The 71,201-nt window shown below is 45.4% G+C and overlaps 2 protein-coding genes, 1 long non-coding RNA gene and 1 pseudogene across 5 annotated transcripts; 1 reads left to right on the forward strand and 3 right to left on the reverse strand.

The window, feature by feature from the left end:
- Nucleotides 1–1,222: 1,222 nt before the first annotated feature.
- LOC110141877 (integral membrane protein 2C-like) lies at nt 1,223–8,982 on the reverse strand (annotated as a pseudogene).
- Nucleotides 8,983–9,008: 26 nt separating this feature from the next.
- On the reverse strand, nt 9,009–12,017 carry IL20 (interleukin 20). Its single transcript, XM_070473770.1, has 5 exons — nt 11,859–12,017; nt 11,509–11,574; nt 11,247–11,399; nt 10,529–10,603; nt 9,009–9,109 (listed from the first exon to the last, which is right to left on the reverse strand). The coding sequence occupies exons 1-5, from the start codon at nt 12,015–12,017 to the stop codon at nt 9,032–9,034; spliced, it is 531 nt and encodes a 176-aa protein (XP_070329871.1). The 3' UTR covers nt 9,009–9,031.
- Nucleotides 12,018–20,124: 8,107 nt separating this feature from the next.
- On the forward strand, nt 20,125–30,961 carry LOC110141884 (uncharacterized). Of its 3 annotated transcripts, none has more exons than XR_002315165.2 (6): nt 20,125–20,332; nt 26,458–27,178; nt 28,358–28,467; nt 28,885–29,007; nt 29,169–29,284; nt 30,610–30,961. It is a non-coding gene; the product is annotated as an uncharacterized lncRNA (long non-coding RNA). The 3 variants fall into 3 exon arrangements; XR_002315167.2 differs by having other exon boundaries at nt 20,126–20,332; nt 26,458–26,512; nt 30,610–30,948; XR_002315163.2 differs by lacking the exon at nt 20,125–20,332 and having other exon boundaries at nt 24,647–27,178; nt 30,610–30,948.
- IL19 (interleukin 19) lies at nt 29,787–34,936 on the reverse strand. Its single transcript, XM_020900918.2, has 5 exons — nt 34,793–34,936; nt 34,587–34,652; nt 32,151–32,303; nt 31,973–32,041; nt 29,787–30,340 (listed from the first exon to the last, which is right to left on the reverse strand). Exons 1-5 carry the CDS (start codon nt 34,934–34,936, stop codon nt 30,230–30,232), a joined length of 543 nt encoding a protein of 180 aa, XP_020756577.2. The 3' UTR covers nt 29,787–30,229.
- Between the last annotated feature and the right edge of the window lie 36,265 nt (nt 34,937–71,201).

Raw genomic sequence — 71,201 nt, forward strand, 5'->3', positions numbered from 1 at the left:
GCTAATCTTTCATTTTGCCAGCAATGATTTACAGTTTTCAGTATAGAACTCTTTTACATCTTTCTTTTTTTTTTCCAGAAATCAAAAGTTTTTATTGTTCTACAAACACTTCTGAAACGAGATCTGATTGAGAAAATATACAAAACATTTAACAGTTTCATCTCCAGAGAGCACTGAAGTCTGACAGGAGAAATGGGAGCCCTCCTCTTCAGGGCTCAGGACTGAGAATGATTAACATGTGAAATGACCAGTAAAAATATGCAAAAGTGAGAGGGAAAAGGAAATAATGCTGCACTGCCCCAAAGCAGAGGGGGCCGGAATTTTATAACAAAGAGGAGGCTGGGTGCACAAGTACCAGATGGCTCTTCCTCTCCTTCCCCCAGGTATCTTCCAAAACAGCCCTGAGCTGGAAGGCAGGGAGCCCCACCCCTCAGCAGGACCTGCACTCCCCTCCCTTCTCCCTGCTCATCTCGCCCAGGGGCCAGGAGACAGGATGAAAAGAGAACCGCTCCCCCCCAAGCTGTTCCTCTGTGGCTGCGGGTTCGGGCATCCTCCTTGAGCGCCTGCCCTTCCAGCCCCGACTCCTTCCTTCTTTGGTTCCACTGGGAAACTGATTGTGCTTGACAGACTCATCCCACCCCGCCCCACCCCCAAACTCAGATTCCCACTGGTGGGCTGAAGGCACTGGCACGAGTCGTGGAGAGATCCCCAGGACAACCACCGACCCTGGGCTCTGGAGGAGCGGGTGGGGAGCGCCATTTCTGGGCACATTCCCTCCATCCTCAGCTCAGGCCCTGGAGTCAGCACTGGCGAGGAAGTGTGTTTGGCAAGGAGCCTTTCAGGACTCTCCCAGCTGTGCAGACATCCCTGAACCCACTCCCTGTCCCCACCCCAACACCCAGACAGGCCTCGTACTTCCGGCCAATTCTCCTTTGGCTGCCAGTCAGGACCCCGGTCACCTGACCTCAAGATGAGGGTCACATAAACCATTTTGGGGCGCCCCACTCACGCCCCAGGCCTGAGAGGTCGGCAGAGGTGGTGGCCTTGAGACGTCAGAGCTGTGGTACAGGGCGGAGAGCAGGGCTGGAGAGAAACGGGGACACACATCCCATCTAGGGGAAGGTGTCCAAAGCACGAGCTAAGTGAGGGGAAGGAGAGCCAGGGAGCGGCCTCCAGGGAAAATGAGAGAGGGCCGGGGCAAGCCTGGAGGCCGGGGCGGGTTTCACACCACCCTCACCCTATTGTCTCCGCACCCAGAAACTCTCAAAATGGCGGGGGGTGGGGGGGCGTTGCCGTTGTTGGCCCCTCGTTTGTACTTCCACTTCCGGGTGACCCGGCGCCACCGCCGGTAGGTGTCCTTCCTGCTACAAACAGGTGGGAGACAAAGGAGGCCAAGGCCTCTTGTCGCTGACGTGCTCTGTGACCACCATCTCCTCCGGGGTGACGTGTGCCTGCAGGAGGTAGGTGCTCCTCTGCACTTTCTCACCAGGAACTCCCAGAAATTGCAAGGGGGCAGCCGGTTGGTAGTGTTGAACAATGAAGTGGCTCCTGTCCAGGGAGAAGTCGTGATAGACAGTAAGCCCCTGCTGGAATCGTGGAGGATGTCCCCAAACCAGGGCACGGGCACGTTGATGCCATCGCGGTTCCTCTCCTCCAGTTAGATCTTCCGTCCTCTTCCAGCTCCATGCGAGTGCGGACCCGGGAGGACAGGGAAGCCTCCTAGAGGACCCCGCAGTGGAAGAAGTTGTCTCGGGCCAGGTGAACGAGAAAGAAGGATCTGTAGATGTGGACGGAGGCGAACACCAGGCCCATGAGCAGCAGGTCCATGCCCATGGACAGAGCCCCTGCGTCTTGTAGGGATGATGAGAGGGCGCTCCTCCCAAGGGCTTCTCCCCAGCCAGGGTCAGCAGGATCTCAGCGCCCAGGGCGGGCACCAGGGTGGAGACTGAGGCTGAAGCCTTGTCAGTCTTGCCGGCCTTGATGAGGGCCACCATAGGTTGGAAGCGGATCTTCACCACGGTTGCGTGGGCCGTGCGTCCGCCCTGCACCCTCTGTTGGCAGCCGCTCTCCCTCTCAGCCCCTATCTGTACCACAGCGCTCTGGCTCTCCGCAGGCAGGGGAAGTTTGGGTCCCCTTCTACATCTTTTGTTCTTGATTTATCCTCAAGGATTTCCTACTTTTTGATGCTATTGTAAATAGTAGTTTTTTTTTTTTTATTTCAAGTTCCAATTGAATGTTGCTGGTATATGGAAATACTGATCTTGCCTTGTAGCCTGCTGTCAAACAAAACTTTCTTATTCTACTAGCTTTTTGTAAGTCCATTGGATATTTCTGCCTAGATGAGCCAGTCATCTGTGCATAAAGACTGACTTCATTTCCAATCTGGGTTATTTTTATTTCTTCTTAAACTGAACTGAGATGTAGTGGTCCTGGAAGTACAGGGACCTGAGCTTTAATGTCAACTCTGCCATAACTCTCTGTGTAACCTTAAGCAAGTCACTTTCCTCTCTGAACCCAGCTACCCTGTAAAGTGATCTGTAAGTCCTCTCCCACCTCTAATGTTCAAAGAATGTACTCTGAAAGGTATTAGCACTCTGGTTGTAAGCCACAGCTTCCTGCCTCCAGGCCTCTGAGTCCTGCCTTCTTCCCGTTAAGCAACTGACTCACCATGCTCCTGACAGCGGGGCTGAACCAGTGTCACCTGTTCTCCTCCCAATCTTCCAGTGAATCAGGAGTGACTCTATTAGTTCATTTTACCAGTTGTTGTTCTGCTGCCTCCTGTTAGCAAGGCCCAATCTGCAGGTGGGTTATCTATTTTCTAGCAAAAACCAAAGCTGTTAATTCATGAAAAAATTGGCTGAGGGCCACAAACATAGAAAAAGCAGTTTCTTTTTTTTATTAAACTTTTAAAGACACATTCATTCCATTCGCCTGCTTTTGAATTTAGTCCTCATCAATAATGTAATTTTATACTGTGCTGAGATAAGGTAGGTTTTTTTAACACAGTCCTGTCCTGCAGGAACTTAAGAGTCCTGCAGGGGAATGGTCCATTCATTCTCCATCTGTATGGAAGAGAAATGGGCAGACAAAGTTACACTGGACCATGTTGGAGAAGACCTGAGTCCTTGAAAATAAGTTGGGGCAATCCCAGGGCATGGTAGAAATGAAAGGTTCAGCAGACTTTTTTTATTCTTTGAGTCACCCTGCAGCTGAATCTCATTCCTAGCTCTAGGAGATGCTCTGCCTTCTGAGCCCACCCCTCCATCAGAGGGAAGCCTTGCCCAGTTTCACTGACATCACCTAGGTATTTCTAATCGATATGCTTACTTCAAATTCTGAATCCAAAGCTGGTGACACAGGAACCATACAAACCCCTTCCAGTCATGAAGGCAGCAGCAGCTAAATCTGATCTTCTGAGACAGATTTAGCACATCCAGATTCTAGAATTCAGAATCATCTGTCCCAACTCTTTTATTTCATTTTACAGTGTGGAATAAATGAAGACCAACCAAAAGAGAACAAGCAAAGCTATTTATTCAGAGCTTGTTATAGAAAGAGAATCAGCCACCATGACATGTTTCGGCAGAGACTCTTAAGAGTTGGACACAACTGAGCAACTGAACGACAAAAGCCTGCAGAAGTGGGAAATCATTACAGGAGAAAACAAGGAACTTGTCAGGCATGCCTTGACTGGACGTTGTTGACATGAGGGGCCATCCGTAGGCTAACTAGAAGCAGAACATCCTATGTGATTGGTTGCTGCTGCTGCTGCTGCTGCTAAGTCACTCCAGTCGTGTCCAACTCTATGCAACCCCATAGACGGCAGCCCACCAGGCTCCACCGTCCCTGGGATTCCCCATGTGATTGGTTAAGGATACATTATTTGGCTTTTTCCGGCTCATGCTAGGTTAGAAACAGGGACAAAAATTGAGGAAGTTGCCAGTTTTTAATCAAGTCCTGGCCATCTGGATCCAGTGGCTACAAGAGTTATCGTTTGCCTTCATGGGCTGGTTGCTAGAGATTGTGGTCTGATTTCATACAAGTCTAACTTACAGATAGCAGACCAGCTCTGTAGGCTGCTTACTGCAGATAATGGGTTGGTTTTCTGGGCTGGGTGCTGCAGACTGTGGATCAGAGTTCTACTTTTATACATAGTTTAGCCATTGTCCATCTTTATATGCACTCTCTCAGCAGAAACTGAGGCCCAGAGAAGTAGAGTGGTCTAAGATTCTTAATCCAAGGTCTAAGAGCTTAAAGTAATCAGAACTGACAGGTCAATCCTATCATTTCCAAAGGAACTTATTCTACTTATTGAGGAGACAAGGTTCAGATGCATAGGAAAATGAAGTTCGGTAAAGATGTCATAGAGGTAAGTGACACCAGGAAGTTAATAGCTTGGAAGGAAGGCTCATCACTTTCCTCTCCAGGTAGAACCACTGCTACAGCCAGAGCCTCTACGTACTGGACATTCCAGTCAGCTAGCAAAGCAAAGTGGTTAAATGCATGGTTCTCTCGGCTGCCATCTCTCTTCATATTTAACCTTCAGAAATATTTGCTGTGAACTTGAACAACTTGAACAAGATATTTTACCTTTCTGGTCTTTAGTTTCCTCATCCATAAAATGAGAATAACAGTAGCACCTATCTCATCATGCTCTTGTGTGAATTAAATGAATGGGCGCTTGTAACACACTTAGAACAATACCTGATACTTAAGATGTGCTTGTATAAGTTAGATATGATGATCTTGTTTAGTCTTCACATCAACCCAGCATTAAGTAGTATAATCCTACTTTTCAGATAAGGAAACTAAGTTAATACTAAGGATAGCTATGTCACTTGTCCGAGATAGTGAGTTTCTGAGTCAGGATTTTCACTCGTATCTTTCTGAAGCCCAAACTTATTATTCTTCACTACTGAGCTTCTGAACACAAGATGCCACTGTTGGGAAAGAAGTGGCATATAGAGTGGGAAGCCATATAGGGCTGTGGTATCAGGGTGTCTGTATTCAACGTTTTGTTCTGCCCTTACACAAATTACTTATCACCTTTGCACATGTTTTCGCTTGCAAACTGGTAATAATAACCTATCTCACAGGTTTAAGGATTAAATAAGACAGCATTTTAAGTATTAAATAAGATAATGTATGTGAAGTTTCCAGTACAGTGACTGGCACATAAGTACTTAGTAAATGACAGCAATGATTTTAACTGTCTAATTTTAATTTAATGAATTGAAAGTGACAATTGCAAACTATTCTTTAGAGTCTGTCCCTTAAAGGCCCGCCTTCATGTCCCCAAACTGACTTGACTCTCCACTGCTGTATTCCCCATTGTTGGTCCTGTAATAGGTCAAGCGGTCACCAGAAAAATAGCTTAGAGGAGGAAATGGGTCCTGCAGGGGAGAGGAATAGACAGGTAAGGAGTGGTCACACGGTAACATGGAATTCCAAAAGACCAAGGCTTCCCATGGCCCAGACTTTCAGAAGAGTCAGAAATGCTTCTTAGGAAACAAATGGAGGAATTTCATCCTCAGCTCTGTAGGTCAACCTGAGACATGCCCATCTGAAAGACACACTTGGCAGATAAAACTAGCCTCCTCTTTGCCATCAAGTATCTCTTAGAGGTAGTAATGTTAGTCATTCAGTTGTGTCCAGCTGTTTGGAGCCCACCAGGCTAGTCCATCCATGGGATTCTCCAGGCAAGAATACTGGAGTGGTTTGCAATTTCCTTCTCTGGGGATCTTCCTGACCCAGGAATTGAACCTGGGTCTCCAACACTGCAGGCAGACTCTTTACCATCTGAGCCACCAGGGAAGCCCTCTCTTGGAGGTATTGGTTCTCATTTTACACTGAGTTCAGTGAAGTCTCCTTCTCAACTATTCCGTGAGAGCCAAAGCTGAGTTGTTGGTCAGACTGGTCAGGGAAACCAGAGGAGGGGCAACAAGAAATTCTGATAGGAGAAGGGTGATCATAATGAGGATATAAAAACAGAAAATGCCCTGTTTTAAAGGAATGTAAAGAACCATTTCTTCCATCACCCTGAAATGTTGATGTTATCAACTTGTTTTCCAGAAGAAGAAATTAAATTCCAAGAAGGTTAAGTTTTACAGCCCAAACCACTCAGGTAATGAGAGGTGAATCATGATTTGAATCCAATAAAAAAAGATGTAGAAAAAACATACCTAAATATTTCAGACTTGTTATCTGTGGGTGATAAGATTATGAGTGATTTTAATTTTCTTTTCTGTGCTTCTTTGTATTTTCCAAATTTCCTCCACCAGATAGTTGTCACTTAATAATGAGAAAAAATAAAGTTCTTTAAGTCTCATCAGGGCCTGGGATAGGGCTGGGAGCAGAGGCAGCAAAGAAGCTCACTACGGGAGCACTAGTCTGCTGTTTCTGAAACTGAGCCAGGTAAACTGCTGGGCTGAGACGCGGCTCAGAATGAGTTAGAGAGGGAGGAGGCAAGCGGCCCCGGCCAGAGTTTTGGCTCCTTCGAGCCCAGGGAAGCTCAGCATGAAAGGGGCCTGGACCGAGAACACCAACTTAGTAGTTGGTTCCAAACACAAAGATTTGATCCAGGAACAACCCAAGTGGGGCTGGCCAGAATCCAAAATGGACGGGCCTTCAAAGAGCGCGCACACACCTCCCTGGGCAGGCCACTTTGCACCTATGTGTTCTTAACCCTTACAATAGAACCTCCTGCCCATTGTAATTTGTGTAACTAAAACCTCTGACACAAAAGTATGAGAGCCTGAAATGAGAGAGAAAGCAGGAGTGCAGAGAAGTGTGCTCAGTGCCAGGGAGGAAGAGACAGGGCAGGCTGATGCCCCATCCCCTCACAGCCCCTCGTGTGGAGGAATCAGAGCTGCCGGTGAGTTAGGAGGCAAAACTGGGTGTGCATTCGGCAGCGGAGAGAAGGCCTGGGTTCCCACAGGCAACTTCCTGCCCCAAAGGAGCAAGAGGTCCCTGGGTCATATGAGACTCAAGCTCATGCCTTTAGAAACCCATCCCACCAAGCTCAATCCCAGTGGAAACCATTGTTTCCACTCCTGAAGCATTCTCAAACTCCAAGCAGATTTTATACAAAGAAAACTTTATTCATAAAAATATATCCTGGCCACACAGGATTCCATAGCTAAGTCTGGGGTCTAGGAGTTGAGTGGGGGTGATCAGTAATTGTAACACAAGCCTGTAACTTCACATCAAAATTCCTTCTTCCACAACCCACACTTAGTAGCCATTGGTTCAGTTTTAAATATCTCACAGAACACTGGTGGTCAGTAAATATGTCCTTAATTTAATAAAATTCTAGCCACTCCTCTAGAATTGACAGTTTGTTCACTCTATGAAAAACCTGCTCTAGTCAGCTTATAAATATAATCTGTAATCGTTTTTTAAAAGTCTCATGTTCAAATATAAAAATAAATAAGTTAAATAGAAAAAATAAATAAATGCATTCACTAATAAATACAACTAACAGTAGAAAAGATGTTACTAAAATCTTATAAAACCATGATCCAGATTAAGAGTTCAGTTCTGTTTAGTCGCTCCGACTAAACAGTCCTGTCCAACTCTCTGCGAGCCCATGGACTGCAGCACACCAGGCTTCCCTGTCCATCACCAACTCCTGGAGCTTGCTCAAACTCATGTCCATCAAGTCAGTGATGCCATCCAACCATCTCATTCTCTGCTGTCCCCTTCTCCTTCCTGCCTTCAATCTTTCCCAGCATCAGGGTCTTTTCCAATGAGTCACTTCTTCCCATCAGGTGGCCAAAGTACTGGAGTTTCAGCTTCAGCATCAGTCCTTCCAATGAATACTCAGGACTGATTTCCTTTAGGGTGGACTGGTTGGATCTCCTTGCAGTCCAAGGGACTCTCAAAAGTCTTCTCCAACACCACAGTTTAAAAGCATCAATTCTTTGGCGCTCAGCTTTCTTTATAGTCCAACTCTCACATCCAGACATGACTACTGCAAAAGCCATAGCTTTGACTATGTAGACCTTTGTTAGCAAAGTAATGTCTCTGCTTTTTAATATGCTGTCTAGGTTGGTCATAGCTCTTCTTCCAAGGTGCAAACATCTTTTAATTTCAAGGCTGCAGTCACCATCTGCAGTGATTTTGGAGCCCCCCAAAATAAAGTCTCTTGCTGTTTCCACTGTCTCCCCATCTATTTGCCATGAAGTAATGGGACTAGATGGCATGATCTTTGTTTTCTGAATGTTGAGCTTTAAGCCAACTTTTTCACTCTCCTCTTTCACTTTCATCAAGAGGCCCTTTAGTTCTTCTTCACTTTCTGCCATAAGGGTGGTGTCATCTGCATATCTGAGGTTATTGATATTTCTCCCGGCAATCTTGATTCCAATTTGTGGGTCAGCCAGCCTGGCATTTCTCATGATATACTCTGCATATAAGTTAAATAAGCAGGGTGATAATATACAACCTTGCCGTACTCCTTTCCCTATTTGGAACCAGTCTGTTGTTTCATGTCCAGTTCTAGCTGTTGCTTCTTGACCTGCATACACATTTCTCAAGAGGCAGGTAGGGTGGTCTGGTATTCCCATCTCTTTAAGAATTTTCCATAGTTTGTTGTGATCCACACAGTCAAAGGCTTTGGCGTAGTCAATAAAGCAGAAGTAGATGTTTCTCTGAAACTCTCTTGCTTTTTCGATGATCCAACAGATGTTGGCAATTTGATCTCTGGTTCCTCTGCCTTTACTCAATCCAGCTTGAACATCTGGAAGTTCTTGGTTCACGTACTGTTGAAGACTGGCTTGGAGAATTTTGAGCATTACTTTGCTAACATGTGAGATGAGTGCAATAGTGCAGTAGTTTGAACATTCTTTGGTATTGCGTTTCTTTAATTGAGAGCAGAAACACTAATAACCACAATAAGGAAACAAATAATAAATAGATAATGTACATGGTGACCAGCACTAAATTACACAACAAAGAGACAGTGGTTCGGGGTCATACCTCCATGGGTCCTGGAGACTGAGCCCAGAATACTCTCAGCAGCATGTCTTTCATCCTAGTCCGCCTCTTCCAGCCATTGCAGGAGAATGTCTAGCTCCCCCAAAGCCTTCACCACCGCTGCCTGAGGTGGAAGCTGGAAGACACAAAGTAAAGAGGTGAGCAACTTGTAGAGAGACAACATGGGCTCCGAGTTTAATCCTCTCCTTTCCCTGGTAGGTCCCTGGTAGGATTATAAATGGAGCATATTTTCAAAATGAAGAGCTTGAAAGGAACCTCAAGATCTCACAAGAGGAGGGAAAATCAGGGAGTCTAGTCACACTAGCAGAGAAGGCAATGGCAACCCACTCCAGTACTCTTGCCTGGAAAATGCCATGGACGGGGGAGCCTGGTGAGCTGCCATCTATGGGGTTGCACAGAGTCGGACACGACTGAAGTGACTTAGCAGCAGCAGTCACACTAGTCTTACATAGGGAAACTGAGGCCCAGAAGAGTAGCAGAATTGGGACTGCAACCCAAGCCTCTTGAATCACAGAGAGTAAAGCTGCTTTTAAAAGAAAAATATGTGTTTCTCTGTGTGTGTGTGTGTTTAGGGATTGCCTACTGTGCATCCTCCCACTGAACAAATATTTACTGTGCTAAGCACTGGACTGACTAGGGATTCAGGGATAAATGGTGCCATCACTACCCACAGGGAATTCACAGTCATGTAAAGGAGACGAGCAGAAGCAGGCAGTTAAAATGCAGTGTGGTGAATAACTAACGAGGTGCCCTCAGGACAACAGGGGGGCACTTCATTCTCAGAGAAGTAGCCAGTGCCTTCCTGGAGGCGATACCTTGGCTGAGTCCTAAAGGATGAGCAGGTAATACCTAGGCTGAGTCCTAAAGGATGAGTAGAGTGTGCAGCAAACTCCAGTCTTCCCGACAGAGGTGCGAAGGCTTTGAGGTGAGAAACAGCATGGCAAAAGCGTTTGTGAAATGGTGAATGACTGTTTTTGAAGGCATGTACATGTGTGTGAGGGCTTCCCCGGTGGCTCAGCAGTAAGACTCTGCCTGCAATACAGGAGACGCAGGAGATGAGGGTTCGACCCCTGGGACAGGAAGACCCCTGGAGGAGGGCATGGCAACCCACTCAGGTATTCTTGCCTGGAGAAACCCATGGACAGAGGAGCCTGGTGGGCTACAGTCCACAGGGTCGCAAAGAGTCGGACATGACTGAAGCAGCTTAGCATGCACACGTGTGTGAGTGAATGTGGAAAACTAATGCCTCTTATCTGTGCAGCTGAAAGGTCCAGGTGTCTCTGGGGTGACTTGATGGAATCATAGCTATTCCCTCTTGATTCCCAGAGAGTCTTCCAGAGACAGCACCCTTCCAAAGCCTGCACGGGTATCCCTTGGGATACCCATTAAAGCAGATGGATAGTCCACGTGCCCTCAGAGGGCCACTAACCTGAGGGCTATAGGATTTCTTTTGAGTATGAATATCCATCCCACCCATCTATGATCTCAGTTCTAAAAACACACTCATCCCAGCCAAGGCCAAAATTGCATATACCTCTTCAAAGTGACTCAGAATCTGGCTGTACTTCTCCGCTGCTTCTTCTCCACAAGGGCATGACATATGGGCATGCTGAAAAGAATACCAAAGAATGCTAGATTTTAAAGATTGCAATTTTCTGCCATTGACATGAAGTAGGTGGGAGTTCTGTTCTTTCCACCTATAGAAATCTTTTCATACCTCCTTATTTGGCATCACTAAAGTGTACATCAGCTAGAAAAGGAAGCCAGCGTTTTAGGCTCAAATATAGAGCTTCTGCTTAGAAACAGGCAGCACTGCAGGAGTTTGTGATCGCTGTATCCCATCCGGCCTGCACCCCCGCCCCGTTTGAATCTAGTCCCCTCCCACAGAGCGAATTGGATTCTGAGGTCCTATCTTGAGATTGAGTCTGGTGGTCTGCTGATTAGCTGCCTGGACTCAAGATGCCCTAAAACACCATAGGATAACTCACAGAAGAACCACAATTTCATTCACATATAGTGATGATTATAGTGACATCAAAGAGCCAGCACTTTATAGTTCTTTAGACATTTTGCATAGAGCATGTATCCCAAAGTCAATATAACTGAGTTCTTATTACCTAGTCCCATAGCTCAACACAGATTATTTTAGAACTTTCGAACTCAGTTTTTCCATCCATTAAATGGGTCTAAGATGAGCCTGATTACTAAGTTATGTGCTGAGGTGGATACTTTTACCCAAGACCCTTACTCACACAGAGCCGGAGGTCCTTCTTGATGGTGAGAAGAGAGTTGGCGAGACGGCTGACCTTCCGGAAGATATGGTGGTCAGGGGGTTGATAGTTTTTGAATACCCTGTCCAGGTAGAGTCTCAGTATATGATGGAGGAGGCAGCACCGATCTGCAGGCTACAAAGAAGACTGGTGTGTTATGAGGGCAGGGTGTCCAGGGACAAGGTCAATGAGGATGCCCCCAACTCATATTTCCTCCCAGAATTCTTATGACCCAAACACATACCTTTGTGCCTTGCAAAGACTGAGTCTTCCTCAAGATTCTGATGTCAATGATTTCATCTTTGGCTTGCTAAACAGAAGAGGGCAAGGTAAGAAAGTTCAGGTCAGTGATTCCCACCAGGATCCTAGACATCAAAATCTCCCATCCGCTCTGTGCCATGACCCAGTGGGCAGAGTCCCTCTCCAAAACACTTTTACATTATGAACCAGATACTTCCTGGGAACATATCCTCCTGGTAAGGAGCCCCCAACCTGCTTCTTTTTGTGACCACCCTGCTGGAGGACAGATAAAAACAAGTAGAAAAGTGGGGAGGCAATCACAAGGTAAAGGGGGGGGGTGCCTCCCTCACATACCACACTGTCCCGAATCTCTGAAAATCCACTTCGAATTCCGTGAAGATTTGTGGTGATCACACAGCTTCCCAAATGCAGTGTTTTTAGCCCAGCAGAAGATGTCCAGAAGAGATAAAACACAGCAGAAAGAAGGCAGAGGGGAAGACCAGAACCTCTCATTTTGTGCCAGAATCTGGAGACCACAGGAGCTAAGAATTCAAAGGAAAGAGCCTGACTTACCGATTCCCCCATCCCAGCCCTTAATAAGCCAATCCCACCACTGAGGACTTCCCTCTCCCATCCCACATGCCCCTGGAGAAACTCAATAGCTTCATCTAACTTCAGATGGTCTGGCCCATTCATTCAACTTACTAAGAAAGACCGTGAGCCTCCCAGAAGAGACTCCTTCAGGTGCCTGTTCAGAGCCTGCCTATGGATTGGTGCTACAGGTCCTGGTCCCTTTATTTTGTCCCCCTCCCAGCCCCATCGTCACTGCCCAGCAGGTAAAGCCTGGAGCAACAGGCGCTTGCAGTGAGTAGACGTAGATGACATCTCAGGGATAATGTCAAAACTTGTTTTGGCGAACTGACGTATATAGTCTTCCTTTCCAGAATGCCAGTGTAACTCACCCTTCTCCTCCCCTTAGACCCACAGAGAAACTGGGGGAAAACAACCACATAGAAGCTGTTGCTGAGCCACCAAAAGCATTTGAGGGAAATTGTCTGGATTTTTATGGCCATCCCCAGGGAGAGGAACTTCGCTCTACCTGACATTTGTCTGAGATCAAGTTGATTGGGGATGGTAGATTTATTTCAGCCCAGAAGCCAGGTAGAAAGTCAATGATTTCATAATAATCCTGCCAGGGAAAGACAAGTTCTGATGGGTAATCAGCCTAATTCCACCTAACGCATCTCCGCCCTCCAGGGGTGACTGGACTCCCCCACGCCCTCTGCAGGAAGACTGTAGTCAGGCACACCTGGAGCTAATCCAAGAGATAGGCTTTCCTAACCTTGTAACTCAGGTTCAGGATCAAGAGGGAAAAGGCGGGAAGGAACACATTCTTCTTGAGGCGAAGCTTGCTCTGTAAGAGGGCATTTTATAGAACTTGCTGAGTGTTAAGATAATAATGGGCTGAGATTAGGAAGGGGAGAGTGAAGCACTCATCTCAGGCACAAAACTGGAGGGGGCAAAAGTCTCTTTAATCAAGATAAAGAATGTTTTAATGCAGTAGCAAAATTAATGAAAAAAAAGTCCATGGTGAACAAAGATCTACAATTTAAATAAAGACAGAATCTGACAGTGCCATGCCGAGCCATGCTGGGATCCAAGCCAGCAGGGAAGATGAGAACTAATAGCTGGGCCGGCCTTAGTTGCCCTGTCCTGTCTGACTCTTCGTGACCCCGGGGACTCTAGCCCAGCAGGCTCCTCTGTCCATAGGATTCTCCAGGCAAGAGTACTGGAGTGGGTTGCCATGCCCTCCTCCAGGGCATCTTTCAACCCAGGAATCAAACCAAGGCCTCCTGCATCACAGGCAGATTCTTGACTGACTGAGCAACCAGTGAAGCTCAAGAATACTGGAGGGGATATAGCCTGCCCCTTCTCCGGGGGATCTTCCCAACCCGGGAATCGAACCGGGGTCTCCTGCATTGCAGACAAATTCTTTACCAGCTGAGCTAAACAGGGAAGCGCTCATATCTATCTATATATGATCTATCGAGCCATTTATATGTGTTTATCCATCCATCTATATCTATTTAGGTATCTATATCTGTATCTATGTTTCTGTGTATCAATAGTGATTAGTTTTTCCCAGAAATATATGATGAAAATATCAATGATGAGTTTATTCCCTTAAAACCAGAAAAGTAAAATTATAATAAATTGTGTTAGGGACATAAATAACATATTTAAGCTTAAAAATAATGTGAGTTGTAATACAATTACTTTTCAAATTTTCAATAATTTTCCACTCCCTTAATGTCTTGAAAAAATAACATACACAAAATAATAAAAGCATCTGTATAGGGGTGTACATCCTTCCCCTTTACCTTAGGCTCCAGTGTGGCTTGGCATCGCACTGTTAATTATTTCTGTTTTACTGATCTTTTCCTGTGTGCCAAACAATAGGCTTGGTATAACTTACTTCATGCTCACTTGGGATACTGCCACATACAGGACAAGGGGATAAACAAACTAAACCCCAAAGTATCAGAGAGAACTCTGGGTTAGGAAACAGTCCAAATGCATGCTGTACAAATCCCCGCCAATGTAGGTTATCCCAATTTTCCCAAGACTGAGGGGAGTCCAGGACATCAGACTTTCACTGAAAATGTCACAGGTAAATCTGGAAGACTTACTCACTCTCCATCTGTGTGACCTTGGACAAGTTGACTGACCTCTTTGAGTTTTCTTTTCTTAGCCCCAAAATGGTGATAATTCAATTTACCCCAGAAATTTGTTTAGACATTTAAACAAATGATGCATGATTTGTGGACCTAGCATCTAGCAAGTGATCAATTCTTTTCAAAAAGATTTGAATCAAATCATTCAAAAACAGAATAATGTTGGTTACCTTGAACATAGTAGGTGTGTGGTAAATATATGTTCAATTCAATAATTTGATCAACCTCTATTAAGTACCCACTGTCTTGAATGTCATACTAGATAGTGGAGTACAAAGATAAACATGACAACTCCCTATCCTCTAGGATATTTTGTCCTAATGAAAAGGACTTCTTTAGACATGGCCCTGGACACGCCTGGGTAGATGACTGGGGGAACTGGACTCATCTCCAGAACTGTGTGAATTGTGTAGAGAGAGGGCGCTCTCTCACCTGAGTTCAGGAAGGACTGCTGTCTGCAATCTCCTCGGAGTCTGTCTCAAGCTAAGAGGCTTCCAATTATGTATATATAAGTCACAGGAAGGAAGTCAGCTCCAGCAGGTGAGGGCTAAAACTCCCTTGGAATTTCTCTGGCGACACTGTACTTCCTCCTGGCCTGAGGCAATTTAATTGCAGGCCGGATTACCTCAACACCTTCCTCCACTAAGAAGCACTTCTTGGGGATTACTTGTTATAGTTATTAGTTAAAGGATACCTCTTTCTCTCTGGCTCCCTCCCAGAAGGAAGGTAAAATGGTAATCAGGACAGAAAAGATCCCTGAGTTACAGAACTGAAAGAGAACTCCAAGAGGTGCTTTTCCCCTCCTCTAAATCTAGGTGTCCCAACCAGGTTTCTCCCCCACCCCAAACACTGTGGCCTCACTCCTGCTGCTTGTCTTTTGCCTTTGCTATTCCCACCATTTCTCTCCAACAACGGCTACCCTATTTTCCCTCCATTTATCACTGAAGAGTGGACCCCGATTCTTTATTCCTAAACTGCTTTGGCCCAAAGCAGTCTCTCTCTTCTCTGACTTCCAATAGCAGATTTTTCTTTGGCACGTGAGAGTCTAATGTTGCCCTCTGTGACAAGGACTAATCCATCAGGCAGGACCACACCTCTAGGCAAAATTAAACTAAGGCACCTGAGATTAACCCTCCAACAGTGCTTTGAAAACTCTCAAAATGGTACAGAGTATAATATATTCCTTTGCAACTTGTTTTCCTATTCAATATCTAAGACTCTGAAGTACTGTATTTAAGTCCAGAGATTCCATAGTTAACAGGAAGACTTGGGCATATAGTTTTATCTTTCTGGATTTCAGTTTGTAAAATGAGAGTAATAGAATAGATAATGTATAAGACCTTTTCCAGTTCTGACATTCAATGTCATTATGATGCTTGGCTCGTCTATCTTTGATCAGAACAACTCCTTTTAATGTCTTCCTAAAGTTCTTTGAAAATGAAGACTATAACTTTTCATTGTAAGGCTTGATAAATGTTGAAAACGTGTGAATATCTAATCTATATATCTCTTGAGTTTATGCCTGTTTTTCCATCCTTGTTGCTAAGTAAACAATTTCTCATCCATAACTGTGATTGGAGTAAAATTGAGAAACATAGTCTAACAAGACATTCAGGAAATATAAGTTGTACTCCTGTCAGTCAATTCCTTTTCATTAGCCATGAAGAACCCAATTGTTTTGTCCTAAGTTACCTGTAATGAATAAGTCAACTTATTCACATGCAATCTCAATTGACTTTAATAATGAAGTCTGTCCTTTTCCTATATCAGAATACTTTATTCTTTTAAAAATCTGCTGAATAGATCCCATTCTGCACTCTGCACAAACACCAATTCAATTTACCTGCTATAAAAAAACTTCCTCTACCTCACCCTAACCTTTTTCTCTCTCTACACCACCACTTACCGAGGCAAAATTTATCCCTTCTTCCCACCTGTGGAGCTCACCTTTATTTTGTATACTTCTTTTGTAGTTAGCACAGTGAATTGCAATTTTTTGGTTATATATTTGTATCTCCCACTAGCTTGAGAGCACCTTGTTCAACTTCATGGTCCCAATACCCAGTGGCTCCTGGAAAGTGCTCGGCAAAGATGCCTAATGTATAGCCCAGGGAATTTGATGACTTTTGAATTAACATATTGATTTCAAGTTATTCCTTCTTTATTCTGTAGCCTAAAACCACAGGATCTTAGGCTTAGCTGAACCTGAAAATGGAGACGTACAAATTAATCAGTAATTACCAAACAGCCTAAAATTAGAGTGAGAGAGGAGGATGGGGATACAAGAATGAAAGATAAGCTGGTTGGAGGGTAGAAGCAAAATTAGTTATGTTAAGGAGTTGGGACTTTATCCAAAAGCATGGTGTTACAAGGGCTTTCAGCAAGGAGCAATACAATTCGAGACACTAGAAAATCGATTTCAGGGAGGTAAAACTGGAGACAGGGAATGCAGCAATTGAAGTACTCCCAGAGAGATTTCTTCAGCCAGTAGCAGCAGCAGAGAGATGTGGATGGACTTGAGAGAATTTAAATACATTTTTAAAAAATATTTGGAGGCTGATTAAATGTGTAGTTTAGGACAAGGGGGAATCAAGGATAGTAAAAATCATGCTAGACTGAACCGTATGCAATTTCCATCTGTGTAGGTCAAGATGGTCTGATATTACAAATAAACTTATCTATGAAACCAAAACAGACTCACAGAACAGACTTGGTTGTCAAGGGGGAAGAGGGAATATACTGAATCGCTTTGCTGTATACCAGAAACCAACACAACATTGTGAATCAACTATACAGCAATAAAAAAAATTAAAAATAAAAAAAGACTGGTCTGATATGCGCCTTGTCATATGATTCGATCAAATAATTATTATTATAATGATAATTGTATATAGAGTATCCTAAGCCTAGTACCTGGGCTGACGTATTAAATGCTCTAGACATTATAATCATAATATATAATATGTATTATGTATAAACTAATACATGTAAACTCATTCTTATGTAATTCTCATAAAATTCCACTAAGAAATATAAGGTTTTTGATGGTAAGAATTTTGTCTGCCTTATCTGATGCTGTATTACAAATGCCTAGAATAGGGCCCAGTTCCTGGTAAGCATTTAATAAATGTGTGTTGAGTAAATTATTATCTTTTTAAGGAAGGTGTTATAACCCAACTTTCTGATGAAGAAACTTAAGTTTAGAAGTTAACTGGTTTTCCCAAGTTCCCCCAGCCAGTAAATGGCAGGACTTAATCAAAAAGCAGCATCTTTTTCTACTGTTATTACTGATGTGAAGATACTAAGGCCCAGGGAGTCAACATGGAGATGAAGGAGACAGTTGGTGGCAGGATGGAGACATTGGCCTAATTGGCATTTATTGCCCTTTGCATTAAATTGTATGTTCTTAGGGACAAGGGGCCCAGGGAAAGTGGTGGGAACGTGCCAGGGGATTGGATCCCCAGTTCCACTTCTGGCCCCAGGTACAAGGGGGAGACCTGACAATGTGTTCAGTTGAAAGAACAGACCCCCATCTTATCTGTCTGAGCCCAAGCCACAAAAACAGAATTTTTCTCACTCGAGCACTCCCCATCATCCCTCCAAGGATTTCTGAATCACTGGGATAATTCCATTCTATCATAGGCAATGCCAGCTGCTTCAGGACCCATTTCATAGGCGATAAACAGGATGGGTGTTGTTACTGAGCTTGTGAGGCAAGCAAGGAACTGTTGCAACTCACTCTCAAGTTCTGAAATCAGAAGGTTTTCAAACTTCCCAATATAATGAAATTCACTTTTTCCTGGAGCGTTTATTTTTAATCATACCATTCTAAGAATATGTTGATTCAGTACTGCAAATAATTGCAAATTATTCCCACACCTTCTGGAACATGACCTACTCAAGTTGTAACAAAAATTACTACAAAGTTGGACAAAAGTGAAATAGGGTTTTATTGTCTCTCCCCTTTGCAAGCTGACCCCTGCCTGCTGATATAATCCTAGAAACTTTAGAGAAGACAGTGGCCTGCAATGCAAGCACTTCATCATTTAATTTGGGGGGAACCCAGGGGGACCCCGCCACAATATCACTCCTAGAGTATTCGAGCTAGAAGTGACTTCAAGTGTATCTAGTCCAATTCCTTCATTCCACAAATGGAGAAACTGTGGTTCAGAGTGACTAAGTAAGTAACTTGCCCAAGGTCAGTTAGCTGGTAAAAGATTTAAGCATTGGAATCAATCAAGTATTCTTTCCAATAAATGACACTTTTTAACCCATTATGAACAGTAGGTAGCATCCCTTGAAAACGACAGAAGCTTTCCTATCACAATTCTGGCAGAAGAAATAAATTTTCCATGGAAAGAATGTAGAGGGTGTTGATTGGACTAAATGGGATTGAGAACCAAGAGACCTAGTTCTAACACTTACTTTCTCACCAACAACTTTCAGGGTGACCTTGAATGACCCAAGACCAGCCCTTACATTTCAGGCATTCACTGATTCATCAATAAAATGGAGAATAAAACCTACATTGCTTGTCTGGCTCATTGATTTGCCAGGAAGGATTTTAATATATGCATAGTTATGCAAATCATAAAAAACAAGAGTAGATTTTGATTACTCTTTGTGTATAATAGAATAGATTTTAAATTATTCTTTTCATAAACGTGTACTAACTAAATGACTTCAATCTGCAAGACACTGCTGAATGCTGTGAATATTAGTGATGCCTCAGGATGTCTCGTGCCCTTGGCTGCTTTATAGCCTCTTTGTGGGGACAGGGCATATGCTCACAGAACACAGAAAAAATCAACACTTTCTGCTGGGAAGGATACAAGGCAGGAGGAGAAGGGGATGACAGAGAATGAGATGGTTGGATGGCATCACCGACTCAATGGACATGAGTCTGGGTAAACTCCGGAAGTTGGTGATGGACAGGGAGGCCTGGCCGTTCTGCAGTCCATGGGGTTGCAAAGAGTCAGACACGCCTGAGCGACTGAACTGAACTGAACTGAGTAAGTAGAGGGTAGGAGCTGAGGAAAACAGAGGAGAGAGGCTCACACAGAGGAAGGTTTGAGCTGACCCTTTAAATGGAGGAGGACTCTGGAGAGACTTAAGGAGGAGGAACAGAGTCCAGCAAGGGGCATCCAGCACAGAGATGACTGGGACGGCAGAGCTCACAAGGTGTTAGAGGACAGGCGGATGAACTAGCAGTGGCAGGTCAAACTGGAAATATGGCTGCATCAATAAGGAGCACAGATATCATGCCAAGGATATCAGTTTGGACTGGAAGTCTAGAAACCGAAGTTCTAGCTCTAGCCTCAGCCTCATCCCACTGTGTGGTCTTGGGGAAATCACTTCCCTTCTCTGAGGGTGTTTCCTCATCTGTAAGTTGTGCAGATGACTTCTTAAGTCTCTTTCAGCTGGGCCTTTTGATTCTATAATTTGTTTTTGCCCTGAGGCAAGAAGGCGCCATAAAGAGTCTTAGAGTGAGAGACATGGTCATAGCTCTGCACTAACCAGGAGATTTTCAAGGGCCCAGGCATGCAGAGCACATTGTCAGGGCTCAGCTGGAATGGATGGCGATGATGTGACTTTGGCGGAGAAACGGGGGTGCATTTCATGAGTGCATCAAGCTAACTTTCAGAAGCAGAGTTTCAGAGACAGACGAGAGAAAGAATTATTTCTTTTGAAATAAACTCGGCTTCTTAACCAAGCCATTTTTGGGCAGGAAACAATTTTCTAAAAAACCAAAAAAGGAAACCCAGCGACTCCTTTTCTCCCATGGCAAGTCCTGAGTTGACAGTTTAGGGTTTTCCCTGTGTGCGGTGACATCACACTTGCTGGCATCTGGGCTTCCTGCCCGATGTATCACCTTGCAGGGAAACACGTAGCACTCAGGGTTCTGCTGGAGGAAGACTCAGCTCCCTGGGTGGGCAGGTGGACGCCTTTCCCATTCTCCGGCCTGCGGCAGAGAAGCTTCGCCCCGCCTGCCCCTGCGGCCTCGGCGGCCTCCCTGCGGGGTGGGGGTGGGCGGAGTTGCTGGGACTCCCTGCGAAGCTGCATTGTCAGTTCCCGGTCCTCAAAGCAGACAGCGTGAGTGACGTCATTTCCCTTTCCTGCTTTTTTCCATCGTGTCTGCCTAACCAGCCCGACTTGCTGCCAGCCTTTCTCCTGACATTTCCTCTGACGTATCTGGGTCCCCCAAAGTTGGCTAACTCCTCCCCCTCCTGTCTATAAAGTGGGAGCCACTGGGAAAACCCTCTCCTAGACACCTAGTCTGGGAACAAAAATCCAGACAGGAGCTTGAATTAAGTTTCCTCACCTAGGAGGTGGACTTGCCTGGTGGCTCAGACGCGGGAGACCAGGTTCGATCCCTGGGTGGGGAAGATCCTCTGGAGAAGGAAATGGCAACCCACTCCAATACTCTTGCCTGGAAAGTCCCATAGGAGGAATCTGGTAGGCTACAGTCCATGGGGTCACAAAGAGTCAGACACGACTGAGAGACTTCACTTCCTCACCTAGGAGAATCCCATGGATGGAGGAGCCTGGTAGGCTACAGTCCATGGGGTCGCAGAAGAGTCGGACACTACTTAGCGACTTCACTTTCACTTTCTTTCACCCAAGAGAATAAGGATGTCCTCAATTCTTTTCGTTTTAATTCCCAAAACAAATTGCAATTCGTGTGTGGACACCGAGCTGGATGACCCATGAATACCAGCAGGAACAGGCTTAATCTCTTGGGACCTCTCCCGGGACCTCAGGGCAGGGTGAGCGGAAGAGATGCTCTAACACAGGAGTTCCTAACCTGGCAGAAGGAGAATGGGAAAAAGCCACATCTTATCTTTTCACTAACCTCTAGTCAAAATTTAACTTTTTTTTTTTTTAATTTCAGAGGATAGGAAACAAATACTACAGTGGTATTATTAGCAGTGCCTATAACCTTGTTGCTGATAGAAATCACAGATATTCTGTGTCCCATTATGGTTTTAGATATCTCAACACTCATCACTACTTAGAAATGTCAATAATTTGTAGGCCCACTGCTAGATCTTGTTAATGCATTATAGAGAAGCACATTTATTATATAATACCAGTTGTCATTTCCCATATTTTGATAGGGCTGTATATTAATAAAATTGATTTCCTTTGCAATCTTACATACTTTATTTTATGCATTTAGAAACATTATTCAAAACCATAGGCTTTGCTGGTGTGCCAAAGGGGCCCATGGCACACGAAAGGTTAAGAGTCTTTGTTCTAATGGCAGATGCAAAGGCCTGTGGGTATAGTAACCATAGTTTCCCAATTGTGACAGGCAGTTTGAGAAGAATGAGGCTGTTATAAGGATGATGGGAATGTTTGTTATCAAGACGTTCTTGGAACAATTCCAGGTCTGTGTTCATCACAGGCATAGGGAGAAGGGAGTGTCAGGATGACTTCTAAGGGCTAAGAAGTGTATCAGGGAAGGTTACTTGGAGAAAGTCCAATTTGAGCGACAATTTGAAGAACTAATTTTATGAGCTTTGAGGGTGGAGAGACAGAGGCAGAAGCAGAAGGACCCTTGCTCCTTACAGCAGGAAAAGCTGCAACAAAATTCCTGAAACCAGAGAGCACTTTGGTGCCTGGAGGACAGTGCTTCTGTGGGTGTTGGGTAGTACAAGGAGGTAGGTTTTGAAAAAGGTTGAAAAGAGTCAAAATGCAATGCACTGTGAACAACATTCTGAGGATGTTGCATTCAGACTTTTCATTTCTAAAGAATCAGTGACTGTTTTCTTTTGGTAAGCTGCTCAGGATCTAGATATCATCACACACATCCCAGGAACTCAACAAAATTGCTTATTGATTTCTTTCCTTAACTAAATTCAAAGCACTTTTTCATACACTGTTTCCCTGCAAAGAGACTGGGCTCTCTGATGCCAACTACTCTCACAAAAGACTTCACTTCTAGCCATCTGGATGTAATCCCACTACTCCAGGGTGACCACTGACGGACATCATCTGCACCTGGTCTCAGGGGTATCTCATCAAGACTTCAGCTGTTCTTCTTGGGTTAGGTGTGTGGGGTGTTTTAGAGGCAGTGAGGAGGTGAGGAAGAGGAGGTTCTTTCTCCCCCCTTACAGGGCTACTGGATCACATTGCTCCCAAGAAATCTGGGGATCAGGTTAGCATGATATACAAAGGGCCTAGGAGTGCAGGGGGAGTCACTGAACTTCGGGCTTCAGGATATAAAGACAGTAAAACAATAATTGGGCAAAATCGAAACCCAAGCCAGGGAGACCAGAGAGAGACAGGGACATTGACTAGAAGATAAGAGAAAGCCAGAGATGTTCTAAAACCCAAATGGCAAAGCAATAGGCTTCCTCCAAGAATCCAAGAAGGAGCTGCCTAGACATCTGGAGTTGCCTTTGCTGCATGCCTTTGAACTCACTCATTCAAAAACTAAATATTTACTGAGTGCAGCCATTCACAAAACAGCTATCCCTGAGGAACTTAATCTAGAGAGGGATGGATGCCAAGATATTTGTCATGTCAAGAACTGGAAAATCACTCTGGGTCCCAGGAACACAAATGGGGGTGAGGGGTAGGAGTGAAGAAGGAGCAGGAGGAAGATTATTTCTGCCCTGGCGGTGGGACCGTGGTTCTCGGGAAGTTAAGTCTAGGCTGGGCTAGAGTAGGAAAGCAACAGGATGTGCCTACAGGCTCTTCTGTTGTTTGTTTATGGCACTCACTGTGTGCCAGGTACTACACATTTCATGAAATATTAACTTATTTGATCTTTGAAGTGAAGTGAAGTGAAAGTCACTCAGTCGTGTCTGACTCTTTATGACCTCACGGACTATACAGTTCATGGAATTCTCCAGGCCAGACTACTGGAGTGGGTAGCCTTTCCCTTCTACACGGGACCTTTCCAACCCAGGGATCGAACCCAGGTCTCCTACATGGCAGGCAGATACTTTATCAGCTGAGCCACAAGGGAAGCCCGAGAATACTGGAGTGGGTAGCCTATCCCTTCTCCAGGAGATCTTCCCAATCCAGGGATCAAACCGGGGTTTCCTGCATTGTAGGTGGATTCTTTACCAACTGAGCTATCAGAGAAGTTGATCTTTAGGCAACCCTTAGCATAGGGGTGAGTGTTCTCTTTATTTTCCAAATAAGGAAACTGAGGCACAGAGTCTTCTTTGAGTATCTAGGAAAGTGGCCAGAGGGAGACATCCAGACCAAAGCTGTGCTGAGATAAACTTATCTCCTGGTGTGAAAGCTGGATTTTGAAGCCTCTCCTGGCCCCAGGGCCTGAACCAAGACTGAAGGCCACACAGAAAATGTCTCTCTCACAATAGTCAGTCCTGACTGATAGTGGCTCCATGGCAGAGGCCTGAGACTGGGCTAAGCTTCCATAACAGAGCTGCAAGTGTGCAGACTAGCTGTAGAGCTCATAACCACTTTTTAAGAATACGCGTGCATGCTAAGTCTGTTCAGTTGTGTACGATTCATTGCAACTCTATGGACTATAGCCCGCCAGGCTCCTCTGTCCATGGTATTCTCCAGGCGAGAATACTGGAGTTGGTTTCCATGTCCTCCTTTGGGGGATCTTCCCTTCCCAGGGACTGAACCCATGTCTTTTAAGTCTCCTGCATTGGCAGGCAGGTTCTTCATAACCAGTGGTACCTGGGAAGCCCTTTTAAGAATATATCCTCCCCCAAACTCCTTGAGAATCCCTTAGATAGTAGGGAGATCCAACCAGTCCATCCTAAAGGAAATCAGTCCTGAATATTCATTGGAAGGACTGATACTGAAGCTGAAACTCCAATACTTTGGTCACCTGATGCAAAGAACTGACTCCTTGGGAAAGACCCTAATGCTAGGAAAGATTGAGGGCGAGAGGAGAAGGGGACGACAGAGGATGAGGTGGTTGGATGGCATCATTGACTCAATGGAAATAAGTTTGAGTAAGCTCCGGGAGCTGGTGACGGACAGGGAGGCCTGGCGTGCTGTCCATGGGGTCACAAAGAGTCAGACATGACTGAGCAACTGAACTGAACTGAACTGAAACTCCTTGGCCAAACATGACATGCTGACCCCTGAGTCTACCTCCAGGAATGATCAGTTGGCTTCTGCCACTGAGCGGGGGCATTTGTGCACAGCTGCAGAGGACGTCAGGTGAGTTGGATGCACCCGGGATTGTGTTAGGCATGAGCAAGGTTGGGGAGAGTCAGGCAAGAGTTTCACACTGGGAGGAGTCTGTGTCAGAGAAAGGATGTGGGCAGGAGACGCTGCAGGGGGTGGTCTGAGTAGCAGGAGAATTGGGAAGGCTACCGGCCTGGCTGGCCACATAAAACTTCCAGCACCTGTATGGGGGCTCAGCTGAGAGCTGGGTCTGGGAAAGACAGAAGACAGCACAGCTGGCCTGGGCCAGTGCCTTTTACCTTGTCATATTTGCTAGTTTGAAAAAAAAAAAAAGACATGTAAGAAGAAAGATTTCCCAAGACAATGGTGTTTCATGAGAAATAAGATTTAAAAAGTTAAAATGCCTAAATAGTAACAACCATCATTTTAGTGAGCACCGACTACACAGCTACTATAAATGGTATCTTGAATCCTTATTACAATCCACACACATGAGGAAAGGTAGGCACAGGTTAAGTCAATTGTTCAAGGTCACACGACAAGTGGCAGGACCAGGATTCCACATGAAAGCCAGTCCTCTTATCCATTTGGACAAAAAACTGTAAAAGTCATACAGTCGTGTCTGACTCTTTGTGACTGCATGTTCTGTAGCCCTCCAGATTTCTCTGGTCCATGGAATTCTCCAGACAAGAATACTGGAGTGGGTAGCCATCCCTTCTCCAGGGGATCTTCCCAACCCTGGGATTGAACCCAGGTCTCCCGCATTGCAGGCAGATTCTTTACCACCTGAACCACCAGGGAAGCCCAAGAATACTGGAGTGGGTAGCCTATCCCTTCTCCAGCGGATCAGAGCCGACCCAGGAATGGAACCAGGGTCTCCTGCATTTCAGGCAAATTCTTTACCAGCTGAACTTCCTAGCAAATTCATTGTTCCAAAAGACAGCTGCCCTGAGCGTGTGTGGCTGTCAGCAATCCACCTTGGAGGTTGAAAGGAGGCTAGAGTGTCCTCCAGGAGGAGACCAGACTCAGCAGTGCCGGGAACATCGTGTGACACCTTCAGAAGTTGGCCTCTGCTTCTTCCCTGTCTGTTGGTCCATAAACATGTGTGTAACTTCACAAGCTTGTTGCTGGCAAGTCCAGGCCCCTTTTTATGCAGCTGGGTTTAAAGATCTGTGTTGCTGGCAGCCAGCGTAGCAACTGGGGCTCTGGGTTAGATAGCTTGGTCCAAACAAAGAGAACTTCCCCAGCAGCAAGGATCCAGGAAGACCAGACCTGGGTTCACTTTCTGGACCTGCCATCCTTCAGCCATGTGACCTCAGGCAAGTCCTCCCACCTCCATGAGTCTCAGATGCCTCTGCTGGTCACAGGGGAATGAGACCTACGACCTCCTCCGTTCCTCTGAGCTTTAGTGTGTTAGTCGCTCAGTCGTGTCCGACTCTTTGTGACCCTATGGACTGTAGCCTTCCAGGCTCTTCCATGGAATTCTCCAGGCAAGAATACTGGAGTGGGTTGCCATTTCCTTTTCCAGACTCTCTTCCCCACCCAGGGATCGAACCCAGGTATCCCACATTGCAGGGAGAGTCTTTACCATCTGAGTCACAAGGAAGTGAGGCCGTATACATAAAGTACCACAGGGTCCTGCCCCAGGCTATGGGTTCCCTCCCCTTGCACCTGAGCTGTGGAAGGTGAGCCCCAGATTTCTCAAGGGTGCCTCCTAGGAGCTAACCAAGGACTCAGAGGGCGTGGTTTGGGAGAGAATTGTATACTTGGTTCCTTAACAGGCATTTATTAAGCCCCAGCTGTGTGCTTAATAAATAATAACACCAACAAAAAATAATATCACCAAGGAACAAAAGCGCAACTCTGTGCCATGCCCCCTGTGGACTTCACAAGAGCCAGGACACATTCTTCAAGTCTGGAAGGAGAGCAAGGACAGATAGGCAAGCGAGAGTCAAAGTGAAGTAAGCAGGTGGGAGATATGGGGGCGGGGGGCACTTCTCCCTTAATAGTTCTTCCTCTCTCTCCCTCTCTGACTCCATCTCTTCCTCCTCTACTTTTACATCCAGTGATAAAACTATGTTTCTTTCCTGTAGGTACAGCTCCTTATGCCAATAAAGCTCCTCCTCCGTTGTCCACCATGCGTGCAAGGTGGGGTAGAACACCTGCGTTGGGTATTGTTAAAAGATAAACTGATGCACATTAAAAATTGTTTTTACCAGTTTATTTGAACAAAAATCTCTTGGAATCAGCAGCGCCAAACCGCAAGTGGTTAAGAGCTCTCAGTGGTCAGGAGCCAGCTGGGAAGGACCTAAGCAGAGAAGGTGCAGAAGCCAAGGAAGAAGCTGTTCGGCTGCAGTGTAACGTCTGGTTGGCTCTCAGTGACTGGTCCTCAGAGTTTTTATTTCATAACCTTGAGGCATTTGCAGGCTTAGATTTTGGTTTGCTCTTACAGACCCCTCCCCCCTCCACCCAAGGGCATCACAGCTGCCTCACTCTAAGGGTCTCCTTGTTTAATTAACAAACCCCAGTTCCATAACTAACTGGGTGACCCTTTTTGTGTTGTTGAACCTCGATAAGCTTCAGGCCTCATCATCTGTGTAATTGGCTTGTTAATAATCTTTCCTGTAGAGGATTATCATGCGATGTAAAGGAGAAAAAGGAAGTATTTCCACCTAGCACGTAATAAGTGCTCATCACCTGGACACTGTTGTTGACCGTAAAGCTCACCCTAGAACCAGGCTGAGGGGACTGGAAGCCTGGCTCTGCCGCTTATGATCTGTATGATACCAGGTGTTTCCTGACCTCTATGTCCAGGTTCTTCCCCAAGGTTCAACGATCTGTATGGTCAACATTCAAAGAGGGGGCCTTTTTCATTTTATTTCACTCTCATTTCTATAGGACTACCTTGAAAATTAAAATGAAATATATATTCATAATATGTTATATTATGTATATTACTTAGATGACAGCTTGGCTTACAAAAGCACTAAAGGAGTGTTTTCCATTATTTTTGTGTTAATTCATCTAGATCACATATTCATGAAATGTGAATGTAACACTTAAGTGCCAGGCAATGAACAAACCTATCCTCATGGAGCTTACATTTGAGTAGAGAAACAGATATGATAAAGTAGGATGCTGGGGAAGCCAGGAAAGGGTACAAGATGTGCTGAAGGTGGAAATGGGGGAGTTTATGCTTAAATAGAATACCTTTTGAGTAAAGGCCTGAGGAAGGGGGAGGTGCAAGCCGTGCAGGTGTCTGTGGGAAACACACCCGGGGCAGTCACAGAAGATGAGACATGCTCTCATGAAGCTGGCCTTGCCATCATCCAGTCAGCTCAGGATGGCCACCTTGAGAAGGCTGAGTCCTCTGTAAACAATGCTTCCTCTTAATAGCCTGTTAATCCCATCCCAGCATAACACTGGAGGTTTCTTCTGATCCTATCTCGGCTTGTGTTTGTGTGCACGCAAAGCACAAAGGCCCTAAGTGAGGACAAGCCTGACGTGTTTTAGGAACATGACGCAGGCGAGCGTGGTCGAGGGGTACGGAGCCTGGGCAAGAAGCGGGGGCATGGTACGAGGAGACAGTTGGGGAGGCAGTGTGTGCAGGTATGAGGGTTTCCTAGGCCATCATAAAGCTCTGGCTTTCACGTGATAGCACAGGGGTCAGTATCCCACTGCAGACAACTGAGGGTCAAAGCAATGTGGGGACCTGTCCTGGGCGACTCACGGCAGACTTGGAGCCAGACTGTGATTCCTGACTCTGCACTCTTTACACGACACGAGCGGCTTCCCACTCTGCAGGGCTGCGGGGCCCTCATCTCACTCGTAACTCACAGCGACACTTGGAGACCGGTGTTATTATCTCCGTTTAACCCACGAGGACACTGAGACTTAGAGACACTAAGTAATTTGCTCAGAGTCACACAGGATTGGAGCCAGGACTGGCTGACTTCAAACACTAAAGCCTGTTCTATGAACTCTCTTTCCCAGGTAGGAATAAAGAAAGGTTGCTTCAGCCAGCCAGTTACATTATAGGTACAGGACCCAGGATGGTACACGTAAAGCACTGATTTCAGCATCCATCACATGGCAGCTGCTCAGTAAGTATCGGCTCTTACTGTCAGTAGCCATCTCAGGCCTGTCCACTAGAAGTTGGTGCCCATTTTGGCCAGAACCCCTCTACTCAGAATTCCTCTTGCCTTGGGCTGCAGTCATTTAGCTTTGTCACCATGACAACCATCCCTTTGTTAGAAATACCTTCTCTCCAACTCCACATACAAACCCGTGGGGGATGAATTTAGGGCCTGAAAAGATACATCTAGGTTGGGGGCAATAAGAAAGAATTGACGGAGAGACAAGACAGCTTTGGGCAGGAAAAGAGCTCTCTGTAGGAGGCACCCGCTCTTGTCACTAACCTTACACCAGGCCCTCATGCTCTGCTCACCTCTGGCCCTGGCACGCTTTGCACATCTTTTGATCACAGAGTACTTTGTCTAACTTCTTGTTTCTTTCCATAGATCAAAGAAATAGAAGTAAAGAATAAGTAATTAACACATCACCAGATCTCCTCCCCAGCTTCCCCTTCACTGATCTTTTGAACAAACGGTGTGAACAAGATAACATCTAAAGAAATAAGAAAGGTCAAACAGAGTCAGCAAGCCTGCATACAGTGGGGGATGGTGGCGACTCTGACCCCCCCCTTCCCCACCCCACCTCCCCACCCCCACCCCCCACCCCCCACACCCCACACCAGCCCATCTCGATGATTAACTGAGGTTATTTCCCTGTTTCCCTTTAAAAGCTTTTACGGCCGAGCAGAATCTTCAGAGGTGGTTTTTTGGGGAAGGCAGAGACCCATCGTGTCCCCAGATTGCTGGCATTCTGAATAAAAGGCAACTTTCCTTTACATCAACATTTGTGAGTACTGATTTTGAAAGCCGTGAGCATTGGGACCCAATTCAATAACAGAGAGACAGAGAGAAAAGACAGAAACACAGAGAAAGAGAGATCAGAGATGGAGTGACGGCAAGGAGTCATGATTAGAAGCCCTGTGTTCACCCTTTTGATCCTTACGTGGAGCACAGGTGCTGGGTGGAGTCCAGTGTGAAACCCTTCTCTGTACTAACTCACTCTGAGTAAATCTTTATCCCTTCCTAGGCCTCAGTTTTCCCATCTGTTTTTGTTCTTCAAGGCCCACTTCATTTCTTTTTTTTTTTAATTTATTTATTTGTTTTTGGCAGTACTGCATGGCTTGTATTTTGTTCCCCAACCAAGGACTGAACCCAGGCCCTCCGCAGTGAGAATTCAGAATCCTCACCGCTAGACCACCAGGGAATTCCCCAATTGCCCCTTTCATTTCTCATAGTCTCCATTCATGGTCCTTGACTGGCCTTCCTAAAACAGAAAACACTTCCACTAATTGGTAAAGAACAGAATTTATTCGGAAAAACCAGTCAGTACAATATGCACCACAGGATATCGCTTAGCTCACATCACAGACATGGGATAAGAAACTTCACAATAAATTAGGGAAGCCCACCCTCTCCCTCCAGGATGGCCCCACAGGGCCTGCAACAGACATATTTTGTTACAAATATAAAAACAGCAGACTGCTTGGATACCTTCAGATGAGATCAGACAAGCTGGGCCCAGCCGGTGAGATTTTAGCCACAAGGTGAGGTGTGCTCAAACCCAGAATTTCCCGTTACAACACCTCAGCCCAGAGAAGAGAATCCCAAACAAGTAGGAAGACTTCCTCAAAAAGACCCTCATTTGCATAAAACAGGGCCTCGCCCATCTTGCTCCCCTTCCAAGTTGGCTGTCCCCCACCAGAAGCCTCTCGGGGCTGTTCATCCCCCCAGATCAGGTTCCTTGTCTTGAGGCAGCGGAAGTTCCTCCATGATGCTTGTCAATCCAGGCTAGAAAGACGTCCAGCTCTCCCAGAGCCTTAATGGCAGCCGATCGGACCTCCAGCTGAAACCGTGCAAATCGTCATCACACCCTGCCTTTCTGAGCTGCACCATAGTTTTCAGTCACTTGCCCCATGTTCTGGTCCCCATGAGGTTTGCTTTTTATGCAACCACTATCTCTGCAGGGCCTACAGACCCCAAATTATTTTCCTAACAGATGACCTAACAGATGTTTTCTACAAACACACAGTTACATCATGTCAGCAACTTATAAACAAAAGAAGAAGTGCTTCATTCTTTGCCCTCTTGTTTGTCTTTTTCCATATTTCACAGAAAAAAAACAAACAGACAAACTTGCTTTTCTGGAAGCTCTGCTCACTTTCCTGTTCGCATCAGCTCGGGCTACTACTGCCACTCTCCCTGAAAGCCGCAGTTCCCGAGGGGCCCAGCAGAGAGAAGAGGGAACAGCGTATCTCCGCTGGACGTTGCAGCCCCTAAGTCAAAGTCACGCAGCCCAAAGTCACGCAGCCGACTGGTAGCAGAGTTAGACTGGAAGCCAAGTCTCCTGACTTATTCCAGCTCTACCTCAGCAGAGTGGAGGAGATGGTAAGACACAAAAGTATGTCCTGTGGAGCCAGATGGCATGGGATCAAGCCCTACCTCCATCAGTTGGTTGTGGTATAAAGTTAAATTACGTGACCTGTTTGTGTCTTGGTTTTCTAATTTATTAAATATAGACAATGGCTTGTAGCATTGTGGTAAGGAATAAATGCGCTGCTAATACCTTTACTGCACTTAATACCTGGTTCACAGGAAGAACCATATGAATTTCAGCCATCGTGATATTACTCTGTGGAGCCTCTCCACAAAGAAGAAGAGCTCTGAATAGACCCTGCAGCTCCTTGTTATTCAAAGCAGTTGGCTCAGTCCGGGATTGTGGGAGAACCACAGCATTTCAGACCTCATTCCAGATCTACCAGCCACAATCTGCATTTCAACAGAATCTCTAAATGACGCAGGTAAGAGACATGCTAACTCTACGTCTACATGAGGTGCGCATACAACATCCGCACCTACATGAGAAGCACTATTCATCACCGCACAGGACGCTGATGACAGTTCCTAGACACAGTGACGCAGAAACACGCTACCAGGTAGCACGTTTCATGCATAACAGCTTACAGCTCACTGGGGCTCTTTGCTCTCTCTGCATTGTGCGCGCGTGCTAAGTCAGTCAGTCGTGTCCGACTCTGTGTGGCCCCATGGACTGTAGCCTGCCAGGCTCCTCTGTCCTTGGGATTCTCCAGGCAAGAATACTGGAGTGGGTTGCCATGCCCGACCCAGGGATCGAACCTGCATCTCTTACATCTAACCTGCATTGGGGAGCAGGTTCTTTACCACTAGTGCCACCTGGGAAGCCTCCCTCTGCCTCAGCCCCATCTTAAATGGTGTGTGCTTTCCCTCAGATCTGAACATAGTTCTGATATGTGAAAAGAAAACGGTGGAGGCATAATGGGGAAGGAGAGCCCAGGAAATTAACAAATGAGGTAAGACCAACACACTCTGCAGACACAGAACTGGGCAGATCGGCCATCAATACTGTTGGGTAAATGGATGAATTTGAGCAGGGAGGAGGCTGCCCATTCAGGCTGCTACATCGAATCTCCGCCTTCCCTGTCCTCTCCCCTTCCCTTACCTGATCATAGTTGTCATGGATGATTCTGGTTGCATTGGTTGCTTCCTGCCTGCAGTGACACAGCTTCTGCTGTGATAAAATGGAGATAGCATCCATCAGAACCATTTCAGAAGGCCACATAGGGCCAGCGTGTCCTGGGCTCCATGGGGCAGACAGCAAGCAAATGCTGGGGACTCACACATTGTTGTAGAGTCTTCTGCATGTAGAGGAAAGAGTTGGCAAGACTGCTGATTTTTCTCATGATTTGGGGGCTCAGCTCCTGATGGTCCTTGAACACTCTGTCCACATAAAATGCCAGGAGGTTCTTGGTCACGCAGCATACATCTAAGGGCTACAGACACAAATTAAGGATAGCCCCGGAGGACCTCTTCTCATTATCCTAGAGACAAAAGCAGCCTGCTTGGGTTGGGGCAACAAGGAGTGAAATAACTAAAAGCCATTTTTTTACATTTGTATTGATCTGAGTGGCCTCTTATGACACCAAAGCTGCTTATGACAGAGTCACCAAGAAGAGATTGCAGTTCTTACCCTCTTTTCACATGGCCAGGAGATATATTCACAAGGGATGGAGCCCAGCTCTAGGCTAGAATTCTGTCTGCAGTATCCCTGACATATCACTAACTTCTGCCTAACTGCTTCCAGGAATCAGACACCTCCCTTTTGAAAGGACCGATGTCTGAGCCGCTTTCTTGAAAAGCACTTCCTTACATTGTGCTGAAGTCTGCGTCTCTGTAACATCCCCTAGCCACTAACAGGTGTTTGCTCAGTGACTGCTGCATGGCAGGCTTGTGCTAGACACATGTTCTTTTCAGTGTGATGACTGCTCGTCTCTCCTCCAGTCTGTTCTTTTTAAACTTCAGGGATCACTTGATTGGAGTGGAGATATGCAAAAATGGAAACTGACAGCTGCAGAAATGCATGCATCTGGGCAGGTCCTCCTCAGAAAAGCTTCTGACTTCCTTGGGCATAGCTCAGGGCAACTGGCCAGCCAGAGTTTCCTTCTTGCAGTCTGCACTCCACCCTAAGAGCCAGTGTAGGAGGTTTATAGGTCAGTCTGAGAAAAGAAGGGTCTATAGCAATGGTGCATCTATATCTTTAGCATTAAAGCAGCAAAGCCTCCTTGGTCCGACAGGTAGCTTTTCCTGTATGGAAACTGAACTTGCAACACAAAACCTCTCCTCTTCCTCCGTTCCTTCTAATTCCCTTCACCAAAGGGGTAAAAAGTTGTAACCTTTGTCTCATCAAAGAGGGAGAGGGGAAGATAATAAATATGACAATGACCTGTATACTCATCGACCACTTGCCTTACGCCACATCAACTTGAGAGGACAAAGAAACAGGGGCATGAGACTTGAGAGTCTATTTCTGACAGCCACTACTAACTAGACATTCTTTCTCCCAAGGCGCCAGTTTGGTCATTTGAAAATGATGGTTTCAAAATAGATGGCCTTTGGGTCCCTTCCAGCTATAAAATCCTGTAAGTCTCCTATACCATTGACTAGAATAGAATTTAGGAAGTGGCTCCTTGTGTTGACCATAAATAAATCAGGAGCCTAATGCTGCCTAGAAGAATGATCTTGTGCCTTATACTCTGTCACATAAATAACCGAAAGAACTGGGTTTCTCTAAATGCTATCAAGGACTGGAGGAGCTCGCTTTTAAAGGTACTTCTCATTGGCCCTTTCTGTGAAGTGAATCATCACCTCATAAGTCAACTGTTTTCTAACGCACGGACTCTCAGCACCTCTAGTCTGGCAATTAGACATTCCCTCCCTGCCTTCTGGCCTCAAGCTGTCTATCGTAAAGAACATCACCAGGCTGCCTTTTTTTTTTTTTTCAGGATTTCAGGCACCTTTATTCAAAAAGACTTTGTGGTCACCGGCTCTGGTTCGAAAACCTGCAGGAGCTCCCTGTGGCCTGTATTATAAGGCCACGGCTCAGAATTCTCTGGCTGTCCTGTGGTTAGGACTCCACGCTGCTTCTGCTGGTGACACAGGTTCCCCAGCTGGGTAACCGAGATCCCGCAAGCCGCTCGGTACGACCAAAAATAAATAAAGCTGAGGCTCAGCCTGACTTTCAAGTTTGCCTCTTTTTTTTTTTTCTGTCGCGCCTCTTGGCTTGAGGGATCCTAGTTCCCTGACCAGGGATTAAACCCACGCCCTCGGCAGTGAGAGCAGAGTCCTGCTTACTGGACCACCAGGGACTTCACCCCGGCCGCCTCTCTGTCCCCTGGCACGTATTTCCATTGACCTTACACACCTATTCTCCCCAAACCCTTCCTTTCTTTTAGCCACTAACCCCAAGCCTCTTCAGCTTTTGAGACACTGTTCATTGTCTCAGCTTCCCCACCAAACCTCCCAAAGTCACACTAAGCCACAGAAGTCCTGCCCCATCCGGGCATGTGACACCTTAATCCCTGTTGGGGTGGACACCCTCCCTGGGGTTCAAGTTCCCTGAGATACCAGCACAGCCTCGCACATCAGCTGACACGTGAGGGGTCGGCGGAGCCTCAGAGTCCGGGGAGGTCAGCTAAGAGGCGCGCGGGGCGCGGATTCCCGCTCAGCCCCGGCCGCTCCCCACAAAACGCAGAAGAGGAGCGAGCAGAGGCCGGTACCTGAGTGCCGTGCAGGGTCTCCGACGGGGACAGGATGGTGACGTTTTGGAAGGTGTCCTTAGCCTGCTGCGGAGGGAAACACGATGGACACAAGGCGTGAGGACCTCACATCCTCCAGAGACACCGAGGTGACGAGCAGGAACTGGCTGTCACGCTAAGGGAAAGTGAGGCACGCTCCCACGCCTTCACCCCAAACCCGCACTCACAATGGCTGTTTTGATTCCTCGGAAGCTCTCCTCCACACGGTGCAAGTTCATGGACATGAGGCATCTCCTGAGGCCTCGGGCGTGCGCTGAGCACAGGAAGAGCCCGGCACCCAGGAGGCAGAGGGAGACGCACGGCGCCTTCATGTCCTGCAGGGAGGGCTGACGTGAGCTTCCGCCCAGGAGACCCCGACTGGGTCCGCTTCGGACCTCGCGAGGCCGGCCCGAGGCAGCCCAGAAAGCAGGACTCAGGACCTCAGCCTGCGGACCTCGGGGCATGTGTCTCCTTCTCCGGTTTCTTTGAATCAGTTGAGTTAGCCCTTCCCTGCCTCCCGCCCCTCGCTGCGCCCACTCCACCCCCGGAAAGCCTGATCCGCAGCGCTCTCCCAACTTTCAAGGAGTGAACTTGTGTGTAAATCATGACTCAACACGGCTCGTTTTCAACAGGGGTGAGAAGCATTTTTTTTAACAAATAGAAAGGAAAAAAAAAAAAAAAAGGAAAAACAGGGTTGGTAACATGCCCTAGAAATTAGGCAACAGATCTGAAAAAACCATAAAACACATTTCACTTTTTTATGTTTGCCCTCGAAATAGCAGACATCTTTTATTATATCCCCACTAAGTTACATCCCCACTTTGTAACTGCTTAAAATCATTCCTTTGATGCCAACTGTGAAGATGTCACCAGCTGAAGATGGGAAAGGGAGGTATGGGGTATCTAATAACCCATTAGCCGCAGTATCCAGGGGGACCCACAGGTGGCAAGGTGGGGCTTCCCCTCCATCACCCACTGAGCCAGGAGGTGCAGGGGCGCGCTGGCAGGGCCAGACCCAGATCCTTGCCACCCCCGCCCCCTGCCCAGTTCTCACACCCCCGCCTGACTCTGTCTTTGGTCTCCTTTCATTGAAACACTTTCAGTGGTGTCATGTAATATATCTTGAGAAAAGTGCTCAAAGCCTGATTGTACAGCCTGTTGAGTTATCCTCCTCTGACTTTTCTCAGCACCAGCACACATTTCACAAACAGAGCCAAGCGTTAAAAAGAAGTCAGAGGGCAACACATGTGCATGGACTAGCCTCTGCCCGGCGACGTCCAGGGTACAAACTGAGTGCTCGGTTCCAGCCACGTGTGTGCTGTGTAGTGGACGAGAGGGGGGCCGCGAGCATAGGAAGCCAGCTGGGGGCTGTGGGTGCCCCCACTTCTAACCACGCCTGTGGGAGAGCGTGAGCCGTACCCCCCTCTTCCCCGACCCTGGGTCATCCTCTGGAGTCCCAGGCTCTTCTCCAGAAGCTGAGAAGTGATAACTCCTGCTTAAAAAACCATGTTCCCTCACCTCTCCTTAACTCAGCAGCATTCCCAGCAAGGGACAGGTGTACGCCGGGACCTCAAGGGAGAGCAGGCATTATGCTAAAGAGCTTGATTTCTCTTCTTGCAACCCGTTTCTAGCAAAACAAGGAAATAGACCCCATTGACAGGAGAGGCAATAGAATCCCCCAGAGCTCTCTCCCCTCAAAAGACAACTGGGGTGCTTCTGGGGAGTCAAGTGACTAAAGGGGGCATAGTTTTTCTGCTGACAACTCTCAGAAGCAGTGGGGTGTTGCCCGCTCACCCCCACTGGAAGCCTCAGAGGAGAAAGATGTCCCTCAGGTGATTCCAGCCATTTCGTCTGATTTCAGGCAACAGTAGTAGTAACATTTATCATGCCTCCCTCGTGCCTCAGGCCCCATGCCAAGTATTTTCCATAGTTATCTCATGCTCCCAGCCAGCCTCTGAGGGTGGTTCTCTTTCCATCCCCTTTCTACCTGAGAGGAAACTGACTTAGCGAGGCGGAGAAACCTGGCCAAGGTACGTGGCCACTGAGCGGAACCAAGACGAGAGGGCAGGCGGCCCGCTCCCCTCACCCCTGCACCACCCCACCCACGGCACCGCCCCCTAGATCTCAACAGGAGACCCAGCAGACCCCCTTGCAGCAGACAGACTTCTGCCAGGTCCCACCGAGCCAGTGATCCTTTTTATATTTAAAAATATACTTAATAACTGCAAATGATTAAAAATATATATACTGTAAAGTTCCTAGAAGTTTTTAGAATTAAAACAAATTCATAGTAAATGCTAGATTCTTTGCCTTGACCCTCCTACACTGCTCTGTGTGTGTGTTGCTCAGTCGTGTCCAACTTTTTGTGACCCCGTGGACTGTAGCTCACTAGGCTCCTCTGTCCCTGGAATTCTCCAGGCAAAAATCCTGGAGTGGGTTGCCATTACCTTCTGCAGGGGATCTTCCTAACCCAGGGATCGAACCCAGGGATCCCACATTGCAGGCAGATTCTTTACCATCTGAGCCACCAGGGGAGCCCGCTACACTGTTGATGGGAATGTAAATAGGTGCAGCAGCTATGGAAAACAGCATGGAGGTTCCTCAATAAACTAAACAAGGAGTTGCCATATGATCCAGCAATCCTACTCCTAGGCATATATCCAGACAAAAATATAATTAAAAAATACACATGCACCCCTTTATTCACAGCAGTACTAGTCACAATAGCCAAGACATGGAAACAACGTAAATGTTCATTGACAAAATGAATGGATGTATATAATGGAATATCACTCGGCCACAAAAAATAATGAAAGAATGCTATTTGCAGCATCAGGGATGGACCTAGAGATTATTGTACTAAGCGAAGTAAGTCAGAAAGAGAAAGACAAATGATGTACTTCTATGTGGAATCTAAAATATGACACAAATGAACATAAGAGAAACAGACTCACCGATATGGAGAGCAGACTTGTGGTTGACAAGGGGGAGGGAGGTCGGGGAGGGAAGGACTGAGAGTTTGGGATTAGCAGACAAATTATTGTATATAGAACAGATAAGCAACAGGGTCCTTCTGTGTCACAGAGGGAACTATAGTCAATATCCTGTGATAAACCGTCACGGAAAGGAATATGAAAAAGTATATATATATACACGTAACTGAATCACTCGCTGCACAGCGTAAGTTAACACAACATTGTAAATCAATACACTTCAATAAAACTTAAGTAAGATCATCATGTTTCTGAAAACAAAATAGATCCCTCCTTCTTCCATTTCTTCCTTCCTCCTTTCCCACTCTGGCTCTCTACTTATTGAGAAGAAAGGACTAGAAAGTTCAACCGGAACACCCCTCCCCATTCTACAAAACGCCCAGCACCTGGAATTCCGTAGGCCGCTCACAGCGACTGCAGGTCACTTCTCTGCAGCTGTGAAGGAAGAGGGCTGGGATGGTGATGAGCAAAGCCTCAGGACGGACGCCGCGAGCCTCGCCTCTCACAGGTGCTCAAGGGCCACCTCTAAGCCTTCTCTCTGCCCTCCTTGCCGCTTGGAAAGGGCTGGTCACTCTTATGCAGGTGAACACAAGGAAATGCTGTCAGGGTTTACTGGGTGGGTCCATCTGGGGGGAGATCGTCTTTCCCCACCTTTCCTCAGCATCTTATTTCCTGAATTGTTTTCTTTTTCTTTTCAGATACAGCTGATTAATCATTATTAAGAAATGCGTCTTTCTTCTCAGTCTTGACAGGCAGCTTCTAGGAAAAATGAGCTCCCCAACTCTATGCAAATGAGATTTTCTTGCAATTCTGTGTCCATACAGAAAAATCCAAGTTAGATCACTTTCCTGAGAGCTGTGGCATGTCACCAATTGTACCCTGCAGGCAACGCCAGGAAAGCAATCTTCTGACAGCCACGCCTGCCACAGCCAGCCCTGAGACTCTGCAGGTGCCCCGGCTCCAGTCCTCTCCCTCTGCCCGAGCTATTCAGCACCTGACTTGTGCCAGGTGCTAGCTAAAGGCTTTACGTGCATTATTTTGTTTAACTTCGTCAGGAGGGTTTTTTCTTCCTCTCGCGGAAATGTGAGGGTTTCTTTGGGCATCTTCTCTTCTCCATCTTGTCCCTTGGACAGCCCTTTCTTTCTTAATCAAGGCAGAGGGAGAAAATGAGACTTCGAGGCAGAGGAGCTTAGCAGCCAGGAGCAGGTCGGGAACAGAGACTGGAATCCTCGATCTTGGGCCAAAAGACTCTATCTAAATTGCTTTTTTTTTTTTTTAAAACAATCTCTACACTACCAGTTCTTCAAGAATCAGGGTTTAGGGTTATGGTGATAAAAAAAAAAGATAGGGTGTAAAAATTTTTCTCTCCAAACAAGAACTCCCGAAACAGAGCTTGTTTTTACCAAAATGAAACAGCTTGGGGATGGGGTGTGATTATAAGAAACTCCATGGGTCCTTTGGACAAGCTGGAATGGAATGTGCTCTGTGGCCAACCTGGGGAGACAAAGTGGTGGGCAGGGCCCTAGCGGAGAAGGAAGAAGGACAGGGAACATTGAGGACAATTTATGGGCAAAGGTGCCAGGAAGTGGAGCCACAGGGGGCTGGATGTCTTGTGGTCCAGTATCTTGCACTTAATGAAATAGTACACGTTGAGGGAAGCAGTCGATTGTAGTGGTCACAGCGTTGCTCTAGATTTAAACTCTGGCTCTCCCTCTTCTCGGTGAGATGCTGGACAAGCTACTCAAAACCGCCCTGCAGTTTCCTAAAATAGGTAAAAATAAACTGTGAGGTTCTGAATGATCTAAAGGACTTGACCCTGGTGAGTACTCCATAAATATTATTTATTCTGATGCTGTGTGTCAGGCACCTGGAAAAGGAGAAGACGCCTTTTTAAGACTTAGTGTCTCTTTGCTCCTTCTGGGGAGGAGAGGAGGAGCTACTCTCGAGTCCAGAGATCTCCCCCTCCTCACCCCTGCTTCTCCTGGAGGGAGACCGGCAAGGAGTGGATGCTGTTTTTCCCAGAACTGCCTGAGCTGCAGGCTCATAGCTCACAGATGGTGAGTGGATTGCAACACTGTCTGTGCTGACTCTTAGCCTGTATTCATCACCTTGTGCTCAGACTGTGTGTTCTCATCCAACTTTGATTTCAGGACAAAGATGTCACATCAGGAAGCTTGTAGAGAAAGGAAAAATATGTGCTGTGTTCATAGCTCCACTCCAGTATACACTGTATCATAGTAACTGGGACTGCAATTTTGGAGTCAGCCAACTCAGGCTGACTGCCTCTGCTTGCTTTGGCTGTCAGACCAGAAGCAAGCCAGTTAATCTCTGTGCCTCTGGTTATTCATCTGAAAAATGGTGCTAATTATGGCTGATGAACATTCACCATGCAGGCATGGTGTGTAGATTACATGATTAAATGTAAGCTTTAGCACAAGGCCTGGATTAGAAAATGATAGGCTTTGTTATTAATTTTACAGCACCCTCCTTTCAGTTCCTAAACTAGGAGAAAATAGGGACAATAAGAAATTATTTTTCTCCATCCTAAGCCTCACTACTAACACTTAATATAAAAAGACAAGAATACAGATTGAGGTGGAATGGTATTCCTCCCAGGATTGCAATCAAGCTGTGGATTTGACCCATATATGTGGGTTCTGTCTGGTCTAGAATTAGGTCTTCCAAAGCCAGCTGACCCACCACTGGCATCCCAGAGCTCTATGGCCCATTTGTTAAATGGGGACACAGACAAAACGAAGGCAAACCAGAGACCGAGATGGAGATGCTCTGAGCCTAATGTGTGCTGGACACAGCTCTCTCACACTTTCCAATCCCCTATCCTTCCACTTCAACTCCATGAGCCATTCAAGATGCTGCCAAGGCAGTTTCTTTTCCATAAGAGGGTAGAGTTTGCCTCTCCTAAGAGCCACGTCTTGGAGCTCAGACAAGAAGTGAACCAGGCATTGTGCAACCCCAGGGGCCACCACGCCCAGTGCCTTTCTCAGGAGTTAGGTGCCATGGAGTTGAGCAAGGTGCAGCCCTACTGAGTGACTTGGAGGAAATGACTTAGGTTTATATGCCTAACTTCTGTGATATATGAGGAAAACCCTACAGTTGTAAGGACTGTATGACACTAGAAAGTATGACAGAGGAAGAATTTGTCAAAGAAATACTGATATTGATGAATGGATGGTTCATTTGGGAAGTAGATGCAGATTTAGAAAGAAAATAAATGATTATTCACTTTTCTGTCTATTTATTATATTTTAAATTGAAATATAGTTGATTTACAGTGTTGTATTAGTTTTAGGTATATAGCACAGTGGTTCAATTATACATATATATATATATATATGTATATATATATATATATTTCAGATTCTTTTCCTTTATAGGTTATTACAAAATATTGAGTATAATATAAAAAAAAACATACTTATCAGAGAAAAGGAGGGAGGGATAAAGTAGGGGGTTGGGATTAACATAAACACACTACTGTATATAATAAAGTAGATAACTAACAAAGGCGTACTATATAGCATAGAGCTATATGCTCAGGAATGTAAATTTTAAATGTCTTGGTAAATGTATCTGGATTGTAATAATATGTTTTTAATTGTATATTACTTTTAAAATAAAGCAAAAAACAATTTCAATACATTTTTTTCTGGCTCCAAACATCTCAAACTTTGCTTCTCTTCCAATATTCACACACTTCCAATAAAAAAAAAAGTCAGCACAGCAACTGGAAGGAATATTCCTGAATGCCATTCTTACACCAGGATGGGTAGCAGTATCTTAACCACACACATATGTGATTTCAAGCCATCTAAATACGTCTCTCTAAGGGTCAAATATGGATGTGAGAGTTGGACCATAAAGAATGCTGAGCACCAAAGAATTGATGTTTTCATACTGTGGTATTGGAGAAGACTCTTGAGAGTCCCTTGGACAGCAAGGAGATCAAACCAGTCAACCCTAAAGGAAATCAGCCCTGAATATTCATTGGAAGGACTGATGCTAAAGCTGAAGCTCTAATACTTTGGCCACCTGATTCAAAGAGTTGATTCATTTTAAAAGACCTGGTGCTGGGAAACATTGAGGGCAAGAGGAGAAGGGGGTGACAAAGGATAAAATGGTTGAATGGCATCACTGATTCAATGGGCTTGAGTTTGAGCAAACTCAGGGAGATAGTGAAGGACAGGGAAGCCTGGTGTCCAAAGAGTCAGACACAACTTAGCAACTGAACAACAACAAAGGGCCAAATACACCCCCAAGTCAACAGCTCCTTACTCAGATCCCCAAGTTATTTTGATCTCTTCAATGTCACTTGAGGGGAGGCTGGAGTAGAAAAGAACATTGATCTTAACTGATTAAGCTGAGCTTACCTTCCTTTTGTGAATTTTACAAGAACATGACATGTGAACACATACACTTCCTTAGCTAAACAGTCATTTCTCCTGACCACAGACCCTAGGATATTATATTGCATTTTATTGTATTTTCTAATTTATTTTTCATTTAAGATTTCCACATATGTAATTTAAGATGGTTTTTATATGATGCAAACCTGCAGGCCATTGCCCCAGTCTGCCCAGCCCCCATTCCTAGGACCAGTAGGCAACCGCTGTCAATGTTCATTGTCCCCTTTTGCTATATAGCTTCATAATTCTAGAGAACACACGTTTATTCTGTTTCTGAACTCTTCATTTTAGAAATGAGCTATTGGCTTCCCAGATGGCCCAGTGGTAAAGAATTTTCCTGCTAATGTAGGTGGACCAGGAGATGTGGGTTTGATCCCTGGGTCTGGAAAATCCCCTGGAGTAGGAATGACAACCCACTCCAGTATTCTTGCCTAGAAAATTCCATGGAGAGAGAAGCCTGGTGGGCTACAGTCCATAGGGTCACAAAGAGTTGAACATGACTGAGCACGCACGCACTATTGGCTTACTATCAGTTCAGTTCAGTTCAGTCGCTCAGTCGTGTCCGACTCTTCGCAACCCCATGAACCGCAGCACGCCAGGCCTCCCTATTGGCTTACTATAAGAGAAGATAAAGAGTTAGTTTCTTTACAACACTTCACACAGACATGCTCATTCCCCTCACCATCACTAGAGCTCCTCTTCCACGGCAACACATCACTCAAGGTCAGGTCCACCCAGGGCAGCCAAAGCCACTGGGAAAAGGCAAAGTCCTGCTCTCTTGCCTTTGTGACAACCTGCTCCAGGAAGAATCAGAAGAATGTTATCAGGGCCAAACATTGCATGTGCCTTTATCATTCCTTTATCTGACGTTTCTCCTTGTCACAAACTCAAAATTCATAAGGGAAGGAGCAAGGCTGACAGTTCAGTTCAGTTCAGTTCAGTCACTCAGTCATGTCTGGCTCTTTGTGACCCCATAGACTGCAGCATGCCAGGCCTCCCTGTCCATCACCAACTCCCAGAGTTTACTCAAACTCATGTCCATCGAGTCAATAATGCCATGCAACTATCTCATCCTCTGTTGTCTCCTTCTTCTCCTCCCTTCAATCTTTCCCAGCATCAGGATCGTTTCCAATGAATCAGTTCTTCGCATAAGGTGGCCAAAGTACTTGAGTTTCAGCTTCAGCATCAGTCCTTCCAATGAATTTTCAGGACTGATATCCTTTAGGATTGACTGGTTTGATCTCCTTGCTGTCCAAGGGACTCTCAAGAGCTTTTTCCAACACCCCAGTCCAGCAAGGCTGACAGTGATAGCTAAAAAACAAGTCATGAACACAGCCCCCCACTGTAGTAGGTGCCTATATGCATTAAGTCTTTTAGTTTTCACATCTACTCCACAAGGCAGATAATATTTTTGTGTCTATTGTTTTAGAGAAGAAAGCTAAGACAGCGCTGTCAAGAGCACGCCCCGGGGCACCCGGGGAGTAAGCAGCAGAGCTAGATGCCGTTTGGGCAGCCCGACTTCAGCACCTCCATCCTCAGCCACCTCACTCCACCAGACAGGAAGGAGCACCTGGTCCAGCCGTCTCACTCCCAGAGAAGGAAACAGTGAGGCTCCGGGAGAAGACGTGACTTGCCCGAGGCTGAATAGTGGTGGAGTAGGGACCCAAACCCACACCCTCAAACTCTCAACCCCGTGCTTTTCATTCATATGTCCTTAGTCACCTCTTCTGATTTCAGACCTTCCTCCCACAGAAATAAAGACACTTCTCTCAAAGCTAAGGAAACGTAAAGCAACAAATTATATCACATCTAGCTAAAGAGTGCCCTTCCCAACCAACAAATCCAGGCAAGTCAGCAGAAACTGTGATTCTGTGGAAATCAGATGTGGTTTTTCCCTTCTTGGTAAAATGACCTGTGGCCGTTGAGAAGAGCTCCCCTGGGTACTGGGAGCCCGGGAGTTCCTGGGGAGAGCTTCACCTTAGGAGACCGGGGCGGAGGAGGGGCTCGGGCTGGAGGCTGTGGGCTTGCCGCATCTGTATAGTGAGGGGACAGCAGAGAGCGGGCTGGTGGATGTGAAATGTTTGCAGCGTGAGAGCAGGTTCGGCACAAGGACAACACCTGCTTTCTTGTTGTTTCCTGGAGGAAGCCCCAACCTGCAGACCTCTGCCGTGGTATTGTCCTAGCTCTTAGGAAGGAGTCTGTCCACTCAGAGAGCCAGAGATTTGCTTACACTTCCTTTCCTAGAGGACTTTCTCCCCCAGGTCAGCTAAACCTCCATCAGAATTCAGATGCAGAATAATTCAGTCAGCATGCTGAGCGGGAGCCCACTCTTAGACGTGAGCTGTGATTTTCAGCTTAGGGCCCAGACTTAAAGCAAGATGCAGTTCCTCGAGGAACTTCTCTCATCAGCCTCCTTGCGCTCTTTCCCCTTAGTCTCTCCTCGGTACCTGGGGACTTCTTTTGAGATCTGGTCACTTTCAGGTTAGGTTGGTTGAACTGTTCTAAAATTTCTCTCCCAACAGACTTGAAGCTTGAGATGGACTGAGGCTGTGTCTCCTCCGCATCAGAGAGAGCATTTCAGCGAGTGACTAGATGGCCCCTTGTAGTTTGAGAAACTGAGGTCAAGTTCTTGCTTGGATATAGACTCCATGATGGCAGGGATCTTCTCTGTTTTGTTCACTGGTTTACCTCCAAAATGCAGCATGTAGCAGACACTCCATAGAAATTTCTTAAGGGCATGAATTAATGACAAGGAATGCATGTGTGCATGCTAAGTCCCTTAGTTATGTCCAACTCTGTAAGACTGTATGGACTGTAGCCCACCAGGCTCCTCTGTCCATGGGATTCTCCAGGCAAGAATACTGGAGTGGGTTGCCATGCCCTCCTCCAGGGGATCTTCCTGAACCAGGGATTGAACTCAGGTCTCTTGTCTCCTCACTGGCAGGTGGGTTCTTTACCATTAGCGCCACCTGGAAGCCCAATGACAGGGAATGGGACCTCCCCAAAACAGACAGTTGCATGGTTCCTTGATGTTTCCACACACCTACCTATACAGGGTTTTGGTAAGTTCAATGTGAAGAGTTTGCCTGCTAGGCTGGGAGCCTGGTGGGAAGGGGCCCTGGAATCATACCACAGAAACACTATTTTTCTATGCCCCTTAAGTGAAGCACTTCCACAAAAAAATCAGAAAAGCCAGGCCTAAAGCGTTTGAATGCCTCTCTCAGTGTACAAACCAACGAGCCCCCAGGAAGGACTCAGGCAGGATTAAAGTGTTGAAGAGTTGAATTGTACAGGCCTTTTTCTCTTTTGATATGTGCATCTATGTTGAGAAATTAAACAAAATGTGGCAACAGAAGAAAAAATTCTGAACATGACATTTTAAAGACATTGAAAAATTAACAGATAGGAAAAGAAAAAAAAATCAATTTGACTAGCTGTGTCAGAGTTTTGTAAAATCTATTAGTTTTGCTTGGTGCCCTTGAAACACTTAAGCACATTTTAAGTACCAAGGTAACTTGTCATCCCTAAAGCTTTTCTTGTAATAAAATCAATATTGAAACACAGAAAAAAGTTAATCATGCACCAACTGTAGATCTAAGAAGTCTAATTCATTCCTTTGAGAAACTGGTGAAATATGTGAGATGCCCCACTCCCCAGCAAAGAGCACATGTACACATAAGCTTTTCCCCTGATGCCCATCTATAGACCTTCAGGAATCTGCAAACTCTAAATTTAACACCTTAGAAGACTCGGGTTTGGGTCTAGTTTAAACACTTTTTGGCTGTGTAACTCTGGACAGGCCCACCTCTCTGTGCCTGTTTCCTCATCTCAAGAAATGGGGGTGATAATTTCTGCCCTAGCCACCTGCATCCAAATCATAAGCTGTATGCATGTGTACGGGATGATAAACCCAAAGGGAGGGGTGCTCATCTGGAAAGGAAGAGCTGCCTTTCCCCCTACCTATTTACCCAAAAGCAAGTTACAACCTGCTCGGTGATGGAAGTCACAGAAAGGGAAGATGATCTGATGCTAGAAGAGAGCTGTCCACCCTTCTTTCTGTTGAGTTTGCTCATGGTAGTCTTGCTGGTAGAAGGGTCTTCGCAGGGCTGGGGCTTGGGTCATTTCTTCCCTTGGGAAGAAGCAAGAGTGAATAATTCTGGGCTCTTCCTAGATCTTCGGCCCCCACTGTGCGTGGCAAAGCCAATGATGCTGAGTTATGGAATGAGCCCTGGACTGAGAGTGACCAACTATCCCAGTTTTCCTGAGAAGAAGGAATTTTCTAGGACAGATGACTTTCAGTCTTAAATACAGAAAAGTCTGGGGCAAACCGAGATAAATTTTTCAACACGAGTTGGACTGAGAAAGAAGAACTAGATCTGAGCTCTGCTCTGCCACTTACCAGCTGGGTGACCTTGGACAAGTCCCATAAGGCTGTCTTCTACTAGCCTCGGTTTTCTCATGGGGCAAATGAGGAATTGACAAGATGATACGTAGGATAGATCCTAGCTGAAGGAGGAAACTCAACAAATGTTTTTTTTTTTTTTAATCTGAAAATGCAAGTAACAGGAGCATAACTCACTCTGCTTTCCTCTTCTCCACCAATAATTCTCCCATTCACAAATGTTGGTCTTCCCTCATAGCTTACTTGGTAAAGAATCCACCTGAAATGCAGGAGACCCTGGTTCAATTCCTGGGTCAGGAAGATCCACTGGAGAAAGAATAGGCTACCCACTCCAGTATTCTTGGGCTTCCCTTGTGACTCAGCTGGTAAAGAATCAACCTGCAATGTGGGAGACCTGAGTTGGATCCCTCGGTTGGGAAGATCCCCTGGAGAAGGGAAAGGCTACCCACTACAATATTCTGGCCTGGAGAATTCAAGTGACTGTATTGTCCATGGGGTTGCAAAGAGTCAGACACGACTGAGCAACTCACTTTCACAAATGTTAATAGCATCAGTCCATCATTCCGTGCACTCCGAAGCATTTCCACATATGGTAGTGTTTTATACTCAAAATTCCACATAAGTAGAGAGATGTCCTTATATCCTTTTTTCCAGATGGGGAAACTGAGGCTCAGTGATTAGTGGAGCAACCAGGTAGAGCTGGAACTCCAGCCTAATCACGTTGGCTCTCAGTCCAGGTCTTCTTCAAGACCACTCTCCTCCTTTCCCCCCATGGAGCAGATGCCAGCCCTTCCTCCAACCTGGGGACTCCAGGCCTCTGGAGATAAATACTCCACTGATATCAAGAGGTGGGTTCAGGGTGAGCCTTGGGAAGGCTGTTCACCCGCCACGACACATGCTCCTAATCATTTCTTGGCACCACAAGATTTCAGGGCTGAGAATATTCTTTCCCTCTGAACCCATGGAGGTCCTTTTAGAGCTCAAGCTTGTTTCAATCAAATCCTTCTCAGGATAAGAAAAGCAGGAACCACGTCCCCTTGGTTTTGGGCTTTAAGAAACCCCTGGGCAGGAATCAAGCTGTGAGGCCTGCCCCCTCATGGGCCCTTGGAGGCTGAGAAAGCTGATGGGAAGAATAGAAACATAGCCATCCCCTGCATCACATTTTCATTTTTATCCTGCTTCACCTCTCCATTCCCGACAGTGCAGAATTCTTGATTAGAAGGATTTTCTCTTTTCTACCCATTGGAAAAGTCATCTTTGTTTTGGTACAGAAAAATTATAGAAACCAAAGAAAGACAGAAGAAAAGAAAAATAGTTACTCATAGTCATTCTATCCAAGAATAACCTTGGTGTCTTTAGAAGAAAAACTATGACCAACCTAGACACCTTATTAAAAAGCAGAGACATTACTTTGCCAACAAAGATCTGTCTAGTCAAGGCTGTGGTTTTTCCAGTAGTCACGTGTGGATGTGAATGTTGGACTATAAAGAAAGCTGAGCACCGAAGAATTGATGCTTTTGAACTGTGATGTTGGAGAAGACTCTTGAGAGTCCCTTGGACTGCAAAGAGATCCAAACAGTCCATCCTAAAATAGATCAGTCCTGGGTGTTCATTGGAAGGACTGTTGCTGAAGCTGAAGCTCCAATACTTTGGCCACTTAATGCGAAGAGTTGACTCATTGGAAAAGACCCTGATGCTGGGAAAGACTGAAGGCGGGAAGAAAAGGGGCCGACAGAGGACAAGATGGTTGGATGGCATCACTGACTCAATGGATATGAGTTTGAGTAAAGTTCGGGTGTTGGTGATGGACAGGGAGGCCTGGCATGCTGCAGTCCATGGGGTCTCAAAGAGTCAGACGTGACTGAGCGACTGAACATTTTCTAACTTGGGATCGTTAGAGAAAAGTGTTTAGGGGGTGCACACAGTTTAGAGTGACTGTAACTCTAGGTCCTAACCCTCACAAGGGCCCTAACTTGAGTCTATCTTAGTCACTGATATATTCATTCACCAAACACTCACTGGGTTATCAGACACTGCGCTCAGTTCTGAGGATACAGCGGTGGACAATACAAACAGTCCTGCCCCTACAAGCCTCGGAGCAATAGGGGAGACAGTTCACCAACCAGCCACGGTCACTACATCATCCTGGGCATGGTAGAGCTGGTCTCTGTGCTAAAACCTTCCAATGTACTGTTTCATCTTACACTCTGTGTGTGCTGCAGAGCTTCGGTCGTGCCCGACTCTGCAATCCGATGGAGTGCCACCCACCAGGCTCTGTCCTTGGGGCTTCTCCAGGCAAGAGTGTCTCCTGCACTGACAGATGGGCCCTGTACAACTGGCGCCATCTGGGAGAAGGGCCTACGTTCAGCCACATTACAGAAGAGAGAATTTAGGTTCCAAAGAGCTTGACTGTTTAAACAAGACCACAGAGCCAGGAAGGGAGGACATGGGTCTGGACCGCCGAGTCTGAGTCTGACTCTGGGGTGGGGGAAGGGTCATGACCATGCTGCCCTGACAGAAGCTGTGAAAGTGAAAGAAAGTGAAGTCGCTCAGTCGTGTCCGACTCTCTGGGACCCCATGGACTGTAGCCCACCAGGCTCCTCGGTCCATGGGATTTTCCAGGCAAGAATACTGGAGTGGGTTGCCATTTCCTTCTCCAGGGGATCTTCCTGACCCAGGGATCGAATCCAGTTCTCCTGCATTGCAGACAGACGCTTTACCCTCTGAGCCACCAGGGAAGCCCTCACAGACAGAAGCTGTGCGGAGCCCAACTAGGTCCACAGGTCAAGGAGGGGCTCCCGACAGAGTGAGATTTAACTGGAAATATGGTGGAGGAGCGCTGGGAAAAAAACTGATGGAGGAGATGGATTCTTTCCTCCTGATCACCCACGAGACTCCCCCAGGAGTTCTGCCCCTCCTTCGCCCCGAGCTGCGGCCCTCAAGGCCCTTGTGTCTGCATCCTCACATGTCTTGCTCTTAGCCTTTCCATCCTGGGTGCTCCCCGTGAACGCTCCGCAGGGCCCCACTCCAGACTCTTCCTCAGCACCCTGCCCTGTCTCCTCCTCTCAGGAATCTTGGAAACTTTCATCCTCTCTTTCCCTCAAGATGTTCAAGCTTCACCCAGAACCCCAGCTTTCCCAACACCAATTATTAATCATAGTTCAGAGTAAACTGCCATGCTCAGTTTCCCCACATTCCAGGCAAGGTGGGGCAGGGACATGATGAGGAAAACTCTGGGACTTTTCAGCTGCCAGCTACCCCAGAAAGTCAGGGCAAGAGCAAGGCCTGAGGCAACCTGAAGAGCCTAGGCAGCGCCCCCACGTTAAGGTGCAGACCAAGCCCTCTCCCTGAGCGCAGTTAGCGTCCATTCCCATCAGCTGTCCCCACAAAGGGCCCCAGGTTCCAAGGGCACAAGGGAGCTGGGTGCAGATCCCAGGGTGGCAGACGTTACAGGAGCCTGTCCTGACTCCCTTCTGCCTCTCCGCAGCTCTGCAGGGCTGGGGCAGCTCAGAAATGCCTGGCAAGTGGCGATACCTCTATCCACCTGCCGCAACAAGCCACCGGGGAAGAAGTGACGGCGCTGAAGCAGGGCCTAAGCTTCTGCCAAAGGAAGACACACTCATACTCTGTTAGCCTTAAGCACACTTCCTTTTCCCGAGGATTCCTCTTTCCGGAATTCTAACCTCAGGGAACTCCCAGAGCCTGAGGGAGGAGGAGGAGCAGGGAGGGGGCCGCGGTGACGTCCACGGGCCTGTTCGCGGGAAAAGCCGGATGTGAGAACAAAAGGAACTTCTGACAAGGACGATTCTACCTCTCAAAGCTGCACAAGTCGTGGTGCTGCAGGAGCAGCAGTAGAATCAGCTGCAAACACTTCTGTGTGAGGCTCTGTTCCAAAAGGTTTTTGTACTTGAGCTCATTTAATCTCGGGTCCAAGAGAACCTGCTTTGCTGAGACCTTTTACAGGTGCTGGGTCCTGTTGCTAGTCTGGTATTCTGACAGCATCGTTTTAACTCGCAAAATCTGCTTTAGCATCACGTCATTCATCCATTCAACATGCTGAGCTGGGATATATCTAACTATATCCCACTGTCCATGAAATTATCAGTAAATAACCTATAATAGGAAGAGAAAAGAGTTTTATCTGAGCCAAATTGAGGACTCTGGTCTGGAAGATAGTCTCTCAAATAACTCTGAGGAACTTCTCTGGAGAAGTCTCGTTTTTAGCAGTTTTATGTCTCATCAGAACAAAGTACATCAAGCAAGTCAGCAGTACACTCCTTCAAGGTTCCAAAAAAAAACAGATCAGCACATACACAGCAAGTCAGTATGGCCTTGACACCTGGGAAGGGAGTCTTATTGTCAAAAGGGTACCAGCGTTTGTGTCCCAGGAAGGGAGGCATTTAATCTTTATGTTTAAGGTGGACATTCTTTACTTCTGGTCAATGTGCCCTTTAACAACTTAAGCTGATATACAAGGTATGTTTGATAGGCCATAAACAGGCTGTTCCAGTTAGCTTAAAATTCAAGTTAACTCCTGTACAAGTCAGAATGACTTCCCCATGCCTCAATACATGAAAATTTATTTTACCACCACACACTGGCCATACAAAAACACAACAGTTCCTTCCCATAAAGAGCTAAGGGTCTAGTGGTACAGAGAGACAAAAGGACAATTGATCACAGAAGCTAAGGGTCCGGAGAGGGACGCACATGTAGGGCGGACACAGTGGAGAGACACCTACTGCTAATCAAAGTGTAGGGGAGACGCAGTGGAGAGACACCTAATGCAAATCAAAGTGTAGGGGGGAACTCGGTGGAGAGACACCTAATGCTAATCAAAGTGTAGGGCGGACACAGTGGAGAGACACCTAATGCTAATCAAAGTGTAGGGCGGACACAGTGGAGAGACACCTAATGCTAATCAAAGTGTAGGGGGTAAAGGATATCAGAGAAGGTGGAGGTGAACACTTAGCTGAGTCTTCAAGGACACACAGGAGTTAGTTAAGGAGAGACAAAGGACACACTAGGTGGAGGCCAGGAGATGGCTGAAGATGGCAAGTCCTGAGAAACACACGTCGGCCAACACGGACAGTTTGAAAGCAGGGTGGGAAGGAGGGTCATAGAAAGGCATGAGGCAAGATCACTAGATCCTCAGAATTTACACTTCAAGAGCTTATGTCAGAGGAGTCTCACTGCATTAGGTCCCTGCTGTCCTTCAAGCCATCTGAGCAGATGCCAGGTGGAATAAAGGCTATTCTCACCAATCCATGCCCAAATTCCATATTCATGAGCAAACAAATGATGTACCATTTAAAGCCACTATTCTGAGATGGCTTATTTTCAGCAAGAGGTGATGAAAATAATCACTTGAAAGATGGGGGCAGCCATGGAGGAAAAGGAGGGCTACAAGTAAATGAGAAGCATCATCACAGGTACTAGTGTCTTGATCCTCCCAGGCCCCATGTTTGGTTAGAAGCATGCATTGTTTGCTAACATCTGAAAGCTAATTACATCAGCCAGTAAATATTAGTATATAATTCTAGACGGTGCTAACGGGCCCCTGGGCTCCAAATGCAGAGCACATCCCCAGAAACCGTATACATGGACAGGAACAAGGTAGGATGCTAGTTGTTCAAAGGGTACAGACTAACAAGTGATGTCAACCTAAAGGGGGTGTTCTAATAGCTAGCCATAGACTTCTACCCTTTCCCTTGTCCTGTCAATGATTTTTATCAATCACTTGGTTGAGTAAAAGTTAAGAGACAAGACTTATCAAAGTCAATGAAGATATGAAGCTTGGAAGGTTAGTGCGCATATGAAATGACAGAATGAGAATCCTAAAATATTTTGACAACTGGAGGGATAATATAAGACTCCATGTTTGAACCTAAAGAAAGTTTTCACAAGTTTAGAATTTAAAAGGTGTGGCCTAGCCACAGGATATATGAGAATCACCTCAAAGTTCAGACTTTGGACTGAACTTAGGCTTTGGGCTAAGATAAATAGGAGTCTACACTTTAGCTAGAATACTTAGTTAATCTTGAAAACTACTTAAACCTCTCTGAGCCTAAGTCTTTCATTGTAAGAATTAAAGATAATTCATTTAAAGAGCAGTTTCTGGCACAAAGTGATTGCTCAATAAAAGGCCAGCAGAGATCTAAGTTGTTTGCTAACTTGTTTATAAAGCTATGATAACCCCCTAATTCCTACAAAGTCTGGGAAAGAGAACTTTCTCTGATGGCAGAAATGTTCTATAATCTGCACTGACCAATATGGTAACCACTAACCACATATGGCTGCTAAGCCCTTGAATATGGTTGTTGCCACTGAGAAACTGAATTTTTATTGCTGCTGCTGATGCTGCTGCTAAGTCGATTCAGTCGTGTCCGACTCTGTGCAACCCCATAGACAGCAGCCCACCAGGCTCCTCCGTTCCTGGAATTCTCCAGGCAAGAATACTGGAGTGGGTTGCCATTTCCTTCTCCAATGCACGCATGCATGCTAAGTCGCCTCAGTTGTGTCTGACTCTGTGCGACCCTATGGACAGCAGCCCACCAGGCTCCTCCATCCACAGGATTCTCCAGGCAAGAATACTGTAGTGGGCTGCCATTTCTTTCTCCAATTTTTATTGCAATTAATTTAAATGTGAATGGCCACTTGTGACTAGGGGTTACAAATTGGACAGCCCAGGTCTCAATGATGTTAAGACAAGCTAAACTCTAAACCTAAGTAGGATCTGGAGAGAAGGGAAAACCTTCACCCATCTTCTTTGGAAACTTCTGCATTACTTGACTTTTTTTTTATTATAACTAATGTGTACAATTTTATAAACTTTGACATGTCTACCTTCATAAAACCATACCTTCAATCAAGACTATGAACTAATCCAGCTTTCTCAAAAGACTTCTTCTCCATTGCAATCCTTCTCTCCTGCCCCTCTCACTTGCGGCTCTGCTCCTGCTTCCTGCGAGATAACCACTGGTCTGCTTTCTGACAACAGAGGTTAGTTTGGATTTTCTAGTATATTATATAAACAGAATCATATAAGATATTATCTTTTTTGTCTGATGTCTTAAACTCACTATAATTCATCCCTGAGATTAATCCATGGTGTTACATGTATGAGTAGTTCATGTCTCTTTACTACTGAGCAGTATCCATGGATGCCACAATTTCTTTATCCATTCACCTTCTAATGGACATAGGGCTGTTTGCAGTGTCAAGATATTGCAAATAAAGCTGGTATTTATCTGGAAGTTTTTAAGCAGACACATGGTTTCTTTTCTTTTGGGCAAATACCTTGTAGTGAAATGATTGGATAATGCAGTAGGTGTCTGTTTAGTTATTTAAGAAACTGCAAAACTGTTTTCCAAATTGGTTGCGCTGTTTTATGTTTCCAGCAATGGGAATTCTCGCCAAAACTTGGTAGGCCAGTCTATTTCAATTTTAGCCATTCTAATAAATTCCAGTGTGGTGGTATCATCTTGGGGTTTGTGTGAGTGCGTGTGGTTGGAGATGTCAGGGGGGGGTTATGTTTGTTTTTTTGTTGTAATTTTTGGCTGCCCTGGGTCTTGCCGCCTGCAGGCCACTCTGGTTGCAGTGTGGGGGATCCCCAGTGCGGTGGCGTCTCCTGTCGTGGAGCACAGGCTCTGGGGCACACGGGCTTCAGGAGCTGAGGCTCACAGGCTCTAGAGTGCAGCCTCAGTAGGCGTAGCACACGGGCCTAGTTGCCCCAACACTGGAATCTTCCTGGGCGAGGGGTCCAACCCATGTCCCCTGCATTGGCTAGCGGACTCTCAACCACTGGACCACCAGGGAAGTCCTGTCAGGTTTTTTTTTTTAATATAGTTGATGTATAATATTATATAAGTTACCAGTGTGCAATAGAGTGATTCATGACTTTTAAAGGTTATACTCCATTTGCATAAAACACTAACAAAAACAAAAAAGTTATTATAATAAAATATTGGTTACCTTCTCCACGTTGTACAATATATCCTTCAGCTTCCTTTATTTTTTTTTTAATTTTATTGGAGTATATAGTTGATTTATAATGTCGTGTTAGTTTCAAACGTACAGCAAAGTGAATCACTTGTACACATACCTGTGTCCACTCTTTTCTTTTTCAGATTCTTTTACTATATAGGCCATTAGAGAGTATTCCTTGTAGCTTATCTTATACCGAAGAGTTTGTACCTCTTGCTCCCCTACCCACCTCTGTACTGGCCCCTTCCCTGTTTAGATCTTCCACTCATTTTTTGATTGGGTTCTTTGTTTTCCTGATATTGAACTGCATGAGCTGCTTGTATATTTTGGAGATTAATCCTTTGTTAGTTGCTTCATTTGCCATTATTTTCTCCCATTCTGAGGGTTGTCTTTTAATCCTGTTTATTGTTTTCTTTGCTGTGCATAAGTTTTAAGTTCAATTAAGCCCCATTTGTTTACTTTTGGGGTTTTTTTTTTTCATTACTGTAGGGGGTGGGTAGAAGATATTGCTGTGATGTATGTCAAAGAGCAGACTGCCGATGTTTTCCTCTAAGAGCTTTACAGTTTCTGACCTTAACTGACCATTTTAAAAATCGAATTGTTTCTTGTTACAAAGTTTTGAGAATACTTTATATTTTCTGAAGACGCATTTTTTTTTTATCACACACATGTTTTGAAAATATTTCTCCCCATTCTGTGGCTTGTCCTTACACTATTTTAACAGTGCCTTCTGAAGAGCAAAAATGTTTTGTTTTGGTGACCTCTGTTAGAAATTAATAAGCAGAAACCTCTACTAGCATTGGGAGTCCAGAAAGGGGAGCTCCCACTCCCTGTGATGGTAACAGAACCCAACAAAAAGAAGAAACATTCTTCTTTCCCAGCTAGGAGTTAGCCAATGAAAACCAATGGATTCTTTGTGTGTTATATCCCTCCCAACTTCCTTCTCCTTCCATGGGGGCAGACCTTGAATTGCAATTCCAATTCCAATTCCAATTCCACTGATCCCAAATAAACCCTTCTTTGCTGGAGAAATATCTGGTGGTTTATCTGTTTCAGCTAAACAAGTCCAGTGATCAAGTTATGCTTTTATGGATTGGGCATTTGGTGTGATATCTTTGGAATCTTTGCCTAAGACAAGGTCACAAGATTTTTCTCTCATGTTTTCTTCTAGAAGTTTTATAGTTTTAAGTTGCACATTTAAATCTATGATCCCTTTTTACACACAGTGTGTAGTGAGGATCAAAGTCTATTTTTTTTAAATATGGATATCCAATTGTTACAGCACCATTTACAAAAAGATTATCATTTCTTCACTGAATGCCTTGATGTCTTCTTCAAAAATCAGTTCTTCAAAATTTGCATAGCAAAGGAAACCATAAGCAAGGCAAAAAGACAAACTTCAGAATGGGATTGAAGCAACTAACAAAGGATTAACCTCCAAAATACACAAGAAGCTCATGTAGCTCAATATCAGAAAAACAAACAGCCCAATCAAAAACTTCGTGGGAGACCTAGACAGACATTTCTTCAAGAAGACATACAGATAGACAACATATAAATGAAAAGATGTTCAACATCGCTCATTATTAGAGAAATGCAAATTAAAACTACAATGAGCTGTCATCTCACACTGGTCAGAACGGTCACCATTAAAAAAAATCTACAAACAATAAATGCTGGAGAGGATGTGGAGAAAAGGGAACCCTCTTGAACTGTTGGTGGGAATGCAATTTGATACAGCCACTATGGAGAACAGTATAGAGGTTCCTTAAAAAAAACTAGGAATAAAAAAAAAAAACTAGGAATAGAACTACCGTATGACCCAGCAATCCCACTACTGGGCATATACCCTGAGAAAACCATAATTCAAAGAGACACAAGTACCCCAATGTTCATCGCAGCACTATTTACAATAGCCAGGATACGGAAGCAACCTAGATGTCGATCAACAAATGAAAGGATACAGAAATTATGCTACATATGTACAATGGAATAGTATTCAGCCATAAAAAGGAATAAATTTGAGTTAGTTGCAGTGAGGTGAGGTGGATGAAACTTGACCCTGTTATACAGAGTGATGTAGGTCAGAAAGGGGGAAAAGGCATTGTATATTAAAGCATATATATGGAATCTAGAATAATGGTACTGATGAACCTCTTTGCAGGGTAGGAATAGCGATGCACACAGAGAACAGACTTGTGGACACATCAGGGGAGGGAGAGTGTGGGAGGGACGAACTGAGAGAGAGGCATCGGCACCACGTGTAAAATAGATAGCTAGCAGGAGGGGCCGTATAGCACCGGGAGCTCAGCTCTGTGCCTTGTGATGACCTAGAGGGTGGGATGGGGCGGGAGTGGGGGATGGGGTCGGCGTGAGCGGTGGGAGGGGCGTGGGGTGGGGGGGGAGTGGGGGATGGGGTCGGCGTGAGCGGTGGGAGGGGCGTGGGGTGGGGCGGGAGGGGGGGGATGGGGTTGGCGTGAGCGGTGGGAGGAGGGTGGGGTGGGGCTGGAGTGGGGGGATGGGGCCGGCGTGAGCGGTGGGAGGGGCGTGGGGTGGGGCGGGAGTGGGGGATGGGGTCGGCGTGAGCGGTGGGAGGAGGCGGGAGTGGGGGGATGGGGTCGGCGTGAGCGGTGGGAGGGGCGTGGGGTGGGGCGGGAGTGGGGGGATGGGGTCGGCGTGAGCGGTGGGAGGGGCGTGGGGTGGGGCGGGAGTGGGGGGATGGGGTCGGCGTGAGTGGTGGGAGGGGCGTGGGGTGGGGCGGGAGGGAGCTCAAGAGGTAGGGGATATGTGTGTGCTTACGGCTGATTCAGTTTTACAGCAGAAACCAGCACAACATTGTAAAGAATTACTCTAATTGAAAACAATTTTTTAAAAAAATCAGTTATTCAGCTCTGTGCAGGCGTATTTCTGGAGACACTATTCTGTTTCACACATTGCCTTGATTACTACTTGTAACACGTCTTGAAATCAGGAAGTGTTAGCCCTGTAAATTTATTCTTCTTTCTCAAAATTGTTTTGGGCATCCTCAATCCTCTGAACTTCTACATGAATTTTAGAATAATCCTGTCAGTTTCTACAAAAAGTGTCAGCTGGAGTTTTGGTTGGTATTTATTGAATGTATAGATTAATTTGGGGAGAATTACTGAATTAACACCATGAGTCCTCCAACCCATGAACAAGACAGCTTCGTTTCTTCCTTCCCAATCTTCCTCTCATTTGTTTGTTTGCATATGTGTGTATTTATTTTGCCTCATTGTAGTAGAGCTCGGATCTCAAATACACCATTAAATACAGGTGTTGAGAGTTAATATCATCCTATTGTTTCTGGTATTAGGAAGAGGGTATTCAGTCTTTCTCCATTAAGTATGATTTTAGCTATAGGTTTTCCAAAGTTGCCTTTTAGCAGATTGAGGGAATTGTTTTTTAATACAAGAATTTGGTGCTATGAATCTACCCCTAAGTATTGCTTTAGTAGCAGTCCACGAATTTAGAAGTATGTTATTTAGTTTCCAAATATTCAGGGATTTTCCAAATATTTTTCTCCTATTGATTTCTAATTTAATTCTGTTGTGTCTGTGTGTCTGTGTTTGTCTGTGTAATCTCCAATTTACTTTTGACTAGTATATACTATGTTGTATCTTTTGGCATTTTCTGTATTCTTTTACTTTGAACTTATTTTTATCCTTAAAATATTTCTCTTGTAGACAGCAGCATATAATTCAGTCTTATTTTTTAATCCAATCTAATGAGTTTTGCTTTTAAATTAAGGCATTCAGGCATTTAATGTGATTATTGATATGCTTAAATTTAAGCCTGCCTTCTGGCTCAGTTCAGTTCAGTCACTCAGTCATGTCCGACTCTGTGACCCCATGGACTGCAGCACACCAGGCCTCCCTGTCCATCACCAACTCCTGGAGCTTGTCCAAACTCATGTCCTTTGAGTCAGTGATTCCATCCACCCATCTCATCCTCTGTTGTCCCCTTCTCCTCCTGCCTTCAATCTTTCCCAGCATCAGGGTCTTTTCACATGAGTCAGTTCTTCGCATCAGGTGGTCAAACTATTGGAGCTTCAGCTTCATGAGTCCTTCCAATGAATATTCAGGACTGATCTCCTTTAGGATGGACTGATTGGATCTCCTTGCAGTCCCAGGGACTCTCAAGAGTCTTCTCCAGCACCACAGTTCAGAAGCATCAATTTTTCGGTGCTCAGCTTTCTCTGTAGTCCAACTCTCACACCCATACATGACCACTGGAAAAACCAGATTTGACTACATGGACCATTGTTGGCAAAGTAATGTCTTTGCCTTTTGATATGATGTCTAGGTTGGTCACAGCTCTTCTTCCAAGGCGCAAACATCTTTTAATTTCATAGCTGCAATCATCATCTGAAGTGATTTTGGAGCCCAACAAAATAAAGTCTGTCACTGTTTCCATTGATTCCCCATCTATTTGCCATAAAGTGATGGAACCAGATGCCATCTTTGTTTTCTGAATATTGAGTTTTAAACCAGCATTTTCACTCTCCTTTTTCACTTTCATCAAGAGGCTCTTCAGTTCTTCACTTTCTGCCATAGGGGTGGTGTCATCTGCATATCTGAGGTTATTGATATTTCTCCCGGCAATCTTGATTCCAGCTTGTGCTTCCTCCAGCCCAGTGTTTCTCATGATGTACTCTGCATATAAGTTAAATAAGCAGGGTGACAGTATACAGCCTTGATGTACTCCTTTTCCTATTTGGAAGCAGTCTGTTGTTCCATGTCCAGTTCTAACTGGTGCTTCCTGACCTGCATACGGGTTTCTCTGGAGGCAGGTCAGCTGTTCCAGTATTCCCGTCTCTTTAAGAATTTTCCACAGTTTGTTGTGGTCCACACAGTCAAAGACTTTAGTGTAGTCAATGAAGCAGAAATAGATGTTTTTCTGGAACTCTCTTGCTTTTTCGATGAACCAATGGATGTTGGCAATTTGATCTCTGGTTCTTCTGCCTTTTCTAAATCCAGCTTAAACATCTGGAAGGTCTCAGTTCACTTACTGTTGAAGCCTGGCTTGGAGAATTTTGAGCATTACTTTGCTAGCATATGAGATGAGTCCAATTGTATGGTAGTTGAAACATTTTTTGGCATTGCCTTTCTTCGGGATTGGAATGAAAACTGACCTTTTCTAGTCCTGTGGCCACTGCTGAGTTTTCCAAATTTGCTGGCATATTGAGTGCAGCACTTTCACAGCATCATATTTTAGGATTTGAAATAGCTCAACTTTAATTCCAACAACTTCACTAGCTTTGTTCGTAGTGATGCTTCCTAAGGCCCACTTGACTTCACATTCCAGGATGTCTGGCTCTAGGTGAGTGATCACACCAACATGGTGTGGTGACAGAACAATCTCTGTTCATTTCCAAGGCAAACCATTTGATATCACAGTAATCCAAATCTGCCCCAACCACTAATGCCAAGAAGCTGAAGTTGAACGGTTCTATATAGACCTACAAGACCTTCTAGAACTAACAACCAAAAAAGATGTCCTTTTCATCATAGGGGACTGGAAGTAGGAAGTCAGGAGATATCTGAAATAACAGGCAAGTTTGGCCTTGGAGTACAAAATGAAGCTGGGGAAAGGCTAACAGAGTTTTGCCAAGAGAGCACACTGGTCATAGCAAACACTCTCTTCTGACAACACAGGAGATGACTCTACACATCAACATCACCAGATATAATCAATCTGATTATATTTTTTGCAGCCGAAGATGGAGAAGCTCTATACAGTCAGCAAAAACAAGACTGGGAGCTGACTGTGGCTCAGATCATGTACTCCTTATTGCAAAATTCAGACTTAAATTGAAGAAAGTAGGGAAAACCACTAGACCATTCAGGTATGACCTAAATCAAATCCTTTATGATTATACAGTGGAAGTGACAAAGAGATTCAAGGGATTAGGTCTGATAGAGTGCCTGAAGAACTATGGACAGAGGTTCGTGACATTGTACAGGAGGCAGGAATTAAGACCATCTCCAAGGAAAAGAAATGCAAAAAGGCAAAATGGTTGCCTAAAGAGGCCTTACAAATAGCTGAGAAAAGAACAAAAGCAAAGGAGAAAAGAAAAGATATACCCATTTGAATGCAGAGTTCCAAAGAATAGCAAGGAGAGATAAGAAAGCCTTCCTCAGTGATCAATCAAAGACATAGAGGAAAACAACAGAATGGGAAAGTCTAGAGATCTCTTCAAGAAAATTAGAGATACCAAGGGAACATTTCATGCAAAGATGGGCAAAATAAAGGACAGAAATGGTATGGACCTAACAGAAGCAGAAGATATTAAGAAGAGGTGGAAAGAATACACAGAAGAACTATACAAAAAAGATTTTAATGACCTTCTGGCTGTTTGTTTTCTATTTGTATCATCTGTTCTTTAATGCCTTTAATCCCTTCTTTTTCTGACTTCTTTTGAATTCATGAAATGATGATGATAACAATGATGATGAGGAGGAGGATTCCATTTTATCTCCTTTTCTGGTTTATTGGGTCTTTCCAGGTGGCACTAGTGGTAAAGAATCCACCTGCCAATGCAAGAGATGTAAGTTCAGTCTCTGGGTTGGGAAGATCCCCTGGAGAAGGAAATGGCACCCCACTCCAGTATTCTTGCCTGGAGAGTCCCGTGGACAGAGGAGCCTGGCAGGTTGCAGTCCATAGGGTCACAAGGAGTCAGGCATGACTGAAGGGATTTAGCACGCTGGTTTATTACATGTAACTCCTTGTTTTCTTGTTTTAGTGGTTGTCTGAAGGTTTAATAGATATTTTTCACTTATCACAATCTACTTCCAAATCATATTATGGCAGGCTCCTTTGTCCATGGGATTTCTCAGGCATGAATACTGGAGTGGGGTTGCCATTTCCTACTGCAGGGGATCTTCCTGACCCAGAGATTGAACCCAAGTCTCTTGTATCTCCTGCACTGGTAGGCAGGTTCTTTACCACTGTGCTGCCACTTGGGAAGCCCCATATTATGCTAGTGAAGTGAAGTTGCTCAGTCTTGTCTGACTCTTTCCGACCCCATGGACTATAGCCTACTAGGCTCCTCCATCCATGGGATTTTCCAGGCAAGAGTACTGGAGTGGGTTGCCATTTCCTTCTCCAAGGGATCTTCCTGACCCAGGGATTGAACCCAGGTCTCCCGCATTATAGGCAGACGCTTTACTATCTGAGCCATCAGGGAAGTCTACTTCATGTTAAATATAAAACCTTACAATAGTGTACTTCCATTTCTCCACTCCCAGACTTTATGCTATTTTTGTCATATTTTGCCCATGCTCATTTTATCAACTCAAAAATACATTATTTCTATTATTTAAACAGTCAATTATTGTTTAGAGATTTTTAAAAGAAAAGAATTTGATGCATTTATTAATATAGCACCATTTTCAGTGTTCTTTAAACCTTTGTGTGCATTCAGATTCCCATTTAGTATCATTTTTCTTCTGCCTAAAGGATTTTCTTTAATATTTATTTTAGTGCAGGCCTCCTGGCAATGAATTCTTTTAACTTCTATACATCTAAAAAGTCTTAATTTTATCTTCATTTTTAAAAAGTTATTTTCACTAGTTACAGACTTATTGACAGGTTTTTTTCAGTCCTTTAACGATAACACTCTAACGGCTCTTCACTTGCATTGTTTCCAGTGAGAAATCTGCCGTCAATTTCATCTTTTTCCTCTGTACATAATGCATCCTTTTTACCTGACTACTTCTAAGACATGTTTATGATTTGCCTTAGAGTCATTTTCTTATTAAGACTATGCTTTACATAGAACTGTTGTGCTTCCATTTTGCTCATTCTAATCCCCATATGTTGCTAATCATGTAGAACTGGCCTAATCCAGAAAACCACATACGTAACAACAAAGAAAGGGGTACCTTAACTCAGTATTTCAAAAGGACTTATATGACTAAGAACTCATCCCATGGAAAGAGAGCTACATACATTTGACCACGTAATTTGTCCAGGGAGCCATTCTCGAAAGTAAAATTTTGAGTATTACTTTTTACATTTCCTCTGCAGTAGTTTAAAGACAACACCCCCAAATTTCCTTGACCCTCTTCCCACTAAGAAGTGAGATCTACATCTCCTGTCCTTGAATCTGGGTTTTGTAACTACTTGACTAATGGAATTCAGTAGAAGCAACACTGTGCCATTTTCTGAGCCCAGACTTTGAGTCACCATTACTTTTTACTTTCTCTCTGAGGATGCTTGTTTTTTGATTGCCAACTACTATGCCATCAGTTCAGTTCAGTTCAGTCGCTCAGTCGTGTCCGACTCTTTGTGACCCCATAAATCACAGAACGCCAGGCCTCCTTGTCCATCACCAACTCCCGAAGTCTACCCAAACCCATGCCCATCGAGTCGGTAATGCCATCCAACCATCTCATCCTCTGTCGTCCCCTTCTCCTTCTGCCCCCAATCCCTCCCAGCATCAGGGTCTTTTCCAATGAGTCAACTCTTCACATCAGGTGGCCAAAGTATTGGAGTTTCAGCTTCAGCATCAGTCCTTCCAATGAACACCCAGGGCTGATCTCCTCTAGGATGGCATAGGTGACCCCACATCGCTGGAGACAAGCCCAGATGGAAAGATGGCTCACAGCCCAGCACCTTGAGAGCTTGGACTAGAGGGCTTGGACTAGAGAGCCTGGACTAGAGAGCCTAAACTAAAGAGCCTGCACTAGAGAGCCTAGACAAGTCTAAACCTGGACTACCAGAGACAGCTCCAGCCATATGAATGACACATCTAAAAATGGATCTGCCCAAACCTAGCTCTTCCAGCTAACATCGTGTGGAAATGTTAACCTCTAAGTGTTTCAAACAGCAGCTAAACTGCTCAAACTGTAGACCTGGGAGCAAATGAATGGTTGTTGTTGTTTTAAGCTTCTATATCTTTAGATGATTGGATGCATAGGAATAGATAAGCAGAACATCTTCTCTAAAAATCTAAACCCTAAATCAATATCTCAGATAAGAAACCTCTGCTCTGATCCACTGTGGATCCACTCTGATCCAACTCTAGCCTTTTATATGATCCAAAGCATCCTGTTCTGTTTTCCTTATGCACTAGGATAATCCTGTCATTCTAGAGAACTCGTAGCTATTTGTATAAAGCACCAGTTCTTCAAGCATCTGCTTATGTTCCAAGCGTATTCTAATTAGAGCTTTTTAACTGATTTCTTCCGAAACTGCAAAATACTGCTTACCTGCTCTTGCTAATCTCTTGCTAGTCTTTCAACCTAACACACTCTGACCTCTGTCTTCTCTGCCTAAGCAACATTCTATTCACTGGATACATTCTCTACCAACTTTAGCTGTTAAAATTCACATTTAGTTTGGGAGTCTTTCTTTAAAACTTCCACCAATTCTTCAGCACTCACTCAGTTAAGGTTCAGTCAGGAAATCAAAACCACACCAGTCATTTGAATGCTGTTGTTGTTGTCTAGTCACTGAGCTGTGCCTGACTCTTTGGCAACCCTGTAGACTGTAATCACTGAGCCAGCAGGGATGCCCCCATCATTTCAATAGAGGAAGTTTAATACATGTTAGTGCATATAAAGATCTTAAGTAGATAACTATTAGTCATGGATCTCCAGGGAAACTGAACTAAAATCTCTTAATGTATAAACAAATTTTTATTAGTTTTATTTTATTTTATTGAAGTATAGTTGATTTACAATGTAAATAAATTTACAGTGCAAACGAGAAGCCCATGCCCCACAGCTAGAGAGCAGTCCCCCATGACTAGAGAAAGCCCACGCAGCAGCAAAGACCCAACGCAGCCAAAAATAAAATCAGTTCAGTTCAGTTCAGTCATTCAGTCGTGTCTGACTCTTTGTGACCCCATGAACTGCAGCACGCCAGGCCTCCCTGTCCATCACCAACTGCCAGAGTCCACCCTAACCCGTGTCCATTGAGTCGGTGATGCCATCCAACCATCTCATCCTCTGTCATCCCCTCTCCTCCTGCCCTCAATCTTTCCCAGCATCAGGGTCTTTTCCAGTGAGTCAGCTCTTCGCATCAGGTGGCCAAAGTATTGGAGTTTCAGCTTCAACATCAGTCCTTCCACTGAACACCCAGGATTGATCTGCTTTAGGATGGACTGGTTGAAAAAATAAACAAATTTAAAAATAAAAATAAAGTCAACTGATTACAAATGTTCACCAAATCTACAATATATCCTCAACAACAACACCTAGATTAGTGTTTCATTAAATAACTGGGCACTATAGCCAAGTTGACATATAAAACTAACCATCAAAGTAACTGAAAGGGTTCAAAGGGAACTGTAAAATCATAGAAGTTGCAACTGCTAAGATCTAAGGATGCAAAGGAAAAAGGTTGGAATTATTAAAACTTAATAGAGCGGTCCTGAGGAACTGAAACCCAGATCTCTTAGTAGGAAGCATTGCTCAGCCAGTGATGAACGTCTGAGTTCAGAGAAGGGACACAGCGGACTGGGACCCAGATCTCTGTGGATGGGGCACGCACTAGCTATTGCTGGCATCCTCACGGAAGAGCAAATAAGGCTGATTCTGCAGATGATAGAAAAACCGCCCAACTGGATTCAGCTACTGCCACAAGGAGAAAATGCTTATGTTACAGTGAAGAAGTTTGCTGGGGTAATATTCATAAGAAATACAATCAGACAGGAAATCCTCAAGACTCACACAGCCAGGAAAAAACCATGTGTTCCTCCTTCAGCTTTGCAGTCTCCATCAGCGTGTCCTTATCAGTGGATCCAACTGGAAAAGCAACATTGTGATTTTCAGAGTCCTAGTTACAAGATCCTAGATGCTCAAGGTTACTAAGGCCACGGCACCAAGAAGCAATGCTAGACGCTCTGAGACTGGACACTTGCTCACTCTCCTGAACAAAATAAAGTGGTTTTCCCGTTCAAAAAAAAAAAGTTTGGAGTTGAGATACAATAGCCTAATAACTGATACAGGCCATATCTTTCTTCAGCATCCACAGCAATACAGAAATTTGAACCTTGATGTAACCACAAAAAACCTTTCTGTTTACTCCTCAAAATGTAACTTTTCTCCATATAAACCAAGACAGTGTTGTCTTCTCCCCAAGTTTAGATTTTTTTAAGTCCCAACTGTCAGTATACCCGTCTCTGAGCAATATTCATTATTTCTCAGATTCAGTCACAATCTCATCTGAATAAATGCTTCTTAAAAACCAAATTGTAAGCTTCCAACAAAACATGTAAAAATAATAAGAATAAGAAGGAGAGAGAAGAATAAAATGGCTAGGGTACACAATCATATATACACGCATTCACATAATACGCAGGTCCATAACTGGTCATCAGGCCATATTGATATTTATAACTTCCTTCTTTCATATTGCATTTCATATTTCCTTTGTCTTCATCCAGTAGCTAAGATGGTTGAGGTTTTTCTTAATATGATGGAGTAATCTATCTTGCCTAAAAGGTCTGAACCATCACTGGTTATCGCTCTCACAGTGGAGTGGGAAAATGTTCATCTTCTATCAACTTTTACTACTAGATGTGAAAATACAAAAGGGCACCCTGCATTTCAGGTACAGCCTTCTCCGACCCCACTGAGTGGCAGTAACCCAGTTTTCCTTTGGTAATCAACGTCAATCACTCCAGCCAGCAGAGTAACTCTTGCCTTTGCCTGTGGGTCCAGTAGCATAAGGAACCCAGAATGACCAGGTGGCAATCTCATCTGCAAAATCAATGCAATAATGGTGCACTTCCTGGTAGAAGCATTTGTTTCTTGGGAATCAAGACTCCAAACCAGAAGAGCTCAAAGTCACAGGGACTGGCAGTTAAAAAAAAAAAATCTGCGGGCAGACTATGAGATTTAAAAGTGTGAGGAGCCGTTATGCTTCCACCTCTAACTCCCAGTCCCATGTAGTCTGGCTGCGGGAAACACAGGACTATATGTTTGTCTATGATCCAAAATGTCATCTCCATCATTTGAGGAAGAACCTCTGTCCTTCCAGAGTATAATTTCTCAACTGATACCATAACTGCAGTAGGTTATTGATCTTCTATTAGGCCAGGGGCTTCTGCGGGATGAGGTATGTGGGGTATGTGGTGTAATCCCCAGAGCATGAACCCATGGCTGCCATTCTTTTGAAATGACTCTCTCGATCAGCAGTAATGTTGTGTGTAGTATACCATGTTTTGTAATCACAGATGGTGCTGGAGGAAGATTTTTAGGCAGAAAAGCAAATATGTACTTAGAATGCATGTCTCCTCCAGGGAGGAAATTTTTCTCCTCTCCATGACAGAAGAGGTGCAAACTTGCCCCTAGGGGCTGCCCCTTGGAAAATGGTGCCATATCAGGGGCTTAGTTTAGGGTAAGTTAGGCACTCAGCAGCACTGATAGAAGCCTTGATTAGGGCGAGTCTATGTTGTTGAGCCCACATAAAAGTCCCCATCGCTGCCAGTGTGGTCGCTTGGTACTCAGATCCATTAAGCCAGCACTAGAGTAGCTGGGCAGGAGGTGGGGTGGGGGGAGTCCTAACTGAGAGACACAGGGTGGGTCACTTTGTCCCCCTTCAATCAAGGGACTCTGAGTCTGGAACTGCCCGAGGTCTGGAAACTGAATGAGAGGCCGTTTAAGTCAGGGTTTTGGTCACTAGGCTTTCTGGGGGCTCCCCTGGTGGCTCAGACAGTAAAGAATCTGCCTGCAATGCGGGAGATCTGGCTTCTGTCCCTGAGCTGGGAAGATCCCTTGGAGGAGGGCATGGCAACCCACTCCAGTACTCTTGCCTGGAGAATCCCATAGACAGAGCAGGCTGGTGGTCCATGGGGTTACAGAGAGTGGGACACAACTGAGCAGCTAGGCACACACACCCAGGCTTTTTGTATAGACCAAACAGCATTTTAGTAGGCTGTCGCCTTTTTCATTCCCAGATGTGCCATGATCAACTAGTCCCACTAAAAACCCCTAGGTTTCAAAATGCTGCTTGTCAGGATAAGTATGCTCTTGTCTCTGGTGGTTGAATTCTGTTGTTTGGACTCTGTTGTAAGGGAGCCCCATCCCTTCCAGTCAAAATGGAACCTGAGTCAGTGGAGGCATCTTTCACCTCTACATCTGGCTTAGAGAAAGCAGCCACTGGGGAGTTTTTCAGAGATGCAAGTGTTACCATCAGCAATGTATTTTTTCAGTGTCTTAATGAATTGTCATCTGGGCCCTCAAGTTGATAGAGGTAGGGGGTAGGTGTGTGGATCTCATGATAAATCACTTCATCATTCCTGTCTCTCTAAGCCTTGAATGTTCTTCTCTGCATCTTATCAGGGAAATCCTAGCATTCCAGCCTTATTAAGCATATGCCACTATTAAGTCTAAAAGGTTCAGTCAACCAACCAAGAAAATTTTAGAGGTATTTCCAGTTGCAAGGCCTAGTACATTAAATCCAGAATATCTAACAAATGTACCCAATAAGTTTGATCTGATAAAGTGCTTTATTCTATCATCCTTAATCTAGCATCCTTAGGATATACTCCTATGCATATACTCCTATGTATAGTTTCCAGGTTTCTTCCAATATACACTACAAAATCTTGCACGTCTTGCACAAACCATTTCTTCCTGAGTCAGATTTTGTACTCGTCTCCTCTAGACAAAGCTGTGATCTGACCCTAATTCTGAGTCCAGGGGCAGTAAAGAGTGGTTGAGATGGGTCTTGAGAAGGGGCATCCCCTTGAAGGATATTGCTCTCAGATAAAATTGCGGTAAGATTTTCAAAAGCACAGATGAGATGATTGAGCTACAACTCACCATACACTGATTAATCTGAGGAAATTCCCGGCAAGCTCATTAGAATTGAAGAAACGCATCTTACAAGTCACTTTAGTGGAAAAGTATCCTTCTTGCCACCGCCAGCCCACGGCCTCAGCTCCGGGTTGTCTCTGGTCTGTGTGGGTCTCACGGCCTGTGCAGGGCCTGCTATGGTGCCATCTGGTGGCAAATGTTCTTATAAGCCATCTTCCCGTGCTGCCGTAACTGGTGAAGAGGTCACACGTTCGCCTTTTCTGGGGAGTCTCCTAAGACTAGACAGATGCCCAGAAGTTGGGATGGGTCCACTGCAGGCTTTCTCAGAGGCAGGGTGACAAACGAAATCATCTTTTGAAGTCCCTACCAGAGCTGAAGACTGAAGAGAGGAATGCCCTGCTCAGCTGGCCAGCACGGGCTTCCTTCGAGGCTGGACTGAAGCGAGGACCGGCAGGAAAAAAAGCCGCGGAGCCCAGGCCCACAGACGGCATCTCCAGAGACTCATGCCCACTACCCGCCCCCCATCCAGGACCAAGCATAACTGGCATCACAGCTGACAAAGCCTACTGCGATGGGGATCACACGGGAGACTGTGGGGGCGTCATCCCACCTTCCTTGCTGGGAGAGCCGTCCTAAGATGTGAACTAGCTGAAGTGACGGGGACGGTGGGCCAGCCCCGAGGGTGCTCCAGGCCCCTCTCCACTGTTCCTTCAGCTGCCCGGGGCTGCGGGCGGCAGCACCCACGGGCTCACCCCTAGGGACACACGCCGACACACAGGAGGCTGCTTTCTGGGATACAGAGCAGCTTTGCTCGCTCCCTCTAGCCCCGACTTCTGGGTTCGTGAGGGCGCGTGCGAGTCTGCTTCCGGAGCCTTCTGGCGGCCCTCCTGTCACCCCGGCTCCTCACGGCCCCTCATCTGCGACGCCCCCGCGCTCGGCCTGCCTTTGTGCAAAGCCCCTCGCGCGCCTGCAGCCTCGCTGCCGCCTGGGCCCGGCCCTTCTTCGCGTCCTACAAGGCGTCCTCGGTGTCCAGGCGCCAGAGGCCCCGGCTGCTGCGGGCACTCGGCCGGACCGCCGAGCCCCACCAGGGAAGCTGCTTTTGCCCTCGTCGCTGCAGCTTTTCATTTCCTGAGTTTTAACCCGCGCTGAGCGCTCTGACGGCGGAAGCCTCTCTGGGCTCCTGGCCCCCACACGTGCTCATCTCAAGTGCAGAGCTCTGCTTGCTTAGTCTTTCACTACCTTAGCCCTGCACACACATTCACACTCACAAGGAAGGGCCTTCTCACCTCTCCTTGATTTACTGAATCCTGTCCTTCCCTCAGGGTCACAAGCACTGTGTGCACAGCTTGTTCTGCTCCGAGTTTCTGCATCACGTTAGTCTGTATCCACTTTTCTGGCCCGAAATCAGGAACAGAGGGCATTATATACTGAATTTGTTCATTTAACCAGAACTTTAAAATCTGCCCCCGGCTCCATTTTTTTTTTTACATCATCTCTTTAAAAGGAAAAATGTTTGCCATCACCTTAGAAATTATCATTAAATTGACCACCTCAACATCTTTTTAGTATATATTTATTTATATGTAACTGCCTCATTTCAGTGGTTCTTCTCTCCTGCCTCCTAATATATATATATATAGTACCACTCCTGTATATCACAAACTACTAAAACCTGTGAATTCTGTGGCAGACAAAATAGACATGGTCCCTGCCTTCATGGATTCAGGCTCCCAGACAGGACAGCTATAACACAAGTAAACACAAGTCAATGTATGATTGCAGACTGTGATTAGTGGTTTGAGATAAGGATGCCAAGAAAAATAAAAGGAAGCTTATTTTTAGATTATGAGATCAGAAAACATCTGAGGAAGTGGTGTAAGTAAGTTAAAATGCCATGAAAGAGGAGCCAGCCAAGGAGAATTGAGAGAAGGAAAGGTCCAAGAAGAAGGAACAGCATGTGAGAAGGCCCGACAGAGGAAGGAGCTTGGCACGTTGGCAGAAAGGACGGACAGGTAGTCATGTGTTTGCAGCGAGGTGAGCAGAGGACAGTGGGTTGGGGATAATGCGTGGAGGCTGAATCCGCACAGGCTAGTTCTCAAAAGCCATGGTGAGGAGCCTGAATGTAGTCTACACACTGTACAAAGCCATAAATTATTTTAAGCAAGGACATGTGATCTAATTTACCAGCAGACCATTGGGTAATATATAGGGAATGGCTTGGAAGGGTTGCGAGTGAAAGAGAAAGGCAAGTTCACAGACTGGCAATGGTCCTGATGGGAAATGATAGTGACTGGACTACAGATGATGGTGGAAAGGGAACCCATTTCAGAGGTGGAACTACAGGACTTGGTGATGATATGTGCTTACTCTTAATTTATCCTTATTCTGAAACACATTTTTACCAGTTTGTTCAAGGAGTGTCCTAGGAACTTTATTTTAAGAGTACATATACTATGAGCATCAGTTTGCCCAAGAATTCTTGAGTCACACAATCTTTCCTCCACAATTCAAGGAAGGAATTCCCCTGTGTCATAGCATTTAGGGGCTTCCCAGGGGGGCGCTAGTGGCAGAGAACCACCTGCCAATGCAGGAAACACAAGAGAGTTTGATCCCTGGGTCGGGAAGATCCCTTGGAGGAGGGCATGGCAACTCACTCCAGTATTCTTGCCTGGAGAATCCCATGGACAGAGGAGCCTGGCAGGCTACAGTCTGTGGGGTCGCAGAGAGTCAGACACAACTGAAGCGACTTAGCACACACAGCAGATAGATCGCATTTAGAGTTAGGAGTTAGAAGGAGAAATCTGAGGCATACTTATTTATAGGATTTTGGTAATCTTTTAGATTTAGATCGAGAGCAGTTCTTTTATTAATCTACCCCCCGATGATGTTATTTAGCTTACCCAGCATCTATTACCCTTTCTTCTGGAATCCACAACCACATTATCCTCTGGGAACCTGTCTCTCCCTTACTGCCAGTCCTTGTGGGCACTAGATAGATCTGA

The sequence above is a fragment of the Odocoileus virginianus genome, chromosome 11 (assembly GCF_023699985.2).
Source record: "Odocoileus virginianus isolate 20LAN1187 ecotype Illinois chromosome 11, Ovbor_1.2, whole genome shotgun sequence".
Classification (NCBI taxonomy): domain Eukaryota; kingdom Metazoa; phylum Chordata; class Mammalia; order Artiodactyla; family Cervidae; genus Odocoileus; species Odocoileus virginianus.

Coding starts and splice junctions, on each gene's coding strand:
- IL20 (XM_070473770.1), bottom strand. CDS start 12,017: ATGAGAGGTTCTGGTCTTCCCCTCTGCCTTCTTTCTGCTGTGTTTTAT. Junction 11,400..11,508: donor AGTCTTTGCAAGGCACAAAG/GTATGTGTTTGG, acceptor TCTTCTTTGTAG/CCTGCAGATCGGTGCTGCCT. Junction 10,604..11,246: donor AGAAGGACCTCCGGCTCTGT/GTGAGTAAGGGT, acceptor TATTCTTTTCAG/CATGCCCATATGTCATGCCC.
- IL19 (XM_020900918.2), bottom strand. CDS start 34,936: ATGAAGGCGCCGTGCGTCTCCCTCTGCCTCCTGGGTGCCGGGCTCTTC. Junction 32,304..34,586: donor AGACCCTGCACGGCACTCAG/GTACCGGCCTCT, acceptor TTGTGTCTGTAG/CCCTTAGATGTATGCTGCGT. Junction 32,042..32,150: donor AGAAGACTCTACAACAATGT/GTGAGTCCCCAG, acceptor ATTTTATCACAG/CAGAAGCTGTGTCACTGCAG.